The sequence below is a fragment of the Gadus chalcogrammus genome, chromosome 22 (assembly GCF_026213295.1).
Source record: "Gadus chalcogrammus isolate NIFS_2021 chromosome 22, NIFS_Gcha_1.0, whole genome shotgun sequence".
Classification (NCBI taxonomy): Eukaryota; Metazoa; Chordata; class Actinopteri; order Gadiformes; family Gadidae; genus Gadus; species Gadus chalcogrammus.
The window spans coordinates 19,623,153-19,695,241 of NC_079433.1; the positions used below are offsets into that span (position 1 = coordinate 19,623,153).

The 72,089-nt window shown below is 42.4% G+C and overlaps 3 protein-coding genes and 1 pseudogene across 4 annotated transcripts in view; 2 read left to right on the forward strand and 2 right to left on the reverse strand.

Moving 5' to 3' along the window:
- The first annotated feature begins 15,681 nt into the window (after nucleotides 1-15,681).
- On the forward strand, nucleotides 15,682-56,375 carry tinagl1 (tubulointerstitial nephritis antigen-like 1). Its single transcript, XM_056582291.1, has 12 exons — nucleotides 15,682-15,872; nucleotides 28,338-28,651; nucleotides 30,683-30,749; nucleotides 39,301-39,393; nucleotides 39,584-39,698; nucleotides 41,385-41,511; nucleotides 41,825-41,975; nucleotides 42,244-42,430; nucleotides 46,784-46,829; nucleotides 48,329-48,452; nucleotides 53,544-53,589; nucleotides 53,833-56,375. The coding sequence occupies exons 2-12, from the start codon at nucleotides 28,345-28,347 to the stop codon at nucleotides 53,992-53,994; spliced, it is 1,425 nt and encodes a 474-aa protein (XP_056438266.1). The 5' UTR covers nucleotides 15,682-15,872; nucleotides 28,338-28,344; the 3' UTR covers nucleotides 53,995-56,375.
- On the reverse strand, nucleotides 21,044-21,162 carry LOC130376381 (5S ribosomal RNA; annotated as a pseudogene).
- Nucleotides 56,376-59,497: 3,122 nt separating the features above from the next.
- LOC130376085 (lens fiber membrane intrinsic protein-like) lies at nucleotides 59,498-61,135 on the reverse strand. 2 transcript variants are annotated; one of them, XM_056583308.1, is made up of 4 exons: nucleotides 60,955-61,135; nucleotides 60,438-60,587; nucleotides 59,948-60,082; nucleotides 59,498-59,559 (listed from the first exon to the last, which is right to left on the reverse strand). In XM_056583308.1, exons 1-4 carry the CDS (start codon nucleotides 61,127-61,129, stop codon nucleotides 59,498-59,500), a joined length of 522 nt encoding a protein of 173 aa, XP_056439283.1. In that variant the 5' UTR covers nucleotides 61,130-61,135. The 2 variants fall into 2 exon arrangements, with proteins under 2 accessions (XP_056439283.1, XP_056439282.1); XM_056583307.1 differs by having other exon boundaries at nucleotides 60,438-60,671; nucleotides 60,934-61,129.
- Nucleotides 61,136-63,472: 2,337 nt separating this feature from the next.
- ubqln4 (ubiquilin 4) overlaps nucleotides 63,473-72,089 on the forward strand; it is a 9,316-nt gene continuing 699 nt past the window's right edge. Inside the window, exons 1-11 of the mRNA XM_056583019.1 lie at nucleotides 63,473-63,649; nucleotides 64,708-64,859; nucleotides 65,067-65,242; nucleotides 65,676-65,938; nucleotides 66,025-66,183; nucleotides 66,379-66,601; nucleotides 66,781-66,920; nucleotides 67,444-67,527; nucleotides 67,703-67,818; nucleotides 67,959-68,238; nucleotides 69,923-72,089. The exon at nucleotides 69,923-72,089 is cut by the window's right edge and continues 699 nt beyond it. Coding sequence (XP_056438994.1) covers nucleotides 63,506-63,649; nucleotides 64,708-64,859; nucleotides 65,067-65,242; nucleotides 65,676-65,938; nucleotides 66,025-66,183; nucleotides 66,379-66,601; nucleotides 66,781-66,920; nucleotides 67,444-67,527; nucleotides 67,703-67,818; nucleotides 67,959-68,238; nucleotides 69,923-70,075 — 1,890 coding nt within the window. The 5' untranslated portion in view covers nucleotides 63,473-63,505 and the 3' untranslated portion in view covers nucleotides 70,076-72,089. The remainder of the gene's footprint in view (nucleotides 63,650-64,707; nucleotides 64,860-65,066; nucleotides 65,243-65,675; nucleotides 65,939-66,024; nucleotides 66,184-66,378; nucleotides 66,602-66,780; nucleotides 66,921-67,443; nucleotides 67,528-67,702; nucleotides 67,819-67,958; nucleotides 68,239-69,922) is intronic.

The following is a 72,089-nucleotide window of genomic DNA, read 5'->3' on the forward strand; positions in this document are numbered from 1 at the left end:
TCTGTCCATGCAAGTGAACGGAGCGTTCACTCTTCGTCATAACTATCAAACAAAACATCCTTCACATTCACCGAGCGAACATTATGAAAGTAAAATGCACATTTCTCGCTAAAAATGTTTCCATAAACGCATTTAATGGTGTAACTATGTTACTATTTCCAACCAGAATAAAGAAAGATGTCGGCCGTATGCTTCTGTGCAAGCGTCACTACTCTCTACTATCTCGTAATTATCTCATAATTACGAGATAGTATCTCATAATTATGAGATAATTATCTCATAATTATGAGATAATTATCTCATAATTATGAGATAACCTGGTGAAATTTTTATTATTGAGTGAATGCAATGAGCCATCGTAGCTACCCAACACTGATCAAAAAAACGATTGTTTCTCTCAATCAAAACACAAAACAGGACAACTGATGCCCATAAACTTAACCCATACATGTTTTGTAATTAACAAGGACACGTTAGTGTAGTTGTGTTGAGGAATGTCACAGATTTCACTGTAACTTCGCCGTTAATGTGCAGCCACCGGGTCTTCCGTTAGCCAATGGGATGAATGCTCATAGCTTCATATATTGCCGTGGAGGGATTACATTACAATGAGTGGAAAACCCCCTGCGTCGAAAAAAGAAGCGCAAGGTCCACCGTTAGCCAATGGGATGAATGCTCATAGCGTCTCTATGCGCAGCCGTCGGGTCCCCCGTGAAGGGGTTACATTGTAACGAATTGAAAACCCCATGCGTCGAAAAAATAAGCACAAGGGTACCCTTTTGCGTCAGAAACTGAAGCCAAAGTCACTGACCGTTCGTCAAAAATCGACGCGTTCGGAGTGAGAATGTGTTTAAAGGTTGGGTATGCGATTTGCGAAACGCCAGCAGATTTTGAAAATACACAACTGGTCCTACCCCCTCTCCTTCAACGCTGACTCTGACTCCACCCATTCCAAGTCCCTGGACGCGCAATCATGCACGAGCGCGAACAGAGATGCGCGAGAGCGAGCCAGGCTAGCGTAGGTTTTCGTTTAACAACATGGCACTACATTCAGCTGTTCAGTTGCACCCAGTACCGCGGGAAGTAGGGGTGCTGGGGGTGCTGCAACACCCCCTGTCCGAGGCCCTGTCTTATCACAGAAAACGATCATTTCTAAAAACTCCGGCCAAAGTGGAGATTTCTGAAAACGCCGGTTATGTGTTCGTGTCAACGGGGAGAAACGGGATTTTAGGTTCTGAAGCGTCACATTATGCACCAGGAAATGCTTAACGTCATGTGAGCGCCCGCTGTACCGTATTGGTCCGAATATAAACACAAACCCCATTGTAAGACGACCTATATTTGGAAAAAGGGCCACAGGGCCCGGTGGAGACCAGCTCCACAGGGCCTCACCGGAGACCAGCTCCACAGGGCCCAGCGGAGACCAGCTCCACAGGGCCCGGTGGAGACCAGCTCCACAGGGCCTCACCGGAGACCAGCTCCACAGGGCCCAGCGGAGACCAGCTCCACAGGGCCCGGCGGAGACCAGCTCCACAGGGCCCGGCGGAGACCAGCTCCACAGGGCCTCACCGGAGACCAGCTCCACAGGGCCCAGCGGAGACCAGCTCCACAGGGCCTCACCGGAGACCAGCTCCACAGGGCCTGGCGGACCGGAGATGGTGGATGGAACACCATATGCCCCCATTTATATGGACTAATTGGCAGTTCTTTCATGCCTTGAATGTATTTAGAAAATGAAAATTGAAAACAGCATGCATCTGGTCTTAGATAGCCTTCGGTGGAGGCAGACATTTATCATTGATCTAAATCTTACTGTATTTTCAACCGATTTTCAAGCCGTTTGTTTTACATGGCACAGGTATATAAAGGCCCACTATGCAACTTTTTGAGCCAAAATTACATTAATTATGCTGGTTGAGAGTTATTCTGATGGTTCTGCAACCATTTCTGGGTCGTTTGGTGGTTGTGTCATTGCCCCATGTCGCCTCTGTATAAAAGTAAACTGTATTTCTATATGAATGTTTATTATTCTATAAATTATTATAATATATGCATACATTTTTTGTGTATTTTTGGACACAAAGGTATTCTATAATACATTTCAGGTTGCACTTAAATATAAAGTTTATAAAAACTAAACTTTGCAATTAAGCAGAAAAATATTATGGATCTTAACATAACTTAGCTTCTGCTGTCCTGTGTGTGTGTGTGTGTGTGTGTGTGTGTGTGTGTGTGTGTGTGTGTGTGTGTGTGTGTGTGTGTGTGTGTGTGTGTGTGTGTGTGTGTGTGTGTGTGTGTGTGTGTGTGTGTGTGTGTCAAATTGCAGTCGATCTATTACGTATTTTGATTGTAGTAATAAGACATTAGTCATTAATTGGGAAATGTTTTTTTTTTCTCTGAAGGGAGAATGTTAATAAAACTGGGCGATTGCCAAAAATTTGTCCGAAACATTGGAGCCAAATCTGTCAGTGTCTGATTGCAGGTAAGCCTTTGACTTATTGATATTTGCGATCAGCTTTAAGTGACTTTTCATTCATATCTACATGGCTTTGGATGTACACATTGCGCTGCAATTATGATGCTACATTTTAGTAATTAGGTTGTTTTATTTCACCTTAAAATGTTCCAGATTTAGTGAGAGTGAATAGTTGATTAATTTGAAATTACCCTTTCTCTTTACAAAAGCTTTTATTTTTGTTTCCTACCATTTGCAGAGTTTGGTGTTCCTCTAGTAACGGAAGGTGTGAAAGTGGTTGACAGTTCAGGCACTGAATTCGATGAAGATGTGTTTGAGGGCATACTAAAGGATCCTTCAACAGGGTTACTAACCATCAAGTATGACACAGGTTTGCTTCAGTAAACCATTAATCTATATTTAATTCATAAGTTATGCATTTGTAATGTGAAGCTTATATTATTGATTAGATATGGCTATGAGGAACTGTGTAATTTTCTTTCTTTATTCTGCTTCTCCAGTCATCTTCAGGCCACACAGGAGAACGGAGCGCAAGAACATTGCTGGACGGTTCAACTCCATTGAGCTGTGTCTGGAAATGTGTGAAGAGGTAGTGAGGAAGGCTCTATTTTTATTGGCTTGATGAAGGACATCTGCCAACCCGGTATCACGCGATTGCGTGCTCATGCGCATGAACGTTAATCTATTGGAGCGTGTTCCAGAGTACGATAGTCCGACTTTTTGCGTGCCACACAGAACGAAATGTAAACCAATGCTTTCTGATTGGGAGTGTTGTCAGACAATGAACGTGCTCCACAAAACGGTACGAGAGAGAGAGAAAGAGAGAGAGGGAGGGACAGAGAGAGAGAGAGAGCGAGAGAGAGGCTTCAGAAAGGGTGTGCGCAGATAGTACAGTGCACCCTAGTTATGTTTATGCCAAAACCAAAAATGCTATATGTATATATATATATATTGCCTAATTATATATATTGCCTATATATATGTATAGGCTATATATATAATTAGGCTATAATTATATTATTTAGCGTGTAATGAGACAATCTATAGCCAAATTGTCGAAGATGCCCGAGAATCTCCGGGGATATCAGCATGGGAAATCGGCGAATCAGACCCATGAACCTATAAAGAAAGATGTCATCTCATAGCTTTTTATAGCTGCTAGGCGTAAAGAGTTCACCGTCCAAAGCGGGATGTTTATTGCGGGGGAGGAGCCACGGCGGCAAACGTGATCGTAATTTCCGGTTAGTGCACCACGGAGTACTCGATTTGGAACAGCACTCACATCTGAAAAATTAACGTAGTAGACAGTGCGGATAGTACACTTGAGAGAAATACACATGAACTTTTGTTATCTCATAAGCGGCGTGATGCCGGCTCCTTTTGACCTTTTGACCCCAGACTTCTGGGGTAATAGCTGAATCAATTCATTAGTCAATCAGAAGTATGTAAATATCTTCCCGGTGGCGTAAGAGGGCGAACAAGGTGTCCTTCAACATCTACGCTTCCAGGCGATTGCAACGGTGCCACACATGAGCATATTCGAACATGTTTAATGGTAGTAATTAGCTGTCGAAATTGGAGGCCTTAATCAATAATGAGCAGCTATTGATTTGCTTCCCGATAGAAATTTGTGACAAATGACATGTTATTTAGCATCTACACGTTGAGCTGAGTCCAATGACACCAAGCATGCGGGTGGTAACATGTATTTTACATGGTACACCTAGGTCTAGGACATGATCTCGGTGTAGCAAGAGGGCGAGCTTGATCTCATTGGACTCAGCTTAATGTGTAGATGCTAAATAACATGTAATTTGTCAGAAATCTCCATCGGGAAGCAAATCTATAGCTTGTCATTATTGATAAAGGCCTCCAAAATCGACAGCTAATTACTACCCCGAAACATATTCAAATATGATCATGTGTGCCACTGTTGCAAACGCCTCGAAACGTAGATGTCAAAGCACACCTTGTTTGCCCCGTTACGCCACCGGGAAGATATTTTCATACTTCTAAGGGATTGATTCATATTTTAAGTAGCAGAAGTGTTGAGACGAAAGATGATATCAAGACATTTATAGAATATTCCCATTCACATTATGATTCTTCGTCATAACATCCAACCAAACATCCTTCACATTCACCAAGCGAAGATTATGAAAGTCCAGGCCCCACCTTCCTGCACTCGGGGTCCGACTGGGCCAAGTTTCAGGCAGGATGGGCCTCCCCTTCCTGCCCTCGGAGTCCGACCGGGCCAAGTTTCGGTGCGGGGGTCCCAGTTAGGCCCTAGAATAAGGTATTCAAATTTCAGGGCGGTAGGACCTTCCTATCTCAAAAACAGTTTTTCCACCACATTCTGAACCATTAGGTCTTGCAGGCAACACTTCTGAGGGGCTTTGTCCAAATGACAGTCCATTTGGGAAAACTTTTTTTCTCTAACGGCTAGAACTCCAAATCTCGGATATGTCGGGAAATGTGTGTAAACATTTAAGTATCCCTGGCTATCTCGAAAAGGCCGGAAAAGAGGCGTAACCTCCAACAGTACAGTAAATGTAGATAAGACAGAGGTTAGTTTCTAGTCCCCATTTTTTGTGGGATGGAGGTGTACATTTGTGGCTTAAGGTGTGTAGACACAGCTGGCCTGTGGCCACGTTTTTGAAGTCTGGGGTCAAAAGGTCAAAAGGAGCCGGCACCAAGCCGCTTATGAGATAACAAAAAGTTAATGTGTATTTCTCTCATAACTTTTTGTCCTTATTAAAGAGAGGCCTGATTCTCAGATATGCATGTTGGATGGCTAGGGTGTAGGTCTGGGAAGAACTTCAGGCCAAAATCTTGCAAGCGAGCCGCTGGGTGCAGGTGCAACGAGATGGAGCACTTGCTGAGTCATTTCCTGTAGGGCTGGAGCCACAAGTTGAAGCGTATGCATCCTTTGAGACCCCCTTTGATAAAAGGGGGTCTCAAATGTTGACCCTCAGTCACCTGTCACTCGCCCTAAACTTCCTTTAGGGCTTCGGCCTCCTAATTGATCATTATAGTATAATTGAATGCCCTCTTTCATATATATGATACCTCCACCACTGGGACGTGGCAACAATTCTCCAAATCCATATGGGGAGGGGGGGGGGGGGATGCTTGTGGACAGTAGGGGTGTATACTCGACATAAAGCAAACTCAGGAGAAGTAATGACATCTCACAAATATTTATTGAATCAATTGTTTCAAATAACCCTGCCTCGTTAAATCAATGAGCTTGGTGTTTTGCTTTTGCTTTTTTAGAGCCATGTAAGGATTAGAGGGGGCAGTCAATAGCAACCACCATAGCAACCATAACGGTCAAGTGACTGGATGCAGCCCCGTTGAAAGAAATTGAATACCACCCTACACACTCAGGATATTAATGATATTTAAATTATTATGACCATGAACTCTTTATTTGCATGGGTTTACATTTCGTTCTGTGTAGCATGGAAAAATCAGAGAAACACTCCCATTCAGAATGCATTGGTTTACATTTCGTTTTGTGGAGCACGGTTATTTTTATATATTTATTTATTTTCAGTTTTTGAGGAGGTGCTTCAAAGATGCAAATGTTTCAGCAATAATCCAAAATCCAATGGCAAAACCCGTTGGCTTTTTCTCGAGGGAATCCAGGGCGACGCTCACTTCCGGGTTGGCCAACATACGTCATCCCTCCACCACTCTACTGTAAAAACACATGTTCAAGTTGAATGAGAATAATAATAATAATAATAATAATAATAATTCTGCCATAGTATTTATTTAAGGGGGGGGGGATACAAGTCTTTTGGCCATTCGTAGTGTTGATCAGCAGGGAAATAATTTGTCCGCAAAGACGGTGACGACGCTTAGCAACGGAAGACGCTGGGATAGACAAGTCACCGGACTACTACCCATGAACGGAGCGTTCCACGGCATTGAGAAGACCCGTGTAATAAAGGCCTATAATATTTCTGTTTATGGCATAGATTTCTCCTCAGATTAGGCCAATAAACCAATGGTAAAATAAAAATAAAAACGCTTGATCAAAGGCCCGGCCCGAGTATAGTGGGTGGGAAATATCGGCCCGACCCGGCCCGCGTCGGGCTCGGGCTCGGGCTCGGGCAGAGAATCTAAACACTGACTGGAACTACTTAGCAGGTGTCTAGGTGTGTAGGGCTATATCAGGAGTTAGTGCACGCACTGCAGCCAATCAGAATCAGAGTATTCCCCCAGACCGTGGTCTAAACAATATTATTCACGAGTTATAAACAACCCCTACACATCAATATTAATGATAACCCTGTGGAAATTGCCATAAGTGAGAGATACAATTTCGCACGTTGAGCACACAGTTGTGTGACTCGTTTATTCAGTAAGAGAGAAACAGGAAATAAAAACGTGCTGAAGGTAAACAAATCCCGCATGGGCTCTGACGTCATGAGACGCTCGTAATCCTTAAAAGGGACAGCGATCCCTGAACCACCAAGATAGTAAACGACGTGCCTAACACAATTGAAAGAACAACACATAACAAAATACTGTAGGTGAATTATGTTACACTCACTACATTACTACATTAAATATGGTATGATTTCTAGATGTCATGGCAACGTCCGCTAGCGACACTGGACTTGCGATCGAGGCATCGACGCGGACGTTCATTCACATAGCCAAAAACAAGAGAATAGATGGCTAGATAAAATAAACATCAAGACATACAATTCTAAAAAGAACAAATGAAGCAGCTATCCTTTCTTCCTTCGCGGTTTGCCTACAGAGCAGCGCACCTGCATTTAATATATCTGTGTATTGTCACAATTTCTCAGTATCAAAGGTGAAAGTAGAAACGGGTGGCCAAAAGCTGTCGTATTGTTAGTTATCACAGACAATTTTAAGTAGAAACGGGTGGCCAAAAGCTGTCATTTGTTAGTTATCACAGACAATTTTCAACAATGAATGATCTGTACAGAGCTCCATAAGGGACATTAGGGAGAACCTTAGTTTGGAAGTCATGCTTAGTGACACGACAAATAGCCTACTTCCAATTGAAATACAAAATTTAGAAAATAGGCCTAAGTGTCCCTGATCACGTTTCAATAGATTAAATAACGTGACAGTGTCACGTATTTTCATGAGACCATACCCGTACTTCCATGAGTATACTTAAAGGTTGCGTAGGTGATTCGCTTTTTTGGCCATTTTTGCAAAATTACTTGAAATCCTTATCATAACCCGCTTACAGCCACTGAGTTAGAAGTACTGACATGAAAATTAAACTTGTCAATCATCTGTGGAACGGGCAGGGCTCGAAAAACTCCAGCCAATCATTTCCATTGCCACCGAGTTTCATTGGACAGTAAGTACGTCAATCAAACGGTCGTACTGCACTCCCCCTCCCCCCCTCCCCCGCGCCCCGCGCGCGACCCCTTCGTGCAGTACTCGTGACCCAGAGCTCGTGACCCAGAGCAAGCTCCTGTTTGTTGTTATCCTGCGGTATCTTCTGGAACTAGTTAATCCACATTTGGACCTAGCAGTAGAAGACAATTTCCATGGCAGACAAGACGCCACCATCCCCACCACCACCACCAGCAAAGAGAAGGAAAACTCTTTTTCAGAGAGTAGCCTAATTGATAATAAAAACGCTGAAAGAGAAAAACTGAAATCAAGAATAATCCTAGGCGCTGCTTTTGAACGTTTGCGGCAACTGAAGGACGAGAAGGGTCTAAAAACCGATGCTTGTGTGGCGGTTGACCTAGTTTCAAAGTTTATACCGTTTATACTCGGTATTACCGGTGTTCAGACGAGTGTATTACTCGGTGTGAAAATGTCCACACCGCGGCAACCCTAGTGAAAACCAGGACTTCCAATACAATTATATGAAACAAACATACATTTTCTAAAAATAGTAATGATTTATGTGACCGTTTAATGTTTATAACATCTGGTGCAACCATAGCCGCGAGAACGTATTCTCAGCAGGGGGTGCTGGGAAAAAAAACCCCGGCCTGCACTAGACTCGCAACTCGTCACATTGATAAAAAAAGATATATAGCAGCGCAGCTCAATTACACCAGTGCATGCGCGCACAGTTGAAAATCGATCGTTGTGTTCACTTCCTTCACACCATGGTTCACATCCAGCTGCTCACAGAACAAGTTTAGCGCACCACCGCTACCCTCACACTTTCTCATATAACCTTTTTTCAGCACTAGGACATATGAGCATTAAATAAATGCTGCGTCTCAACATACCTTGGACAGCAGCGAGGATGACTCGCTTTGCCACGGGCCGAAACAGTTCGGAGCGACCACAGCCAGAGCGAACACAGCGGGGCAGAGGAGTGTCAGGAAGTCTTTGGTGTACACATCAGTACGGCCTATTTGCACTACTGTTTAGTGGCAATGCAGTGTTTTATTCTATGCCTTTTTATTTTCGTATATTATTTCAATTAATACAATTTATTTATTCATGAAATCAAGATCTGGTCTTCAAATCTTTTTTCCAAATATAGGTCGTATTACAATGGGGTTTGTGTTTATATTCGGACCAATACGGTACAGCGGACGCTCACATGACGTTAAGCATTTCCTGGTGCATAATGTGACGCTTCAGAACCTAAAATCCCGTTTCTCCCCGTTGATACGACAACACATAACCGGCGTTTTCAGAAATCTCCACTTTGGCCGGAGTTTTTAGAAATGATCGTTTTCTGTGATAAGACGGGGCCTCGGACAGGGGATGTTGCAGCAACCCCCCAAAACCCCTACTTCCCGCGGTACTGGGTGCAATTTACAGCTGAATGTAGTGCCATGTTGTTAAACGAAAACCTACGCTAGCCTGGCTCAAGTGCCCCTGACTGCAGCCCGCAGATCGAGGAGGAGCTAAATGTGGGCGGGGTTAATCGTTTAACCCCGCCCACATTTAAGGAAAATTCCGCGCAGCATCATGGACTCAGACGGAAATACGTTCTCCCGCTTTCTGCAGAAAGCGGGAGAACGTATTTCCGTCTGAGTCCATGATACTGCGCGCCTTTCTGCCTAGAGGTAAGTTGCCGCTCTCTGTTCGTGTACATTATACACGAACAGTAAGTCATCGTGCTGTGTGCTGTGCTGTGCTGTATTGATGTTTGAGAATGTGCTGCCGGATCTCCGCCACCAGATGGCGCCCGAGAGGGTAAAACCATGGGTTAAACGTTTAGACCCACCCACATTTAGCTCCTCCTCGATCTGCGGGCTGAAGTCAGGGGCACTTGAGTTCTGCAGAAAGCGGGAGAACGTATTTCCGTCTGAGTCCATGATGCTGCGCGGAATTTTCCTTAAATGTGGGCGGGGTTAAACGTTTAACCCCGCCCACATTTAGCTCCTCCTCGATCTGCGGGCTGAAGTCAGGGGCACTTGAGTTCTGCAGAAAGCGGGAGAACGTATTTCCGTCTGAGTCCATGATGCTGCGCGGAATTTTCCTTAAATGTGGGCGGGGTTAAACGTTTAACCCCGCCCACATTTAGCTCCTCCTCGATCTGCGGGCTGCAGTCAGGGGTTACTCGCCTGGCTCGCTCTCGCGCATCTCTGTTCGCGCTCGTGCATGATTGCGCGTCCAGGTACTTGGAATGGGTGGAGTCAGAGTCAGCGTTGAAGGAGAGGGGGTAGGACCATTTGAGTTGTGTATTTTCAAAATCTGCTGGCGTTTCGCAAATCGCGTACCCAACCTTTAAAGGAAGTATACTATCCGCACTGTCTACTATGTTAATTTTTCAGATGTGAGTGCTGTTCCAAATCGAGTACTCCGTGGTGCACTAACCGGAAATTACGATCACGTTTGCCGCCGTGGCTCCTCCCCCGCAATAAACATCCCGCTTTGGACGGTGAACTCTTTACGCCTAGCAGCTATAAAAAGCTATGAGATGACGTCTTTCTTTATAGGTTCATGGGTCTGATTCGCCGATTTCCCATGCTGATATCCCCGGAGATTCTCGGGCATCTTCGACAATTTGGCTATAGATTGTCTCATTACACGCTAAATAATATAATTATAGCCTAATTATATATATATATAGCCTATACATATATAGGCAATATATTTAATTAGGCAATATACATATATATACATGTAGCATTTGTGGTTTTGGCATAAACATAACTAGGGTGCACTGTACTATCTGCGCACCCTTTCTGAAGCCTCTCTCTCGCTCTCTCTCTCTGTCCCTCCCTCTCTCTCTTTCTCTCTCTCGTACCGTTTTGTGGAGCACGTTCATTGTCTGACAACACTCCCATTCAGAAAGCATTGGTTTACATTTCGTTCTGTGTAGCACGCAAAAAGTCGGACCATCGTACTCTGGAACATGCTTCAATAGATTAACGTTCGTGCGCATGAGTACGCAATCGCGTGATACCGGGTTGTACAGACTGGCCTCTTCTGGCAACATATGGTTACACAGTTACTTAGATTCTACCGCGCCCCCTACAGGCAGAATGTTTTCCATTCAAACACCACACTATATAATATAATATTGAGAACCCGACACACCCGTCGTACACAGCTTTTGCTCGTAATATTATATTATAGATGTCTACATATTATGTTATATCATTTAGATATAGAGCTCCAGGTCTCCCGCCGGAGCTCCCGGAGTGTTCTAGAACATCGTAACGAACACGGCGAAAAGCTGTGTGCGCTGGATGATATTATGAATAAACGACTGCGCCTCTAGTGCTACATTATTGCTTCTTTAGAGCTCTTGTGATCTACTAGTCTCACGGTAACTTCAGAATCCATACCGTAGCGCAAGTTCACACCGGTGTACCAGTGATACAAAGCTTAATGCAAATGGGTGAAGTGACCCTATAAGTGAGTCAGTAGCTGCGTTTCAATCCTTCTGCTTTTAATACAATTGTGAAGTATCGAATCAGTAAACGGTGATGGAAAATTTTCGCAAGAAAGTTTTACGCTCCCTTGAGGTGGCTTTTGACTTATGTGAAAGAGAGTAAATGCACAAAATGGGAGATGGAAACACGCTTCGAAAAAGCTGTGTCGTAGCGAACATTGAACAAATGGGACTGACAACGTCTTTCCGATTTCCGCATAACGACCGTCCATAGCAACCACGCCGACATCAACTTGTAGCGTCACTATCTATTTTTAAGCGTTTGTATATCCTTTAAATATATTCTTTAAATATGTCCATGGAACAGATGGCCAACGTGAATAAAAGATACGGGTGGAGCGATGAAGAGGTAAACCTTTCCCTTGCTCTCATCGAAGAAAAAAAACGTTGCAGCTATTTTAGATGGAAAACAACGCAATTCCACTATATATCAGGACCTTAGAGAGAGCAAAAGGATACGACAAGCCCTGGTATGTGTTGAGGAGTAAGTGGAAATAACTTAAACAACAATACATGGGCGAGTAACGACAAATGTCCCCAAGCAGTGCCGGTGGAAAAACCAAGTTCCGTTATTTCAGCGAAATGGATAATATTCTTGGCCAGAAGCCCATTGTCTCTATCTCTGGCATCCATAATTAACAGCACAGGTTGGTATCAATTTATTAATTTAAATGTATTTACTTACAGGTGAACATTTCAAGGTAAACTTGAAACCTGGGTCAAATTTCTCCCTTTTTTGTATAGAAACGAATGGTGGGGACAGCGACAACGGAGATGACAACATGAGCAAAGTGGTTTTAGAAGGTAATCTACCGTACAATATTCAGTTATTTTAAAGCTCAGGGTTATAAACTGTTCAGGAGTCTGCAGGTGCGGGTCTTAATATACTAAAAGCGACACCCAGAGGGCAGAATAGCGAACAGGTAGTTGCCTGTATGCGTCTGGAAGTTGCCAACCCTTCGGATTGGTTCATCCTGCAGGGCAGACACTGCCAGCAGTGATTATCAACACTATCCAGAGTGCCTAAGCACCCTCCTCTTCCGCCCTCTGCGCGTTTCAGTGGAGGACATTTTAGCAGCTGCGTCATGGTCCTCCCCTTGGCTTATGTGTTTTCACATGTTAGACATATCCAGGGGCTCCAATTGGTTTTTGAGGCGGCGACCCCTTCCACGGCTTGGCAAAGGCTTATCTCTCGGAACTGTTACGATTCATACGTTGCACTTCAATTAAGTCTATCTCTGCTGTCACCTAGCGGTGTCCCAGTATTGCGCTGGGAGTTTTAATTCATTTATGAATTAATTAATTAATTCAAGTTAATTATGAATACGTTACCCATGTGTCTTGTACACTTTGCGGCACTTGTTCCTTGCCGGCACACACGGAGTGGTCACCGGCAAGCTAGAGATACTTATTGTGTTGTTCTGCCAATTAAGCTTTGTCACTGTATTTTTTTATGTAGGCTTTTCCGTCTGGCGGTGTCACACTAAATTTGTACCGGCTGCCAAATTTGTACCGGGCGCGTCATCCATACGTAATCCACTCCAAATCTGCCTGGCAACAGATGATCGCTTCGTCCGTTGCCTGGCAACGGACGATCGCGTCGAATGAAATGAAAGGTTCACGAACATTCGCAAACCTTCTATCTAGCGATCTGTTATCTGTATTGTTCTATTTCGTCCTTGACCTGCTTTAAACACTCTCGTATTAAACAATTAAATACAATACAAATATAAAGTAAAAACAAGTGTTATCTAGATCCGTTTTCTGTATTATGTTATTTCGTCTTTGGCAACATGAGCGCAAATGTTTTTTGAAACCCGCTTTAAACACTCAGTTTACTAGCTAAATTTGATCAAACAAGTCAATACAACTATAAAGTTGACTAAAAACTAAAAACAAGTGTTATCTAGCGATCCGTTAACTGTATTATGGTATTTCGTCTTTGGCAACATGAGCGCAAACGGACGACGTTTGCGCTCACGGACGACGCGATCATCTGCTGACAGGCAGGTTTGGAATGGATTACGTATGGATGACGCGCCCGGTACAAACTTGGCAGCCGGTACAAATTTAGTGTGACAGCGGTGCTGTCACGTTAAAATTGTACCGGGGGCGAAAATTGTACCAGCCTACGTCATCAGTTGTTGACAAATTCCAAAACTGCCTGGCAACAGACGACGCAATTGTCTGTTGCCTGGCAACGGGCAATCGCTTCAAATGACGTAGGAAGGTTCTTGAACATTCGCGAACTTTCATGCTCGTTGATTGCACTCCTTCATTGAGCATCACAAGACAAGTTTTTGAAACCTGCTTTAAACACTCAGTTTACTAATTAAATTCGATTAAACAATTCAATACAATACAAATATAAATTAAAAACAAGTGTTATCTAGCGATCCGTTATCTGTATTATGTTAATTGGTGTTCGGCAACATAAGCGCGAATGGTTTTTGAAACCTGCTTTAAACACTCAGTTTACTAGCTAAATTCGATTAAACAATTCAATACTATACAAATATAAAGTAAAAACAAGTGTTATCTAGCGATCCGTTACCTGTATTATGTTATTTCGTCTTTGGAAACATGAGCCGAATGTTTTTTGAAACCTGCCCGGCAACGGACAACCCAATCAAATCACTTGTCAAGCTGTCAACAACTGATGACGTAGGCCGGTACAATTTTCGCCCCCGGTACAATTTTAACGTGACAGCGCCTCAAGGCGCCAGGCTTGGCTAGGTTTGTCTCTCGGAGCTGTTACGATTTGCAACATTGCTCCTCGATTAAGTCTCTCTGCTGTCACCCTGTGGTGACCCACCTAGCATTACGCTGGAATTGACAGATTATTCTGGCTTTGGTCACGGTTCGTAACCAGCATTTTTAATTTCCAATTTATACTATAATTGATCCGCAACCCCTATCGCTTATACGCTTTGCGTTTATTGAGAAGGTTTTGTGAGCTTGTGTAGACTTTTAGTCTACCGTCGCATACGGTCATGTCGCAAACTTGGTGTGTTCTCTGTAAAGTAAGAGCTTTTTCGCTGCGTTGATGTGCCGAATTAGCTGCTCTTTGTCGCTGTTTATTTCATGTAGGCTACACCGTCTTTGCTTTGCCTCATTGTGACATCCCAGCATTACGCTGGTTTTAAGAGTGACTGGATATTTTTATCACCTCTCGTCGGGAGCAGACATAAGAGGGGCCTTGCTGCTCGCCGCAGTTGGCGGCTTGGTTTTTTTCCTAGCTCCGCCCCCAGTGGCAGCGGACGTAGGAGAAGCTTTGTTCGTCTGCATCGCCTGTTTTTTATAGATTATATGAAATACGGGTTGAGTCAGATGTGCCCTGTGACCTAGGTCTTTATGAGTGGGGTCCAGCAGTGGTACATTGATTTGGCTCCGCTCGCAGCTTCACCTTAGCCCATAAGGCGAAGCCTAGACCGCATAGCCTACATGAAATAGAACGATAGTTATTATAACTCTAGTTCTATGATGTAGGCTTAGCCTTCTAATTTCCCACCTGCTTTTCCCTCCAATTGCTGAAAGAATAGCATGAAGGATGAACAGCGCCGGGTTACATATCCGTTACCGGGGGGAATGTGGGTGGTGCCCACGTTGATTGGTGCAGAGCTGAAATTTTCAGGGGACAGGGACAGAAGACGAAGCCTAGACGGCTACACCTACAATCATAGACCTAGAGTTAGAAAAACATAAATCGTTTTCAGAAATGTGCAACTCACCGAGTGGTTAGTGGTGTCCGTTGATGTTTCAAATCAAGTATCGTAGCGAAATACAGTTTTTGTCGCATTTTATTTTACTTTTTGTAAATCAGCCCTATTGCAGCCAAAGGAACAACACAGCAACCAAAGATCAACCCCTACTGCAGCCTAGTTCAACATTTTCAAAGCCCTGCAGTGTGGGCTAAAGGTGTAATGTTGTTTCTGACCACTAGAGGGCAGACAGCTGGGCTCCTCAGTCTTCAGTGTCGAGAGGAGAGAGAGAGATTATCCGGATTAAAGTTAACACATATGATACTAATGGCTAATTAATAAACCGCTCATGGAAAAGGAAAACCATAAAAAAACGTGAAACAATGGGTTCCGTAAGTGGTATGATGAGGCAGAATAAAAGAAAGTCAATCTTTTAAAACAGAGGATAATGGAAAAAAAACTGAAAATGGAGATGGATTATAATAATGCATAGAGAGAGAAAGGGGGGTGGGTAAAGAGAACATGTCAGAGTGAGGGCATTCCAGGCATGGAGTGGGCAAAGTGAGGCAGTGAACACAGGGACTGGGGGAGTGGTCTTGCTGGTGTATAAAGAGAGAAGGCAGGGAGAGAGGGGACAGAGCCAGTGAGCTAAACAGAGAGAGAAAATAAAGGGGCGGACTTACTATCACATATACTTGAGAGAGAGAGAGAGAGAGAGAGTTCCAGAACAATCGTCAACTTGGGACAGAAGTGTTGATTCCGTGGGATTATAAACTAGCAAAATTGTTTTCTTCCGCTTGAAATTAAAGAAAAGGTAAGAATCTTTGAGAGTTTAAGAACTCACTCAATCACCGCCTACTCTCTAGGCCTGCCTGTCTCTATGGCAGGGTGGAGGCAGGTGCAACCTATGTGTCACTATATTACAGAACTTATACTTAATGTACTACAGTATTAATGCTCATACTAATACTTCATTCCAGATTTCTGTTACCACGAATAACTGCCTTCAATTGAACCTGGTCTATATCCAGTGTTGGAACTGTGTTTACTGTAGCCTGTAACCTACAGTTGCCTAATTGAAATTTGGAGTGCTGTAAAAAGTTGGTCAATATCGTCTTACTAGGAGTAGTGAGAAAATATGGCTGAGTATTATGACGACTGTATAGGGGTGAACTTTTAACAACTTGGAGCATGTACTAGTTCCATGAGTGGCACGAATTTGAAGCAGCTATAACTTTTGAAGAAGAGGGTATAACGGCAGAGGTATTTAGTATATCATCATGTTTACAGTTTCATGCATGAGGTTTTTGGTAAATGGGTGTAGATTTTCTTTTAAAATGAGAAGTAAGATAAGCTACCTCTCTGGACTGCCCTCTCTCAGCAGTAAAAGGTTTGTGAGACAGATAAACTGACTTTAATGTGTGTCTGACGTCTGCACCAGTGATTCAAAGTTCATTCTCTTGTGGCACTTTGGGTGAGTAGGCCTAATGGACTTTACAATGCTGTGATGTTTCAGGGGAGAGAGAAAGGCAAGGAAATAAGGAGGGAGAATGGAAAGAAGGAGAGAGAAGAAGAGAAGAAGGAGAGAAAGAAAAGGACAGAAGGAGGGAGAAAGAAGGAAATATGGAGAGTGAAGGAGAGATGGAGCAAGAGGGAAAGAGTCATTCTTCATATTAAGTAGATTCTCAAGTACTCAAGAATCATACCTTATTATTGGAACAGGTGGAACTCTTAGGAGAAGTTGTGTCTTATGCTTGTTTTGTGTACAAAGTGAGTGCAAGTCACGTGCTATTTGTCAAACTGCATGTGGGAGTGTGTCCTTCTGTCTTTGTGGCCATCTGTCCATCTGTCGGTCTTTGTCTGTCTGTGTGGGTGTTTTGGGGAATGACTGTGTCTGCGTTCCTGCAATCGCGCCCAAACGTGTACTTGTCTGGTGTCTGCCTCTATAAATGCACAGTAGATGGGCAGATAAGCGCTAGTTCCTCTGCCTCTCTGCTGCTTGCTTCAATAATGATAAAATGTATGTGTGGTTTCCTTTGTATACGATTAAAGGACATAAAACCACTTGCCAGTGTTGAATAAACGCTCCATGGGCTTGAATCAAATGTGTTATTTTAATCTGGAAAAAACAATTATCTACACAATTATGTATTAAGAATTTATTGTAGTTGTCTTGTTTCATTTGTGTAATCCCCAATTCGATTTTTATTGTATTCTTCTAGAATATCCCATTCTACTCTAGTGAAGGAGACAGATCCTCCTAGACCTTGTGGCCTCACACACACATTGCCCAAGTGGAGCAGAACTAAGTGGAAAGCTGTAGCGAGACTGGCTGAGCCTGCATGTTGCCGATTATTGGGAGCAGATACTCGAGGAGGACCTATTAGGGTTTCTTTAGGGGGGTCAACGGTGGGACCCCTCGTTCTTCAGCAGCTCATTGAACAGCCTGGCCTGGGTGCTTTATTGCACTGTTGCTCAGTCGGCCACAACAGAACACTCCATGCTCTGGTGTCCAATATGAACGGGGAGGGGGTGGTGGCTGCTCCTTCCACCATATGCCATCAGTGTGTGTGTGTGTGTGTGTGTGTGTTTGTGTGTGTGTGTGTGTGTGTGTGTGTGTGTGTGTGTGTGTGTGTGTGTGTGTGTGTGTGTGTGTGTGTGTGTGTGTGTGTGTGTGTGTTTGTGAGGCTGTCTGTGCGGGCATGCATTTCCACAGCTTCAGTCGTATCATAGTAATTGTTCTATGAGCCCTGATTGGAAAATGAATGACTGATGATGAGGCTGATTACATGGAAGCAGCCGGTCAAGCTATTCTATCCAGACCACAACAACTCTCTCTCTTTCACTCTCAATATATGTGTATACACACTACCGTTTAACAGTTTGGGTTAAAAGTCACTGATATATTACTGGATGATTATGGTCTTACATATATTAAATATACACTGCCGTTCAAAGTTTTGGGTCACCCAGACAATTTCATGTTTCCAGGAAACAGTTTTCAGATGTGCTAACATAATTGCATTAGGGTTTTCTAATCATCAATTAGCCTTTTAACATGATTAGCTAAACAATATACCATTAGAACACAGGGGTGATGGCTGGAAATGGGCCTCTGTATACCTATGTAGATATTCCATTAAAAATCACCTTTCGAGCTAGAATATTTATTTACCACATTAACAATGTCTAGACTGGATTTCTGATTAATTGAATGTTATCTACATGGAAAATGTGATTGTTGAAGATATTGTAATTGTTTTCCCTTTGTCAGTCCATTACTAAGGGCAGGCTCGTAAAGGCCAACCAGCCCACCGGAGCGCTTTAAGTGTTGATAGAAACATTGTCAATACAGCTGTCCGAAACATACTCGCTGCATGCTTGTGTTTGTAGCCTTCCTATCTGTCCTCATTTGCTTCTGTTTCCCCCCTAAATCTCCTATCTCCTGAGTCTTCTCTTTTTGGTTTGTATGTTTGTTTGTTTGTTCGATACATTTTTTCTTTCTTTTTTTCCTTCTCTCTTTTTTTCCTTCTCTCTCTCCATCCATTATCTCACACATGTGTGTTAAAGACTTGTGTGTCTCTGAAGTCAATAAGCCGCCAGTGGGGTTAGAGGTGGTGGCGTATGTTTGAAGCAGAGCTGGGTAGCTGGTTGGGTTTCCTCAACCAATTGCGTGTATATGAATAGCTGGGACTGCAGGAAGTCTCTTTGTTTCTCTAGCCATGATAGTCATCACGTCCAGTGTGATAATGTCATCCAAAGGTTAAGCCTAGCCACACATGTCCTTCTTAGATAAACAAAAATGTAGCACACTTGATAATGGCTCACGTACTATGGTCGTCATTAGGGGTGGGAAAAATAATCGATTCTTCGATGCATCGCGATTCTCGCTAGAACGATTCTGTCTTGATGCAGATAAATTAATAATCGTTGCCTGCTGCAACATTCTGTTCACCAGAGTGGGATAATTTTTGTGATTTTTAAATTATTGAATTTATCTTCAGTGTGTATTGGCCAATCTGATTTGTCTTGACACGATTGCGATTCAGCCTACGCATAGCATGCGAGCAAACTCAAGACACAAGAACTCCTTCTAATTCAAGAGCAGCTTTTCCTTTAATGACATAGAAAAGAAAGATTAGAAAGAAAATAAAACTGAAACCTATTTTTTGCATGCTTCCATAGCAAGCTGCATTGATTATTACATTGTTCATAGAAAGTCATATTTGTGACAAAAGCTTTCTCTCTTATGAAATATTAGATAAGTTACTTCATCTGTTGATGTCTTTAATGATCATCACAAAAGTAGGAAAGGATTAGCAAACTCTGAGTAGCAAACCCAGATGTATATATATATTTGTGAAAATCACGCATGGAAATGTACATAAAAAAAATTGTTGCGTCGAGATGCATCGAGATGCATCGATAATCGCTTCAGAATCGAATCGTTGACCTCATAATCGGAATCTAATCGAATCGTGAGGTGCCAAGAGATTCCCACCCCTAGTTATCATATAGGAACTAACACCACACTGTTCATGTAATCGTAAATAAAACAAAATTAAAAACAAATTAAAACAAATTCTTTACATGATAAACAAAACCAGGAAGTCAGGTGAGTTATGACAATTGTTGTGGTCCCTTTATGGAACCCGAAACGCATACAGGTCTGAGACGAGACGGGCTGCAAGGTCCTGTGTTCACCATTCTGTTAATCTGGGAGGTGAGGTTGAGTTTATATTATTTCAACTGGTTAAAAGAGATAGGAAACCGAAAGTGAATGGTTCATGTTAGGTCCTTTCTGCCAGCTCGGTTGGAACTGCAATCCAAGTGTGTTGAGCGTTAATGTGTGAGGTCTGTTTGCATGTGTTGGTTAGCTGTACCAACAAATTGCTGCGCACATAATATAATAACAATTTGCCTATAATGTTACAACGTATAACATTTTGGTTCACCTATTACGTATTGAAAGCATAGCAATGCAAGTATAATAATTCTCCTTACTTTATGAAGCAATCATAATAATGTTCTCCCTAGTGATCATTTGATTGCATTATAAATGAGTCAAATTATGGGTAACAGGGGTAATTGTTCAATCGAAAGTGTAGTATTCTATATTCAATAGCCTTTACTGTTATTCAGGGCTCAAATTGCATTGACATTTTTTAAATGCATGGCAAATACTATTGGTTAGTTGAAAATAATATCAAACAGCTTCTTCTGAAACTGAAAGTTTAGTTCATTTACAGAAGTACCTTAGTGAAATGAACTAATTGTAACAACAGCTAAGGCAGCAACCTACCTAACTATAGTGAACTAAAGCAGAGGCTTTTGAGGGGGAGCGGGAGAAGGGGGGGTCGGGTGCGATGGCAAGATAAGATGGATTGTACATTGGCAACCTGACGAGTTTAAGATGTTTTTTTATTTTAATATGTAACCAGAAAAATAAGTAATTGAGATTAAAAAAATCTTCTTTTCAAGTGTCTTGGCCAAGACAGGCAGCAGTAGCCTACAGTCACAAATAGTCTACACACAAAACATTTATAATAACAATGGATTGAATATATATAGCGCTTTTCTAGACACTCAAAGACGCTTTACAGTGAAGGGGGGACCTCAGTAACCACCACCAGTGTGTAGCACCCACTTGGGTGACGCACGGCAGCCAATCTGCGCCAGAACGCTCACCACACACCAGCTTGAGATGGAGAGTGAGGGAATTAATGAGTCAGCCAATCATACAGGAGGATGATTAGGGGGCCAGATTGAATGAGCCTGGTTGGGCCAGGACACCGGGGAAACCCCTACTCTTTGCAATAAGTGCCCTGGGATCTTTTATGACCTCAGTGATTCAGGACCTCGTTTTTACGTCTCCTTCGAAGGCGACGCCTTCCGCAGCACAGTGTCCCCGTCACTGCACTGGGGCATCGGGATTGTTGTTAAGGCCAGAGGGAAGAGTTCTACTTATTGGCCACCAACCGACACCACTTACAGCACCTGGTATTCCCAGGCGGTCACCCATCCAAGAACTAACCAGGCCAGACCATGCTTAGCTTCCGAGATCAGACGAGATTGGGCGTGTCAATGGTGGTAAGGCCTTTGTCAAAAAAACAAACAATTAAAGCAATCAGCAGGGGGGAGAGGGGATGTCAATATCGCAAGACATTTCGGGTGGCTCAAGGAGAAGGCTACCTGACTTGAGAGTTTAAGATGTTTTTTAATTTCAATATTTAACCAGAAAAATTCGTATTTGAGATAAGAAATCGCCTTTTCAAGTTTCCTGTCCAAGACAGGCAGCAGTAGCCTACAGTCACAAATAGCCTGCACAGAAAACATTATAAAAATTAAACAACTAAAATAGTCATCAACAGGGGGGAGGGGGGATATCAATATCTCAAGACATTTCGGGAGGCTCAAGGAGGACAGTAGGGATGTAACGGTTACCGGTGTTTATGGTAAACCCCTTTAAAAAGTCGAAAATAGCAATTATCGTTTTCATTTCAAATAAAAGTATTATCTCGTTGGATTACCACGGTGTGGAATCTGTGTTTAATCATTCACAGCTTCATCCCAGTCTGCCGAAATTGTCAGGCAGGCGCACTGTGTAGACTACAACCTGCGTTTAAACTTTCTTGAAGTCTGAATCATGGCGGAAGGAGGAGACGACAGCGCTCAGGACATCTATCAGCCCTCTAAGAGGACTAACTCTGAAGTATGGACATATTTTGGGTATTATAAGAATGCCGAGGGACAGTTGATTGAAGACAGTTATCCTGTCTGCAGAACGTGCAGGAAAATAGTTTTTGCTAAAGGCAGCAATCTCATCTCCGTGACCATCACCCACAAATTTATAGCCAATGCAAGGTAAGTTAACGTTAACGTTTTAGCTGAAATTCATTGCATGGAGACAAGTTGAGGGAGAAAGCAAGGATCCGTCTGACTAACTTATTAACTCGTCAATAAAGTAAACAGTAATCTATGTGCAGCGCCCTACCCCAGCGTATGTATTTAGAATGCATCCAGAAGCTAATATTCTAAGCTAATCAGCTAAACTTTCATTCACAATGAGACAGTGAAACTGTGAAAACATTATTCTTATAGCATTATTTAGCGCTAGTTGAAGGCATAAAAAATGCCATGAACTTTGTTTGCTGAACAATTTTATTTGACAGTGACTACGGTATATAACCATACATCATTAAATGGATGTTGGAATCAACCGAATACGAGCTAGCAGCTAGATCAGCTGAATGGCGCAAGCAGATTTGTTTACCTAGGACAACGGTCAACACTAATAAGGAAAAGGAAATGGCATTATTTTAATCAGCAATGCCATAAGCATTTGCTGAAATGAATAACTTTGTACCAGAAGCATTCTATCTAGAACCCACATTTTCCTTCAGTGTCGGGAGTGTGGCATCGGGACACTTTTTCCCTACAAGGCAGCAAAGACGTTCAGTTCGAGCCACCCCAGATAATTCAGTGAAGGAGGAAGTCAAGGTCTACAATTCTCTGCCATCCATTCCAACTGACGGAGATCCACTGGTGCGGTTGAGGGGCCGTGCATAAGAGCTGGCTCATCTTGCCAGGATTGCAAGAAAGCTTTCTTTATCCCAGCAACCAGTGTTCCATCTGAGAGACTATACAGTGCCAGCGGGTACATTGATTCGCCTCTTAGATCACACTTTAAACCAAACAAAGTAAATATGTTGACATTTTTTCAAGTGAATAGAGATGCATACATACATGATGCTTGATCAGCAGCATCTTATTCGTTGATGGAGAGAATAGGAATACATCAGCTCTGGGCCCCGTTTCCCGATAACGATGGATCTTCGCTCGTACGATCATTCTCCCGATGGATCTTGCGATCCATCGATAATTTCTTTGTCGCGTTTCCCGAAACTCCTCTTAACGTGAACGCGCATTCGCTGCACTCACGACGTCGTAGGATTGTAACTGTCTACTGACACGGTGCTGAAATGGGCTCCGTAGGAGGGGGAGACGCAGGAATGTCGCAGGAAAATTGTGTTAAAAAGGGTTAAAATATATCCCCATCAAGGACAACAGCAGAGTAGCCTACGAAAAAAATAGACTGCAATTATATGAATGCTAAAGACATTAAAACACAATTGATTAGGCTTAAACCGACATATATCAGTCCTAATCCTGAATGCACTGTGCGTTTCACGGCATTTTCCCCCCTGAAATAATTCCTCTTCACACCTGTGAATAACCCGGGAGACGTCCATGATGAGGAATACAACGAAGCCCACCGTCTGGCCCGGTGCATCGTTGAGCGCACGATCGGGAGGTGGAAGTTGCGCTTTAGATGCCTTCACAAGTCAGGCGGAGGGCTCCAGTTTTCGCCGGCCAAGTCATGCGCCGTGATATGTGTGACGGCTATGTTGCACAACATTGCAGCTAAGGCTGGGGTGGCATTGCTTGAACCGGAGGACGCTGAGGACGATGACGACGAGGAAGATCGGTGTGAGGACGGCCTCCCTCATAACTACGCGGCTGGTTTTCATGCGCGTCGAAGAGTGATTGAGACTTTTTTTTTAACCCCCTCCACCCTCCCACATGTCACTAAACATTCCCGTCAACGTGACCAATCCCCACCATATCCCAGCCTTTTGCCTGCTCCTTTGCTTGTTTTTTATAATTTATTTTATTTCTTTATTTTTAATTTTTTAATTTTTTTTTAATTTTATTTATTTTTTTACATTATTTTATGCTACGTTTTATGAGTAGCCTATGTCAGTCTGCACAAATCCCCCCACTTTCTCTCACACATTTTGAGTGCCCTGCCTGCGCAAACATTTTCTGGACTGTCCCGTTTTATTTTGGCCATTTTAACATCTTTATTAATAAATTAATTAATAATCTTTATTAATTACCAAACTAAGAACATAAAGGCGCAATGCGTTTTAATAAAACGCATCCAATAGACGGAATGTCCGATGGTGACGCCACTGAGGCTATAGCTGACGATGCTCTTAGCGTCCTACGAGTACCTACGAGCACCCCTGGAGTACTCGTTAGCTACGAGCGTTTTCAAGACGTTCGTTCCCAACGATGCTTTCGGGAAACGCGGTGAAAACTCTACGATGCCCTTTCGACGCACTTCACGATCCACTTAGGCTAACGACGCTTTCGGGAAACGGGGCCCTGTTCTGTTGATTTGTTTACATATTTATTTATTTTGTTTTTATGTCATCAACACTTGTTTATAGCAGCTATTTATTTTAAATGCATAATTCCCTTTTGTCTTATTTTTTTAAGGTTTACTTAAAAGTGTTAAGTAAACAGTTTTACATTTAAATTTTGATAATGAAGAAAAAATATATACAATAAGTGGTGTATCTTTGATTTGATTACATATTGTTCTTTATGTCTTAGCTTGAATGTTTGGATTTGTATAATTTAAAACTGCACGACTGTAAATGTTCCTGACAAATAAACTGTTTACATGCTGAACACTTGGTCCTTTGATGTTAAAAGTTTCACTTTTGATAAGGTTTTGCCTATATTTTTTAAATATAATAAACACTGTTACACTTTTGAAACTATTTCAGTTTATGTACAAATCTGCTTTAGCCTTTTGTACAATTTACAATTAGGGCATTTAGCAGACGCCTTTGTCCAAAGCGACTTACATCGTACACACATTGAGTGTTCCACCTTTTCGGCACAAGGGTGCCGAAAAGGTGGAGCTACACACGCCGTCCGTTAATTGGTAGACAGAATCGTCACTTCCGTGTGACAGGGGGATAAAAACAAACAAACAAAGTAACCGCGAGGTATTTCTGGACAAGGATGAAGCCTCATTTATTCAAGAAAATCGTGCACAAAAGTTTGCCGTCCTTCTTGGACATACTCCGTTATGCTCTTTGTTTAATGTGTCGCGTCAACCTGGTCTCCCAGGACTCACGGACGCACATACTCAAAATCCGTGGAATCCTCACGGAAACTCGCCAATTTCCGTGATAGGGCTACAGATTTTGCTCCAATGCAAGTTAATGACACTCATATTCCGTGGCACACAGACAGATCCCCGTCTCAACAATCTAGTCGACCACGGGCGCTTAACTCAAAATCCGTGGTGGCCTCATGGAATCACTTAATCGTGGGTGATATGCCAACGGAATTTGCTCCATTTCAAGTTGATGACGCTCATATTCCGTGGCACACATACAGATCCCCGTTTCAACGATTGAGTCAACCTGGTCTCACAGGGATCCGTAAAATGACCATATGTATAGATTAGTGCTGTCAGTTTAACGCGTTATTAACGGCGGTAACTTAAACCAATTTTAACGGCATTAATTTGCCGCACGATTAACGCTCTTTTGGCTTTTCAAACTTAGTTTTTTCACCTGCTGTCTAGCAACAACTAGTCACGTTAGAAAAACTACAACACCTTAAAGGATCTAGCTACACCGGAAACAAAACAACAAGCACGCCGCACAAACTTGTTTGGGCAAGCAAGGATACGGAGTGGGTGAAAAACTCCTTAAAAGTGTGTATTTGTGTGTCACTCTGTTCGAGCCTGCACCAGAGTTCAATATTGTCATTCGCTGTTACGTCTTTCTCCAATCGCAGTTCAAGGCCCACCTGGTCTGTACCACTTCAGGAGGGGCCGCTCAGTAAAGGCCCATTCACACCCTACGGTAAATACGGATACGGACCGTTTCGTCTGGTCCCGGAGGTGTTTCGTCCGTCAATGGGTCCGTCGCCTCTGAGTTTACGAATCCGGAGTTTACGAATTGTGAAACGACAGTCACTGCCCTCTAGAGGATTTATCGCGTAACATCCATAACAACGCTGAAACCAGACGGAGGTATGAAGGGTAGTTCCGGAGACAACGTTTGGGGCGACGGACGAATTTCGTCCGGATCCGGAGGTATGAATCAGCCTTTACTCCCCTCTAGACAAAATCGACTTGGTTGCGACGTTGACAGTTGTTGCGGCTGGTTTGTTGCGTGAGTGAGAGGTTGCGGGCGCACAGCTCAGGCTGCCGGACGGCGCTGCAAGGAACTTTTTTAAACGCAATATTGTTATCCCGCAGTAATCAGCCCGACAGCCCCGAAACGGCCCACCGGGAATTCTCCCGACTGTCCCGACTACCACACATACACCATCTGTGTGTGTGTGTGTGTGTGTGTGTGTGTGTGTGTGTGTGTGTGTGTGTGTGTGTGTGTGTGTGTGTGTGTGTGTGTGTGTGTGTGTGTGTAGGCGTTATTCGATAGCCTGGTAATGTGTATAAGCCTACGTACAGTAGGAATATCCATACTGGTTTAAATAATAAATGTTAAAGTATTTCCCATCTTTGCTGAGCAAGAGTTTTTTTCGAAAGTTCAGTGATTGAAACAAATAAAAGCCTGGGCTATTGAAATACAATACAAAAATACAATTATTCAGTTACATTATAAGTAGACCATGTAGCTATTATCGTTATAACAAGATCTGTATCAGACCATTAACAATTCACTTCCACCAATCCAATCAAGATCGCTGTAACACCAACTAACATGGTTTACTTTTTCTATTGGGAATGTGGTTCAGGTATAACCAGACCAAATTTAAATATTTATAATATAAAAAACTAGCCTACACGTAGGCCTACAGCATATCATACATTTGACATGTAGAGTTTGACTATTATGTATAAGGCTGGATGAATTCGGTTAAAATGAAGCCTCTGCTGGCCCACAACTAGATCGTCTCGTTGTCTCGTTTTACGCTTTATAAGTTAATTATATTTAAATTATTATAACCATCCAGCCTTTATTTTCTTGGCGTTATCATTACATCCTTTCTCGTTACATCGATATAAATTATTGATATAACGAGATCTGTATCTGACCATTGACCACTTTTGTAGCTTCGAGGAGGTCTGGTGGTCTCCGTATATAATAAATGAAGAAATATAAATATGTATGTATGTTTGTGCATATATATATATATATATATGTATGTATATATATATATATATATATATATATATATATATATATATATATATATATATATATATATGCATATGTATGCATATATATATGTATTTATTATATACGGAGACCACCAGACCTCCTCGAAGCAACAAAATAAATAATAATTAATTAATAATAAATATAAATACCTATGTATTAATATGTATGTGTATGTATATATATATATATGCATACATATATGTATATATATATATGCATACATATATGTATATATATACACATACATATTTATATATATTTATTTATTTCACAATACATATTTATTTATTTATTATGTCCGGAAACCACCAGACCTCCTCGAAGCAACGAAAATGGTCTATTAAATTCAAGATGGGTGCATTGGCAAGAACGGGGATATAGTGCCATATCGTCAATATGTATTTCATCTATATATAATATATATATATATATATATTAGAGCTGTCAAGCGATTAAAATATTTAATCGTGATTAATCGCATTAATGTCATAGTTAACTCACGATTACGATTGTCATTTTTCTATGCTAAATATCCCTTGATTTTTTTGTCCCATAATTCTTCTCATTTTAATTCTCTTATCAACATGGTGAAGTGCATCGGCTTGCCTTGTGCAAATGATTTTTTATTGATAAAACGCCGTTAATAACGCGTTTAACTGACAGCTCTAATATATATGGTCATTTCACGGATCCCTGTGAGACGAGGTTGACTCGGCCGTTGAAACGGGGATCTGTGTGTGTGCTACGGTCGGAATAGGAGAGCCATTAACTTGCATTAAAGCGAATTCCGTTGGCATATCGCGGACAATTTAAGTGATTCCGTGAGGCCACCACGGATTTTGAGTTAAGTGCCCATGGTCGACTCGGTCGTTGAGAAGGGGATTTGTGTGTGTGCAACGGAATATGAGTGACACTAACTTGCATTGGAGCAAAATCCGCGCCCATATCACGGAAATTGGCGTGTTTCCGTGAGGATTCCCGGGATTTTGTGTTAAGCGTCCGTGGTCATTGCACGGATTCCTGTGAGACCAGCCTACCCACACCTAACCGTATCGCACCATACTGCAACGGCTGCTGGCAAGACTGCGTGAGCTGCAGGCTGCTTGGCACATGCGCAGGAGCAACTTGTCCAAAAGGCCTGCTATTGTAGTACTAAGATATCCACATAGGTATAGGCCTACAGAGGCCCATTTAGATCCATCACTGTGTTCTAATTCATCCATTGACTATTATCCAAAAAAGTAAACTGTAAAAAACTTATTTTTCTGCAATCCTTTGGACAGATAAAGCATGAAGCTCATCTTGTTGATGGTGTCCACGCTGCTCCTGCTGGTCGGAGAGGGTAGTGCAGATCGCATCCTCTCCAGCAAGAGGGTGAAGAGGGACCTGACCAGCCCCCTGCACCGTGGGGGCATAAGGGACCCGTTTGGCTCCTACTGCCAGAGGAGGGGGGGCTGCTGTCCAGGCCGAGACGACCTGTGCACCGTGCCCTACCTTGACACCATCTGCTACTGCGACCTGTTCTGCAACCGCACCGTGTCAGACTGCTGCCCTGACTTCTGGGGACATTGCCTGGGCATCGAACCCCCCTTCATCGGTAAGTTCATTGTTACAACCCTTTCATTCAATATTTGTCATATTCTTTAGATTTTTCCCGCCATTTCAAATTTAGTTAAAAACACTAAGGCTCTGTTCGGAAAGTCAAATCGCCTTACCTATGGAAGCATATATGTAGCAAAATTAAAATGGCAATGCAATTTGCAATTTCCAATTCAATAAGTCAGTGCATTATGCAATTGACTATTCATTATTCAATTGAATAATGTAATTTGAAAATATGTTATTCAAAGTGTGTTTTAATATGCAAAGTGACAATGAAATCATCAATTCAATTTGAAAAAGTTATAATAATAAAAGTAGAATTAACATTTTTTGAGAGCCTTTATTCAAATGGAAAAGCTGTTTAACGGTGACTTATTATACAACCAGGGGTGAGGGTGATTAGCCATTACAAGCGGTTTTGAAAATCAGCCTCTTCTGACATCACAAGTGGGCGTGACCATCTAGATGTATGATTTGCTACAGTCCACTGGGTAGGCTGGTACAGTGATCTATCCAGCACACGTCTAGGTGGACACGCCCACTTTTGATGTCAGAAGAGGCAGATTTTCATCTAGCGCACATGTTATCAAACACTGGGGGTTTACTTATTACACATACGCACGTGAAAACAAACAAACACAAGGCACTGTATTACTCGAAAAAGCATATCCATTTCTATTCACGTATGTTTCCATTTAGGGTTATTTGTAAAATCAAACCATTTAGGAAAATAATCATAATTTAACTTTTATACATTTGAAGAGATCCCAGTGTGTAGTAAAAATACCTAAATTACTGAGTTTAATTCGATTTTCAATAATATTTGAATGGTTGCACTATACTATAAAACAACAAACACAAATATACAAATATTTCCTTTTTGATAGTCAGTTTGTCAGTTTGACAGAGCTCTGTTGAAGGCTGTAAGAGCTGTAAGGGCTGGTGTCTGAGGAACACCTTTATGTACACTGTCTTTACCAGTGGCAAGGAAGAAACAATTACATGGATAATAGTAGGGCTGCTCGATTATGGGAAAATCAAAATCACGATTATTTTGGTCAATATTGAAATCACTACTATTCAAATTATTATTTTTTAGTTCAAATTTCGCCTTAGAAAAATACACAAAATGGTCAAAAAGACAATGTTCCAATCTAAAATGATATACAGATATGTATCTAGCTGTTCTGCCCTTTCTATAAAACATAAAAAAAAAATATATGTTTACGTTAATTGTGTGATCGTTTGACGCCAATATCTTGATCAAAATTTGATTAAACGCAGAACCTTGGTATTAGGATATTATTAATTGAATTCATCTAACATATTCCTTTCAACACAAGACATCATAAAACCACAATATAGAGATTTTAAGTATCAGCGTGGAGTAAAATTGCACCAATCAAACAGAATTACAATTAGGGCATTTGACAGACGCTTTTATCTAAAGCGACATACATCAGTTAATGCACACATTGACACACCGACGGCAGATTCAATCATGCAAGGCAAAAGCAAGCTCGTCAGGAGCAGTTAGGGTTAAGTGTCTTGTTCAGGGACATATCAACACTCAGCTAGAAGGAGCTGGGGATCGAACTAGCAACCTTTCGGTTTCAAGACAACTGCTCTACCTCCTGAGCTAAGCCGACTCGGACAGCCATTAAGTGTTCCCGGGGGAATAATGGAGCCAAAGAAAGGTGTGGTGACCCTTACTCTGACTGTGTGCTAAAGGTGGTTAAGGCTGGGCCTGGGAACCCAGCGAGGCAGGATGGACGCCAACGCTGCATTCCTGCACCGTATTACTGGAGCTCACAGTGACTTAGACTAGGCTTATTAGAAACAAGCACACACACAAACACATACACATACACACCCACACACACATACGTACAAGCATGCACAGAAAGACACAAGCACACATAGATTGTTTCAAACAGTTGACAGTATCTCATTTTCAAAACGTTTTCTTTGTGTGTTTTGCTGAATCACTGTGAGTGTTACATGCCTGTGTTTGCCTCCTCCCTAGGCCAATGTGTAAGAAACGGAAATAAGTTCTTATCAGGCCAAACCTACAAGGAGAACTGTAACTTATGGTATGTATCGTGATGAACCGTCCATACTGCTGAATGATGTACACCTGTCTTTTCCTCTTCTCCTCTTACGTATTCCTAAACATTATTGCATGCATACATCTTGCATTCCCCTATGGTTGAATTACTCTCTCTCTCTCTCTCTCTCTCTCTCTCTCTCTCTCTCTCTCTCTCTCTCTCTCTCTCTCTCTCTCTCTCTCTCTCTCTCTCTCTCTCTCTCTCTCTCTCTCTCTCTCTCTCTATCCCCCTTCTCCCTCATTCCTTCCCTCTATTGCTCACTCTATATCACACACACACACACACACACACACACACACACACACACACACACACACACACACACACACACACACACACACACACACACACACACACACACACACACACACACGCACACACACTTACACACTTGCTACTACAAAACCATTGAATCCTTAATGCCTCGTAGAGCCCCTGTCCTAGAGGGCCTGGGGTGGACATGAAGGAAGTTTATAGTTTGACACACATTCCTCATACCCCTTTACTCCTTTCACTTCCTCTCCTCTTTAGCATAGAGAGACAAAAGAACAAATCCCACTACAGGGGATATCTGTCTGTCTGTCTGTCTGTCTGTCTGTCTGTCTGTCTGTCTGTCTGTCTGTCTGTCTGTCTGTCTGTCTGTCTGTCTGTCTGTCTGTCTGTCTGACTGATCAACCTAGATTACAAAAGTGTCTTCCTGTAACCAAAACCCCACTAAGAGTAATCTAAACAGATCCAGACTCTCTGTATGAAACCATTTCTCCACTAACAAAGAAAAATATTATTGCCATTTAGATTGCTATTGATCGGAATCTCATTGATGTCAGGTCTGGTTACTTCCCCCTCCCGAGATCACATTATCAGATGGAGCTCAGGGGCCCAGCAGATAGATTTACCCAATATCCAATTTGTTTATGAGCCCTATAATTCGCCTCCATGTCAAAGAAAAGGGGATTATATCTTGGGTTCTCCGGGACAACAGCGATGGCGGGCTGTTTGTTGTCACTTAAGGAGACACTGATATGGACGAGGTGCAGCCCCTGGTACACTAGACAGAGGTGCATAAGGGGGCTGAAGGGGTTTGAGAGTGATAAATGAGAGAGACGGCTGTGGCGGGGTAATGGAGGTCAAGTGAAAGAAAGAGGAAAGGAGAGATGGAGAAGAAGAGAAAGGTGGATTCCTCACCTGCTGTCTAAAGTGGTTTGTCACCTCCCTCTCATTTGCTGTTTCTCAACCACTGTTACTTTTGGTTTCACTATACTTGCAGGCCTGATAGAGTTCAGGCGTTGTGCCTGAATTCAGGCTTGAGCTTGGCCATGTATGTTGTCAAGAAAAGTGAAAATAGGTGAGCGGTGCCTTTTAAAATGTCTAGTCAAACACGTCAACCTACCTGACCTTTTGATTGACATGTCTGCCACCAACTAGGCGTAGTCTATGTAAGGAAGTCTTTTACCTCGGTATGTTTGCACTGAGGATGGTCTGAATGGCACTGAAAACGTTTTGCACGCACTTTGGGTAGCACTTTAGACTTTTATGCAATAAAAAAATATTGTTGCATCGGCTACATGGTGTGCGAGTTCCGCTCCTTTTATTGTTGTCAAGAAAAGCAATTCTCTATGGTGTCTTCGAATGTATTTGATAATTTCAGGCACAGATAACTTCCCTTCCTATCAGCCCTGTACTTACAATATCTACTGTAGTGCAGATTGCTTGTGGTTGTTTGGTTATAGGTGTGTGCTTGGTGCGTGTGTTCTGCATGTATGCAGCATTATACAAACACCCTCTTATCTCATGTGTAGTCGATGTTGACTTCAAAACAACCACTCATACGGCCAATTCATATTTATTTTTTCTGGCCAGTTCAAATTGGTGTTTATCTTTGCTTGTCCAGACCTGACCAAAATTGACCTCCCTGGTCCCCCCCAGGCTTGACCTCCCTGGTGTCCCCCAGGGCTTGACCTCCCTGGTCCCCCCAGGGCTTGACCTCCCTGGTCCCCCAGGGCTTTTCCTCCCTGGTCCCCCCCAGGGCTTGACCTCCCTGGTCCACCCAGGGCTTGACCTCCCTGGTCCCCTCCAGGGCTTGACCTCCTGGTGCCCCCCGGGCTTGTGTCAATCTGACACTCCATCCATCCGGGGGCCGTCTCAATTGAAATCAACCAGATATGTATCGGACGGGGAAATGTGGCGAATAGTGGCGCTCCTGGGCTACTGGATGATGTTTTGCAAAGATGAACTCTCCAGGTCAAAAATAAAGGAATTTGATGTTTTCCTGGACGTGAGGACGCCAGGAACCAAACTGTGTCAAACACAATCAAAAGTGTGTTGCGGCTGTTAACACTAATTACAACGACGCACACAGGATTAGGAGAACTCCAACACATGAACACACACACCGAGACGCACACATACACACTTACGCTTCCAACTCGGTCTCCCACCTCTCCCTCTCCCTCCTAATCTCATGTCCTTCCGTCCTTATCTCCTCTCCCTACGAGTCGCACTTATGCGCTGTAATCCCATCGTACACACCCCCCCTTCCGCCCTTCCTCCCTCCCTCCCGCCTCAACCCTCCCTTCCTCCCTTTCTGCTCGCATCCCTGACAGCCAGCCATCCTGCAAAGCCCAGCCTCAATAAATGTCATCACGTTCAAATCAGCTCCCCCTTCTTCCACACCCTCATGGAGGCAAGAGTGTGTGTGTGTGTATGTGTGTGTGTGTTTATGTGTGTATGTAGATACATGTTTGTGAATATGGAGGATTGCTCTGTAGCAGGCAGGCTCCCATCCCACTAACAGCTGGTTCCTGTGGTCTCTGGCGATGTCAGCATCCTTCTTCATCCTTCAGTAATGATGTGCAACAAGCCGCCTCCTCAGCTCCTATCGCCTCTTAAGACTTGGCCTGAGTCTAGTGAGTGTTTCATCCGGCTCATTTGATACCAGGGGACCTTGCTTCTAAGCATGATTTCCTTGGGACCCTAGACAGGTCTTTGAAGAGATGCCAGCTGCTGGGGCCGGCCCATTCTGCAGGAGAAGGGAGATAACTAGTGTTGCTAGATTGGGCCATATTGGGCGGGAAATCTGGCAATACTGGAGATAACGTGCTTCTGATAACAGCCCTTTCGCATTGCTAGTCAAGGCTGCTAAATGGAGCTCACTGTTGGCTTTCAGGATGATAACGATGGTTACTATGAGGTGGAGGGGTTGCTGCTGTATTTAAAAATGTATTTCAGGGGAAACAGATGTTATTTGGTGATTTTCCATCATTCGAATACCTTAGTGCTGTATTGAAACTGCATATTTTTTCGATGACTTCACAGAATTATTGTCTAGCATCTCCACAGAATTTGACTAGTTATAACTGGTGACTTCAATTTTCATACTTATGATTTGAAGGAGAAGTGTGCAAAAAATCTTTTTACCATTTGTGTTCCTGAAGCTTGACTCTTTAGTTTTGGGAAGTGAAGCAGGCCCTCTTCCTGAATGTCAATTTTGAATATTTACAGTTTCCTTTGAAAAGCACGGATAGCTGACATGAGGATGCACACTGTGTTATTTTTGCCCTGGAGCTTCAAATTCAGATCATTGAGGTGGCAAGTAATGCCTGATAGAAATGCAACAATTTCAATTTTTTCATTGTTTTGCAGGAATTCCACAAATGGTATTGCTTTTGGACTCTTCTGATTCAACAGAAACGTTTCTAGCTCTTTCTGTAGTGTCCAAAAACGCTCCAGTACTTTGCCTTTACTAAGCCACCTGACATTGTTGTGTAGAGGCAAATCGTCAAATTCTGCATTAACCTCTTTGAGGAATGAGCGCAGCAAGCAATGCTGCAGAGCAGATGATGTCCTCAAAAAATTGACAAGTCTCATTACTGTTGATTTCTGAGTAATCCTTTCCAAGGCTGGCACACAAAACCATCTGATGAATGACACAGTGGTATGCTATGAGGTCTGGGTGATGAACCTTTAAGCGGGACACTAGTCCCCTTTCTCTCCCAGTCATACTTGGGGCTCAATCAGTTGCAATGGAAACAACATGCTTCAGGTCTATCTCTCGGTCTCTCAACGTCTCCATCACTGCTTCATAAATTTCATCCCCTCTTGTATGCCCATGAAGGGTTTTGAGGCCTAACACATCTTCGAAGAATTCCCCCTTCTCTTCATCAAAAAATCAGACAAACACCAGAAGTTGGGCATCATCTGTGTTGTCTGTGGATTCATCCAAAGCCAGTGAAATGCATTTAGCCTTGTTAACAGCAGATTTCAGTTGGTCCAATAAATCATCAGCAAGGATTTCAGTTCGTCTTACTGCAGTGGAATCAGAGAGGGGGGGTATTTGATTTATTTTTTGTATGAGGTCATCTTTTTGAGTTACCTCAAACAGAGCGATTGCTACTTCCTTCATGCACTCCTTCACGATTTCCACATCAGTGAATGTTTTTTTGTGCTTGCCTAAGACCCATGCCACTCGCAGTGAGGCTTCAGTTCCACGCTCCTGTTGTGTGGCTGACCTGACTATCTTAGTGCGTGTTGCTTGGTATGATGCTCGCATTTGGCTTATTTTTCAGGACCTTACTTCAGAGTTTTGTGGGTAATTCTGCTCGAAGTGGCCATGCTTTGTTTCGTAATGACGTTTCACATTTCCACTTTTTAAAGGGCAACTGTCTCATTACAGATTAAACACATTGGTTTTGTGCTCCCTCTAGGCAGCACAAATGCATATTTGTCGGTCCACTCTGTCTTAAATTCAAGATTTTCGGAATCTAATTTGGAGAACGCCATGATGTTTGCTATCTATAGAAACACCGTTCGCAAATCTGACCGTGTTGTTGTAGTCAATGATGACCTGTGTGGCGCGTAGCCAAAAGGGCCAATGTGGGCCAGGTCCACTATGATTCACAGCTGGCCCACCCTATCAGAATTTCCCGGCATTAACTTGAAATTCAAGGAACGAAAAAATAGCCCATATTATAATGTCTGACAAAATTACAAATATTTACAGAAATGCTATTTCTGCGCTTAATTTTGATTGGGTAAAGCTATTTAGGAGGCCATAGTGTGCGTTCTATAAAATATTCTAATCTAGAACACTCCGGCAGCTCCGGCGGGTGTCCGGGAGCTCTTTATCTAAATAATATGATATGATATAATATAATATAATATAATATAATATAATATAATATAATATAATATAATATAATATAATATAATATAATATAATATAATATAATATATAGATATACTATCTATATAATCCGGCGGGTGCTCAGCTCCGGGTCCCGGCAGGAGTGTCGGCTCCCGGAGCTGAGCACCCGCCGGACAATCTCCGGCGGTAGTCCGAGAGCGCCCCGGAGCTGAGCACCAGCGGGTGTCCGGGAGTCCGCACCGGCAATAATCCCTTTCTCCTCCATGTAGATTTGTGATTCAGGGAGTCAAAGCTAAAGTTCCTTTCCCCCAATTCCTCCTCAACCATGCATGCTTGCGTGCCTTAAATCCCCCCGGGGAATGTGACCCGAACGGGCCGACAGACTGCGGAGGGGAAAAAACACTTGCAGACCTTGCTTGCGCTCGCGGCAGCAATGTCATGGTGATGTTATTATACAACCGCTGTTAGGACATTTTGATTGGGCAAGAAGTATATACGTGATTGTAAACACATCGAGAAATCACACGCTTGGAACATATAAAAAATAAATAAAAAAAAGAATAATAATAATAATATTGATTTTCGTCTTGGTCCGAATTTCATTGCGTTTGGGTCCGGATCCGGACCGGAGTCCGCCAATTGAGTACCCCTGCTGTAGACCATACAATACTTCTGGACAGGTTAGAAAACTGGGTGGGGCTTTCAGGCACAGTCTTAAATTGGTTCAGGTCCTACCTACAAAATAGGAACTACTTTGTTTCCATTGGCGACTTTGTATCAGAATCAACCAACGTGACATGTGGAGTCCCACAAGGTTCAATCATAGGACCCTCTTTATTCAACATCTACATGCTCCCACTAGGGCAAATCATGCAAAATAACAATATTGACCATCATTGCTATGCTGATGACACGCAAATCTATGTATCGCTATCACCAAATGACTATCGGCCCATAGATCTGCTGTGCCAGTCCATTGAGCAAGTGAAAGAATGGATGTGCCGAGATAATTGTATTTGGTTCTAAAACGGAAATGCTTAAAGTAACCCAACACCTTCACTCTCTGTCCCTGAAAACCTCAATCAAAGCCAGAAATCTAGGGGTTATCATGGATTCAGATTTACATTTCGACAGTCACATCAAATCAGTTACAAAATCTGCATATTATCCCCTTAAAAATGTAGCAAGACTTAGAGGGCTCATGTCCACCGAAGACTTACAAAAACTTGTACATGCCTTTATCATTAGTAAGCTTGAATACTGCAATGCAAAAAATTTGAAGATATTACACCATTTCTGAAATCGTTACATTGGCTTCCTGTAGGTCAGAGAATTGATTTTAAAATCATGTTGCTAACCAATAAATCCCTATATGGTTTAGGCCCAAAATATTTAACTGGTATGCTTCCATTACATAAGCCTTCTAGACCACTAAGATCCTCTGAGACCAATCTGTTAATTATCCCCAGAGTAAACACGAAACATGGGAAAGCAGGATTTAGTTACTATGCAACAAATAGCTGGATTTAAGACTTGCTCCAACTCTGAGCACCTTTAAAACAAGACTGAAGACTTTCATGTTTGCTTTAGCTTTCTGCTAAATCTTAAATACATTGCACTTTCTTAAAAGATTTTTTAACTTTGCCTTTATTTTCTATTTTAACACTAAAATGCCTTTTTAACGTTCTATTTTACCCCTTTCTTTGCATATGTTTTCTTTTACTTATCTATTATTTGATTTTATTGTATGACAATGTTTATATGTGAAGCACTTTGAGTCTGCCTTGTGTATGAAAAGTGCTACATAAATAAAGTTGCCTTGCCTTGCCTTGCCTATTAGATAACATTAAACATTGAGTCGTTAAATGGCCCCTTGGATCCAAAGCCATGACGCTGGTTAGGCTGAGAACAATCAAAGAGTACAGTCCAAATTGCAGAACAAAATATAATTTAAAATCAAAGTCCATCTTATGTCATTATAATATGTGTTTTCAGAAGCCCATAGGCAGTTGTTTGTTACGGGGGTCCATCGTGTACCTATGCATGTCTATGTGTGTTTCTGTGTTTTGGATGAGCATACAGGCTGTCTGTCTCTAATAAAGAAGTATTGGTATGACCTCTCACATGACCCAAAAGGCACCTATAACTCTAGTCCGGATAATGCTGGCCGGCCCTCCGTCTGTCATTGAGCTGGTCTGTGAGTCCATGTTTTTCCATCCATTTCTATTCTGGGTGAATGTGACCTCTGGACCCGTGTGTTCTAACGGCACTATTGGTGAGGTACCTCTCCAGAAGGACAAAGCCATTATCTGTTTCCTTCAATCAAAGGCAACAGGGACCTCCCTTTTGGGCCACTGCGGGCCCCAGGTATTCCTGTGTTTTACCCCCTGCCAGAGGAAGGTGACAGATGACCTGCTAAAAAAAGCAGCAGGAAGGAATGTTGTTGGAGAGGGGATATTTCATTTGGCTTGAACACATAAGCCCCAATCAACCGTTGAGTTCAGAGTGTGTATTTTATTCTGATATCATTTAAATATAAAAATAAAGTAGTTTAATCTATTTAAATTGACAATATGATCATTGTAATAAACACACACACACACACACACACACACACACACACACACACACACACACACACACACACACACACACACACACACACACACACACACACACACACACACACACACACACACACACACACAAACACACAAACACACATATCTCTCTCCCTCTATACTATTGTAAGAAGCCTCTATAGCTCTGTTTTGTTTTGTTCTTTAACCCGAAGCTAAATGTCTTGATGTGACCATTAATATCCTGCCCAGTTATGTACTCCATCCTCCATAGACGTTGTTGTCTTCTCTGCTCCCCTTGCTGTGCTCTGACTACTCTGACTAAAAAAGGAGATGGGCTTTTAGACGAGAAATGTCCCCTCCCGTTTTTTTCTCTCTAATTCAGTTCCAATTGACTCCCCTGATGAACTCCAAACTCAGACTTAATCTCTTATGTCATCCTTCTCATATAACTGAATTGATTTTTTTAGTGGTTGTTTTAATGTTAAATGTTTCCTTAGAAATGACAACTGAACTTTGGGTATGGCACCAAAGTCAAATGGCTCCAGGTTATGCCATGCGTCCACAGGATCTCATATGTCCTTGTAACACCTGTCACAGTATAGAACTGCCTAGTGCCGATACAAACCGTTTTCTTTCTTTCTCTCCCGTTGCTCTCTTCATTCCTCTATCTCTTTATGCATCTACCAACTGTTCTGTCCTACTAGACTACTGTGATCGACTATATACTACAATGTACTTCTGTGTACTACTATGTACTACTGTGATCTACTATATACTACAATGTACTTCTGTGTACAACTTTGTACTACAGTACATGTGGGACCACGGGACGCTGGGAGTGTGAGCAGAACGCCTGTCTGATAGAGAACGACATGATCCAGTCTGTCAACAGAGGGGACTATGGGTAAAGATCACACACACACACACACACACACACACACACACACACACACACACACACACACACACACACACACACACACACACACACACACACACACACACACACACACACACACACACACACACACACACACACACTTACTCAATGTCCTACACACACACACTACACAGTGCTCTGTGCTGTTTTGCAGATGGAAGGCCACTAACTACAGTCATTTCTATGGCATGAGTCTGGAAGATGGCATCCGGTACCGACTAGGCACCCAGCGGCCGTCTAGAACCATCATGAGTATGAACCAAATCCAGGTAACACTGTCCATCTGTCTGTATGGGTATGAGTCTGTCAGCTATCTATCTACCTGTCTGACACCAATAACCAATTTCTATCGATCTCTCGGTCTTGCTCTCTTTCTCGTTCTCTTGAGCGTGTTGATTGTATTTAGATTGTGTACAGATTTCACAAGATGAAACCTGTTACAGCCCTGTTACAGAATAAATTGGCACCTCCTCCTCCTCATTCTATCCATCCATCCCTCTATGCATCCTGGAGTGAAATCACACCATTTTATTTATCCCTCTATTCCCTTCTTCTACCCACATTCCTTTCTCTCTCTCTCTCTCTCTCTCTCTCTCTCTCTCTCTCTCCCTCTCTCTCTCTCTCCCTCTCTCTCTCTCTCTCTCTCTCTCTCTCTCTCTCTCTCTCTCTCTCTCTGTCTCTCTCTCTCTCTGACTAAACCCCTAACTCCCCCGCCCCACAGACACAAACACCCCCTACCCCCATCTACCTTTCATCAGCATGTCCTTACCTGCGTCAGGGACCAGATCACAGTCTCATTCATAATTCCCCTACTCTGCCTAGACTAGTTGTCTTTATTAACAGTATCAGACACACTGTGTCAAGGGTTAGCATCGCCGTAAGGAGCAGGTGATGTAGAGGTTTGACTCTGACTGATCGTTAACCAAGAGTTCCTTTTATCTGAGACGGAGCACATTCCTTAGTTGGACATCAGCTTGTGATGATGTGTAACTGCTCATTGAATAGCTAAAGATTAATTGAGAGGAATGCAGCCCTGGCTGAGTGGAGGGCATGTATGTGAAAGTAGTCAGACGGTATGCAGAATCACGTGCCTTTTTGCAATCACAACCATCTGAGAGTGAAGGAATACAGTCAAACTTGTGAGGATGTTTGGATGAGTTATGAGACAATTATGGGCTGCCAATCCCAGGGGGAATGTTAAGCAGTGATATTTGATGGGATCACTACACAATTCACTTATCTTATAATATACTTATTTAATGAATATAATATTGAATGTTGTTGAAGGGGTTGGGAGAGCAGGAGCAAGACAGAGATGATGTGGTAAAAGTTGAACGACCACAGCTGTTTCAAATTAATAACACTTATTTTTCTTTAAATTTCAATGAATTTATAATAATTGCTAATTATACTTGCATATTCAGCATGAATGGACATTTGTCTGGGTGGTGTGAAAACAAAGTCTATGGTGTCCATGTAGTAGGGTATCATTATCTTCTCCTCTTCTGATGTAACCATAAACTGCTCCAGGCCAAATGGTTTCATAGACAGCCTGTCTGTGTGTTGTGGAGGGGGCATCAGATATTTGGGAATGCTCCACAGTGGGAAAGAATGATACTGGGCATGACGCTCCTAATCATCAGTTGTTGAGCTGAATAACGAAATCTGCCTCCAAAGGAGACATCTTACTCCTGGCAGCTCCTCTGTGGCAGCCCTGTGTTTGTATTTAGTTTGGTTCACATAGTTAGACTGCACTTCTTTACCTGCTTGCCAAACCACAAACTATCTGAGACCCCTTAATATATATCTAAGCATATTTCTGTCCTGATTTATCAAATTCCATTTTTGGTGATGAGGATATTTCTTCTGAATATTAAATACTGCATGTGCTCCATTATATCATAGTGAGGGACATTAAAATATACATAATAACTCTCCCCTCGGGCTCCATGCAGATGAACATGGACCCACAGAGCGAGCACCTTCCTGGATACTTCAACGCTGTGGAGAAGTGGCCCGGGAAGATCCACGAGCCACTGGACCAGGGCAACTGTGCAGCCTCCTGGGCCTTCTCTACCGCATGTGGGTGTCATGATAGTGATGTGATGAGGATAATGATAATATAATGACCTTATTATGAAGGAAGTGAAAAAGGGAAGTTATTTTTACCTTACAACCATTTCAAATTTCAACGTACTTAAAATGTTAAACAAAAGCTAATGGAGTTGATAGGAAATTGGAGCTAGCCCTCTAAGTAAGAGCTAAAACCTCAACTTTTTACTCAGTTTGAATGTTAGAAATAGAAAATGACGTTTAATGTTGAGCAAACCATCAGCACAAACGCTCTGACTTTCTACCCCCGTTCATTTGGACGCTTCTCTGTCTGGTCAAATAGCGGTGGCCTCGGACCGCATCTCCATCCAGTCAATGGGTCACATGACTCCCCAGCTCTCGCCGCAGAACCTCATTTCCTGTGACACACGCAACCAGGGTGGCTGTGCGGGGGGGCGCATTGACGGTGCCTGGTGGTTCCTGAGGAGAAGAGGGTAAAGGCAGCACAAGCAGCAAATCCAATGCGTCACGCAACATAACATATTGGGAAGGATAGACAAGTAATGATAAATGGTTTGACTCCATATCTCCTATGTATCTTAAATTCATTATAAGTTGCTTTGGATAAATGTGTATACAAAGTGACTATAAAAAAGTAACTTTGAAAACTTGAGTTTCACCGAAGGTGGAGATCTGCTCCATCCGTTGTGCTCTGCTTTGCTGATGCACGTCCTTAAACCTTTGGCCCATCCCTTGGTCCAGGGTGGTGACGGAGGACTGCTACCCCTACGTCCAGCCCAAGCAGACCCCCGTGGAGGCGGGCCGCTGCATGATGCAGAGCCGCTCGGTGGGCCGTGGGAAGAGACAGGCCACGCACCGATGCCCCAACTCACGCAACTACCACAACGACATCTTCCAGTCCACGCCACCATACAGGCTCTCCTCCAACGTAAGAGCGGCACACACTCCAAACCTGGGGGAATATGTCCGTGGGGCCCCTTTCTAACACCCTAAAAACCCAGGTGAACAGGTATATGGGGACCATATTAAACACACTTAGACCACAGGGGAAATGCGTACAAAGGGACCCGATCCACGTATAGATCCATATGCAGTACACGCCTTCCCGGAACATACATTCAAAAATGATGTTTCTGTTCCTTCGCATATAACTGCTAAGACTAAAATCCAAAAACCCTCTCTCACACACATGCACCCACATCCACCACAAAACGATTACTTCATCGATTCTAAACGCTCCGCTTGCAAAAAAGTGTCCTTTAATCCACAGTAAAGACACCGGCTTGTGTCTAAGCCTGCTGTGCATTGGGGAGAATTCCTGGCGCTGCTGTAGACTGTAATCTCTATCACGTGGCGGTCCTTCTATTGCTATGCTTTTGTGGTGTTGTTGCATACCTTCATTCACGCGTACCCGCCCTCATTGTGAATGATAATGGAAGACTACATCAGATCAAGTGTCTGTCGGTAACTGTGTATGTGTGGTAGGAATGCAGGCTTATCTTGGCCTGTAGCTGTAGCCTTCAGATGATCAGATAAGTTCATGTTAGCCTAGGAAGTAGCTTTAACTAGTATTTACACTATATATGCTTTATTTAATGTATCTATTGAATCATGTCCCAGAGCACGATTGTCCGACATTTTTTTCGTGAAGTACAGAACGAAATGTTAACCCATGCATTTTGAATGGGAGCGCTTCTCAGACTATTTTGTGCTACACAAAACTAAATGTAAACCCACTCATTTTCAATGGGAGCATTGAAATGACGCTGCACAGAACGACTTTTAAACCATTGCATTTAAATTCAGGAGGTTTTACAGAATTTTGCAGCAGACCTCCTCAAAACCTGAAACTAACCACGTCCCTTAAAAACTCTTTCACCAGATTGCAATATAACTACGTTGGTCCACAGCAGAAAACGTAGTAGTTTCTCAATAACGGCTCTGAACATAGGACATGCCTACGTTTTTTTTGCCTATTTATTTTCAATGGGCCTGCGTCCACGCCCTGGGGCTGTCAAGGTTGCTAAGGTGGTTGCTATACTCTTTGATATAATAGAGACCCCAGGTCTATAGCTTACTTGTTAAAGTCCTTGACTCAGAAGTCCCCTACTCATTGCAGTGTCAAGATATCTTTTACATGGTCGTCCGGGGTTCAATCCCCATGCAATTTGTAATTTAGGAAGGATTACTGGAGAAATCAAATAACTTTTCATGCCATGTATTATATTTCTATATTCTAAATTGACTAACCATAGTAATTATCTCAACATAAGTGGTCTCTGCAATGAAAAAAGAAAATGGATACAGGTGAAAACCTGCATTCATTTATACTATATAAATGTAAAATAAATATAAATATACTTTTTGTTACATAAAAAGAAATTTGTTAGGCCTACTTTCTCTGACGTAGAGGGAATAACAAAAAAATGCCAATGCCAAGAATTCTATGACATACTCAGGAGGCGAACACGGGACACCCATACCACAGCGCCAGCTCTAGACCACTCACCCAACTGCTGGTTCTTGATGTGGAAGAATCAATTTGCATAAAAATGTGTTGAGAAAATTTCCAAAAATAAAATGCAATTCATTACGTAAATTATTAACAATCATTTAATCTTTGACACTTAAAAAATATAGGCTGTTTAAATTGAACCATTTGTGGTCTTGCACTTCACAACATTTTGAGGACTAGCCTTGAGGGAATCTTCTGATGGTACACTTTTTCGTGTGAAGCTGTGATTTATTTTTTAACCATTCAGCGAACAAAAGGCAACAGGCTGATCATCATTTACGGTGCCACTCGATGACATGGAAATGCAGACCGACGCGTCATCAACTCAGGGGTGTGAGAAATACCGACTTTCTACGCGTCATTCATACACAAGGGAAACTACATTTACTCCGGAAAATATATTACCTAAGGGTTATTATTTTTTAAGTAGAATTTCTGGCTACGAATGTCAGGGTAGCTCAGCTGCGACACTTGTGAGCTGTGGTTTGTACCAAAGCTATTGTTTGGAGTAAAAGCCAGCTAAATTTTTTAGGGTGAGGCTATTTCACCCCTGTGCATTTACCCTGGCATATTGATCAGACAATGTGTAATAAAAAAAAGAAGAACTGCTTCAGAACTGCTTCAGACCCTGACAAAATCTTCTCCAAACATTTTTAAGTGTGGTGATCAGACTCCTCAAATACATTTGTAATCACCCATGATTGCATTGGGAATAGCTACACTATTTTGCCTTGTTAGCTTCCTCAATAGAACATGCAAGTAAAACAGCTTACTTTAATTTTTGACTTATTGCTAGATTCAGATGTAATGTGTAAGTCATATTTTAAACTTTATGATACAGGAGGTCTGGCTGGCTGACAAAAAACGTTGCGATCATAAATGCATGATAATCAGACAACAGGGGAATTCAATCACGCAACCTCTTGATTACAGAGAAAGCGTCACTACCCCTTCGGCCACTGTGGCCACACTGTTATCTGCTGTTCTACTCATACTGTTCTACTCATACAACTATATCAGGCTACAAAAGAGAACTTTGTACATAATGTATCTTAGTAGACTTCATTACATTTAACAATACATATAGGCTATATAGAATATATAAAATACATGAACCCCATTCATATAAAGTACTTGAATGCCCGGGAATGTGCGAAGTACACGAATGCCCGGGAATGGGTGTTTTTAGCCAAACTGTGTGGCCAATGCTAAAAGTATCAAGGGTACGAATAGACACTCAAAGCTTTTATCTTTAAATTTGTAAATAACTGAAGTGCACTATAAGTGTGATAAATCCTCATCTAGGTTTGTGTAAATGACCCTTAACACAGAACTCATACACTTGGTTGCATCACAGCGTCCCGCAACTATCACAGGAATCTAGAATCAATATGTTCGGGGGTTGTTCACAATATTGGGTTCAGATAAAATGTTCATGTATTAAATACAGGATATATGCGTGCATGTAACAGAAAATGCAATAATGGTAATTGGTCGTAAACAAATGCATATGGATATAAACGATAACTGGGGGGGTCCATAGCAACCACCATAGCAACCTTGACAGTCACGTGAAAAAAATCGTAAAAATCTGATTGTTGTTTCGACCTAGGAAAAAGAAGGTGCCACACAAACCGAGTTCCAATAGTAAGAATGTTTTAATTGGTGATAATGTTTTGGCCTACACAGGCCTTCATCAGTTCAGTTGTTTAGATCTGTCCATAGCTAGAGGGGATACTCCCCCCCCTTCTGAAGTCGAAAAAAATCTCCCGTTTGAAATGCATGGTTTACATTTCATTCTGTGTAGCTGGGACACGATTCGATAGATCCATTTTTTTGAGCATGAGCATGAAATTGCGTGATACTGGTTTGTTGGACAAGTAACATTTTTGCATTGCGTATCACTAACTGCATCATGTCAAATCAATTCTATGTGACAAGACATATATTTGAATAATACATTTTCATTCATGAAATGGTATCTATTATATAAATATTTTGCGTTTACAGTGGCTGTTATGTAGCCACCGTCTAGCTCACCCTGATTTTACTGGAACACAAATCCATGACCATGTATGAATGAGCACCTACGTATATACAGCTATACAACCGAACAATAATTATGTCGGAGGAATAATACAATATCCAACTTCAAAAGGATATGAGGATTTATTTCAATTCAGAGAATGGCGTTATAACCAGGAGCAAAGAAAAAATCATGAATAGGACAAACCAATTAAACATAAATCAATGTTCATTAAAAACACAAGAGAATGTAAACTTGATTTTAATCAAGTTAACACATTTTAACTTTTGATCTCTGTATTTCTCCGCCAGTGTCCACAGAGAGGACGCCAATGACCTTGTCCAAAGGGTGGGGTCATAGTGGGGGGGTCGGGTCTCCGGTGAACAGCATCTCTTTACGGTCAATAAAATTGTCTCCAGACGCCTTCTCCACATGTTGCCACTTGCAAATCTGTGGTACTTAAAACCAGGTGGCGGCAAACATGTGGTTTGTTGTCAAAGCTCTAACCCTAACCCCATCCATCATTCTAACGGATGGCTGATGCCTCCTGAAATTACACTCTTTTTTTTTTTTGCGCTTGTGAAGTCAATAAGCCAGGCATTAAGGGCCGCGAGGGGGCGGGGGGGACTATAGCCACCCGGCTTGTTTTCAGACTATCCATTTGACTGTCATGTAATCGTTTTACTTCCTGCTCGTATCATCTTCCACCGTTGCTCATGAACATCTTTCATCCACTTCAGGACAAGGAGATCATGAAGGAGATCATGGATAATGGCCCCGTGCAAGGTACTTTGATCAATATGTTTGTGTGTGTGTGTGTGGGTCGGATGTCTGGGAATGTTTGTGTGTGTCCATGTGTGTGTGTGCATGTGTGTTTCAGTTCTTCTAACTTAAACATTACTCCAAACTTAATTATCATTAAACATCAGCAACATAAATCACCTTCCGTCTGCTAGTTAACCAAAGAGGTATCTCAAATACGTAAGCTCCTATTGAGCAAGCCATGCATCTGATCTCCTTTGAGCTCATGTCTGACCTTTTCATCAACCTTGAAGGTTCCTCACCAGGGGTTGACCTCTGACCGTATCCTCCTCCACTGGTTAGAGACGGGGCTTAATGGCTCTGAACTGTGATATGCTTTTCGGGCAGCTCAGTCTCTGGCACCCATCTGGACCGCTGTCAAGTGTACTTCTATAAATAGACAATTGTGTGTGTGTGTGTGTGTGTGTGTGTGTGTGTGTGTGTGTGTGTGTGTGTGTGTGTGTGTGTGTGTGTGTGTGTGTGTGTGTGTGTGTGTGTGTGTGTGTGTGTGTGTGTGTGTGTGTGTGCATGTGTGTATGTGAAGAATGCATGTATTAGATAGAGTGCAGTTCTGGTTGACCTCAGGTCATGTTAGCCTTTGGATTGGAGGTGTGTGTGTTCGGGTTATGACATGCAACCTCTCACACACACACACACACACACACACACACACACACACACACACACACACACACACACAAACAGACTGATACACACATACAAACGCATACACACAGGTGGATAATCATTGAATGTTCATATCAGGTGAAAGAAAGAAAATACTTTCAGATGAATCGCCCTTTGAACGTAATGGTTTCACCTTTCTTATCAATGGTAACCATTGTGTTTCTTGTTAGGTATTTAGAGTGCATCTGTGGATACCTATTGTTATGTTGTGGTTGGCTATTATTATTTTGGATTGGTAATGCCTATATCTCCGTGGTGGGCTTGTCAAGAGTTTTCAAATATCTATACATATCCGCAGTAAACAGGAGTTATGTCAAATTGTATATTTGCTAGTTTGTGAACATAATTCTATCAAACTCAAGTCAGCCTCAGAAGGAAACAGAAAACAAAAATGAGGTCACAGCAGCTATTTGAAAAATGTCAATTCTAAGCTAGGCAATATTGTTCCAATCCCATCGCAAGTCTGCGAAACAAGGAGGCAGGAACATGAAACTTACCAGGAACATAGAGGACCCCTCTCTTAACATGTGAATATGCTTGTGAGTGTGCTTGTTTGTGTGTGTGTGTGTGTGTGCGTGTGTGCGAGTGTGTTTGCGAGTGATAGTGAATAACAAAGGGCCTCCTTCCGGAAGCATATTTGTGTCTGGGAGTATGAGTACACCCATGATTGGCTTGAAAAGGTCTGCCGCTGGGATAGACGTTGCATGGGCTGTGAATAACTCTGGGAATGCCTGTGTTTTATTGCACTTCAACGTCCGCCCGTAAATCCTTTCCCCCCCTTTTGTTTGTTCTGGCAGCGATTATGGAGGTGCATGAGGACTTCTTTGTGTACAAGAGCGGCATCTACAAACACACAGATGTCAGCCTCACTAAACCGCCACAGAGCCGCAGACATGGCACACACTCCGTCAGGATCCTCGGGTAAGACACTGTTAATTGTTAATGCCTATGTCCACGGTCATCAGGTCTCCAAAAGGTTTGGTGCTGAAATTCCTATAGGGGTTGCTATAACATCCGGTCTTTGCTAAACGCTTTTCATGGCTGCCCCAATGGATGACAAATTCTGAAACTTGGTGTATAGGTCTTATTTTGCATGCTGAAAATGTTTGCAATTGGGACTCATAAATTATTATTTTTCTTCTTCTGAAGCATAGCTTCAAATGACAAACAGTTTGGATGAACATGATCCATGGACTTGCTTGAATACAAATCTTTGGATTGATATAGATTGTGTAAAAAAGGCAGAGTTATGGCAAATTCAATATTTGCTCATTTACAAACATTACATCACCACAAGTCAGCATCACAAACAGGAAGCAGAAACTTGCCATGCACATAGAGGGCACATTCAATGTGTGGCCTCTTCACGTGTGTATAAACTTTGTGTGCTCAAAAAATGAGGTCACAGAACCAATTTGAAAAATGTGAAGGAATGCGAAACTAAACACTAATGCTCCATTTCCATCGCCCTGTCAGAAGCAGACAGGTTTGGGAAACTTACCAGGAAAAAGGAGGACCCATCCTTTAACATGTACATCGTTTGTGTGTCTCTGTATGCGTATGAGTATGCGTGTTCATGCTTTCGTATGTGTGAGTGATTGTGTGTGGGCGTGTGAGTGAATAACAAAGATCCGCCCCTGCCGGAAGCATAGTTGTGTCATAGTTGTGTCTAGGAGCAATGACTACAGCCATGATTCGCTTGAAAAGGGCGGATGCTGGGATAGGCAGTGTGTGGGCTGTGAATTAGCTTGGAAGGCTTGTTTTATTTGACCTCCGTTAGAAACATACTATGTGTTGAAATTGTCAGTATGAAATGTTAACAGTTTGAAATATCCAGTATGTGGAGGAGCCTGCTGAAGGCCTATGTGACTGTCAACCTTACAAATATAATACATATAAAATATTTTTTTTAATGATAGCCTTTATACATCCCCTTCAGACCTAGGAATGAACATGACTAGATTTTGAATCTAGTCATGTGTTTTTCCTCTTTCTTTACAGTACAGACCTGACCCTCTTTTGTTTTAGTGATGAATCAATACTATTAACATTTTAATCACGACCTGATGGTTTAACGCTATTAAACATGTGACAAGTGTAGAAACCCTTTTGACTCTCCTCCCCTTTTCAATGGCTCGCGTCGAAGCACAGAGCTGAATCTCACAACAGTGCGGTACTCTCTAAGAGTCGATGAGACAATAATTATACCTGCATCCCAGCCCTTCTCAACTGGTCTGGGTAACTTCCTGCATACCCAACAAATGACTGTTTGCACACCTTGGCAGAACACAGGGTCTGACGGAGAGGAATCGATTCTTCAATATTTCTTCAAGACTAGCAAAACAAACATGAAAGCCATAGCAAGGAGCCTGTGTCTATTTATTATAGGCCGATACTTTATTGATCCCCTAAAGTGAGATTCTTGATTTGGTTTTAATAATTTATATACCAAAGAAATCCTTATGTGTGTGTCTCATTCTATCAGTGTGTGTGTGTGTGTGTGTGTGTGTGTGTGTGTGTGTGTGTGTGTGTGTGTGTGTGTGTGTGTGTGTGTGTGTGTGTGTGTGCGCTCGCACGTGCAGCCGCAATTCCATGCCCTTCCCTTCCGTTCTGCAACATTACAGGACACATGTTTGCTCCGATCCTCTGTCCGCCCAGACAGAGTTCCCTCCCTCCCTCCGTCCGCCATCTCTTTCCCCCATCCACCAACCAAAGCGACCGCAAATATGCGGCCAGGCAGACGACAGACACACCTGGATCACCTGTCCACGCCCATCCCTGTCTACAAGAACCCCGCCCCGCCCCTACACCCACAGCGCCCACCCTTCCCCACTCACCTCCCCTAATCCTCCTCTGTTCCTCAGCTTGTGCTCGCGTCATTGTCATACAACTGCAGAACTATAATCCATTCCCCCACAGCACACGCAGAAACACACTCCTTGCCACCCTGCTCAGCCCCTCCCCCCCCCCCCCCCCCCCCCCCATTGGTCAAGGCCAAGTAGCGTTGCAGTAGAAAAGTACCACTTAATTCCACCCCCTGTGTTTTGAAGGTGGTGCTCAGTCAGGAGGAGTTTCCCCTAATATAGGGCCATCAACACACTTTTCCTTCAGTAAATAGTTGGCTGTGTCATTGGGAATTAGTCAGCTGGCTGTTTTTTAAGTGTGCTTTGACAATAACATTGTAGTACGCAAGCATCAAAATATATATTTTTGTATTTAGAAAGAGGAGTGTGTGTGTGTGTGTGTGTGTGTGTGTGTGTGTGTGTGTGTGTGTGTGTGTGTGTGTGTGTGTGTGTGTGTGTGTGTATGTGTATGTGTGTGTGTGTGTGTGTGTGTGTGTGTGTGTGTGTGTGTGTGTGTGTGTCTGTGTCTGTGTCTGTGTCTGTGTCTGTGTCTGTGTCTGTGTGTGTGTGTGTGTGTGTGTGTGTGTTTGTGTGTCCATCTGCTGCTAGTTTTTCTGCCAGTCAGTCCATCTGTATATGACTGTTTCTGCTAGTCAGTTTGCCGGTCTGTCTCTCCGTCATTCTGTCTGTCTGTCTGTTTATCGTCCCTCAGCTGCCTTTGTCCTATGTTTCTTATGCTTTCTCAACACCTTATGCTTTTGTGACACCGCCTGTGTTCGCTTAGTCAAAACAAACTCTAGATATCTGGGATCATGGTCTATCTAGATGAAGGTCTATCTGATTGGACATTGTTCAAGAGACTTACATAACGGAGGGGTCACCCGGTTCTCTCAAAAACGTGGATTTCACATCTTTGTTGTTGTTGCAATGATCACATTCCATTGTGTATGTGGGTCTAATATCTCTGATTTATTTGACATGTTTAAGGCATCCAACATTAAACTTAGGATCATGAGTGATGTTTCCCACCTGTATATTTTCTTTACCTTAGTGTGTGTTCTATTTACATCGCCCTAACTTTTACGCTAGTAAAAGTTAGTAAGTAAAGTAAGTAACGCTACACTGGAATTCCCTAGCCTTGAAAGGTCAGTGGGGAGGACCAGTATTCTTAATAGGTCAGCGGAGAGGACGATATCGTGCAGTAGTCTTGATAGGTCATGAGATTTCTGCTGATGCTGTGGATGAAGATGCATGAGTTTAGTTTCTGATGTGACTCAATTTATTGTTGCCATCGTTATTTTGCGCTGGTGGTTAGTGAGGTCCCCCCTTCAATGTAACGCGCTATATAAATGTAAGAAATGATTATCAATGACCCCAACGACCTGGGTGAAGGGGAAAGATGAAGGCTGAATGGTTGACTGGACGCATAAGTGGATAGATGGATAGATAAGATCTGATGAGATGATAAGATAAAGGGACAAAGGTTTTTGGATAGAGGGATGAACGGCTAAATGAAGGTAGTTGATTGAAGGGGGAGCGATGGGAAAAGAGGGTGCAGAGTTAGAAGAGAGAAGGGAGGAGGAGGAGGAGATGGTCGCAGTCTGCGACAGACAGCCATCAGGGGGGCACATCTGTGTGTTTTCATTGGCCAAATCCCGACGCGGTGTGCTTCTTTAAGCCCAGGGCCTGGGAAAGTTTGTTGAGAGAGCATTGAGGTCCAATGTGGTGAAAAGCCCATTGTCTGACACGCTAATCCCGGCCACATCGGACAGAGGACGTGGAGGGATCAGGAGCCCGAGACCAGGTCAGGGGTGTGGGACGAGGTGTGCTGTGGAGAGGGCGGGCACACAGAAGAGGGGCGGGGGGCAGGCCTTCATTGTCCCAGGGGGACCAAGAGAGCCAAACAGATAAGCTATTAGCTGTGGGCTGATTCTGACTGTTGCTATTGCATGTACACACACAGACACATCCACGCCCTCGTCAACCCATGCACATCCACACAAGCAAGCACACACACAAACCCCCACATACACACATAGACACACATACCCACACAACCACACAAAACCGAATGGAAAATATTTCACAAAATTGGCCCTATTTTACATTTTAGATGCCAACTGATTTGTTGACATTAACTGTTTATAGTGACCGGCCCCTGAAGAACCAACATGGAGCTCATGAAGACTCAATGTTCAAAAAAGACCAAGTGAAGGCTCGTGTTATCTGCTCAGAAATGTCCCCCTCTGCATTCCATTTCCTTTTAGAACAACCAAAATAAGCAATGTTCTCCGGGGGGCTCCTTGGAAACTGGAAGGCCTTAAGTGGATAAATAAGATGGAAGCCAGCCCTCCTGTGGGCATGTTTTGGTCAGGGACTGATACAGGAAATATGGCGACATACAATTGACATCTGGGATGTCAATAAATCATTAGTCTTTCTCAGAATAACGCCTCCTGGCTATGAGATTGTATCAAAGTTGGCATGCAATGTATGTGTGTGTGTGTGTGTGTGTGTGTGTGTGTGTGTGTGTGTGTGTGTGTGTGTGTGTGTGTGTGTGTGTGTGTGTGTCTGTGTGTGTGTGTGTGTGTGTGTGTGTGTGTGTGTGTGTGTGTGTGTGTGTGTGTGTGTGTGTGTGTGTGTGTGTGTGTGTGTGTGTAGAAACTATGGTGATGGGATTCAGTTTCAATTCAGTGTTGTGTACAAAATTATGAGAATAAGGCAGTGTCCACTTCCTACTTCTCCATGTCTCAACTCCCTGTTTCCTGCAGGGAAGGAAGTGTCAGCGGAAAGGGGGAACTCTGTTTACTGAGCATCTAGACCTGTGTGTGTGGGTGCGTGCGTGCGCGTGTGTTAAGCTACACTAACATTCTTTGTACACAACCCTAACTTATGTTTTCAGGATGTTAAAGTCTGAAAAGTTAAAGGACGTTTCTTCAGTAGGAAACACTTCAGGCCCTTCCTCAATTTCATTGTCAGCCGTAGCATAAATGAAATACCTGAACACATTCCATGAGTGTTGCCTTTGGAAGATGATTATTGATTCAGCATGTCCCGCATTATCAAAGATTACTGTATATTACAAAAGATTGTTTGAAGGTATATTTTAGTATTTAAGTACTGTTTACATTTGATTATAATTGTCAATAATTTCTCCTGTGTACAACAGATGGGGAGAGGAGAGAGATTATAATGGACTCCCAAAGAAATATTGGGTAAGTTTTACCTCATTATCAAAGCTGTTGAAATCCTAAACCCTAAAATGCATTCAGTTGCCTACTCTATTGACTATCTGATAAAGAGACACAACCATCAACAAACAACAATACAGTTTACCCTACTATACTTTTATTCTTACTATGTTAGTCTACTACATTCCTTTATATTTAGTCGATTCTTTCCACTATTTCTAAGGTCCTTTAACTCCCATTTGCATGTCTCGTTCACTTTGTCGTCAGATTGCGGCCAACTCTTGGGGGAAGAACTGGGGCGAGGACGGCTACTTTCGCATCGCTCGTGGCGAGAATGAGTGTGAGATTGAAACCTTTGTGATCGGCGTGTGGGGGAGGGTCACGATGGAGGACATGCACAACCAACCCAACCGCCACCGACGCAACTAGAGACCCTTTCCTTCGACACACAAAAGCTCCCATGTGGCGATCTTCTTTGTTCTGGAACCTACCATGCCCTGGAGGATAACAAGTGACCAGTTGTAGTTCCAACAGCTTCCGCTGACCTGGTATACTTGGAAAGGCCAGTTCATACCAAAGATGACCCATATCAACTATGTTGTCTCTCACATTAAACCCTATGACGATGGGGGTCTGCATTACTATTCCCGTAACTATTGCTGTCTCTAGCACCCCTTTAGCGAAGTTACAAAAGAGATGAGGATATGAAAATATATTTGACACCACTTCACTAATGTACGAATTAACTAAGTTGTAATTAAAGTAGTAAGTTGTAGTAGTACAAGTAATAGTTTAAGCAACTCAGGACTATGCCAAAGACCACACTTTCCAGAATCCTCATTTTCTGGTATACACGTGTTCACAATATAGTTTAATATAAAAGCTTTAGTTGTAGTTTTATTTTTCTTACTTTAAAGCCTTGTAGGGTATTTGGCAGTTTGGGAGAAGAGAGGGGACTTACCTTGAGATCTTCTATCACCCCAATTATTTTTCAATAGAGAAAGGGTGTAACAATTATATGGAAAGATCCCAAAGCAGACTCACTACATTTACTAGAGACAGAGTACATTTACATAGAAAGAGTAGTTAATAGCTATACATTCCAATGAAAAGATGAATACACTGTTATAAGTAGTGAAAAAGAATGCCCAAGGGAGGGCGGCGAGGATAGGGCGATGAGTGTGTTAGAAAGCACAATGATTGTAGAAAAAGTTTATTTTTTAAGGCCACTATCTTGCATAGATGTTCACAACAACGTAGGTGCAAGTACTTTTGATTGTTGGGGCCAATACCACCAGAAAGGTGGATTTTCCTAAGAGATTTCAGTATTTAATATTTATATCCCAAACCTTTGTGGAAAACATTTTCTCCCCATGCTTTTATTTTGCAGTGTGAATACTACTTTCCATTAAAGGTGAAGTGTGTAGAATTGAGTGGCATCTAGCAGTAAGGTTGCAGAGAGCAACTAATATTCAGTTGGTTGCTCAGTTGGGTTAAGCTACTTCACAACTTATAGTATGGTGCCACGGTGTGTATTTGTGTGTGTGTGTGTGTGTGTGTGTGTGTGTGTGTGTGTGTGTGTGTGTGTGTGTGTGTGTGTGTGTGTGTGTGTGTGTGTGTGTGTGTGTGTGTGTGTGTGTGTGCGTGTGTGTGCATGTGTGCGTGTGCGGGTTAAGCTTCTCGGTCACTTATCGTGTCACTTGCATAACATTTATTAAGATGACTCCCTAATCCAAAAGGACTGACAAAAAGTGCTTTCAACCATGAAGATATCCCAAAAAGTAACTTGGGTGTTCATAAAACCCATCAAATAAGCCAAACTACTCCTACTCCTAGCTCTACACACTCAGCAGGTTAAGCTTACACTTTTAGGGAAAGCTGAAGCTCGGCTTGTGTAGATTAATAGCGGTGTAACATGGCGAGCACTCTGGCAGATGACGTGCTCCCTACGTAGAAACCACAACGATTCTTATTTTCATGGGATTAAACACTGATTAATACACATTTATGAATATAATATATTCCATTTCTGCCAAATCCGTTCTGCCATTTGCCACTCAATTCTCACTCACCTTCAACAACACTGAAAAAGGGGCATTGAGCTCCAACTTAATGCATTTTCTTATGCCTCTACCCTACGATCTTTCATTTGTTCTTTCCAACCTGTAGCGTAGCAAACATTACGACAATGGTCATATATTGGTTTATGAAAAGCCTGAAAGAATCAGCAATATTTTCGGTGAAGAATATAGTCTTTCTGTAATGTAGACTTAATTTGTCCTATGTGTGTACGCTATGTTACAATGTGAGCTGAAGATGTCAATTTTTCATTGTTGTAATTGTACTGTACTCTGCATTCTATTACCTGTTATGAAAATTATGTATCATTCTTTATTCCCCACTCCACAAAAAATGCACATAGGCCTACTGGTAATCACATTTGTTTTCAAACACCAGAGGGCAGGAGGGGTTTAAGCCAAGTGTATTTAATACTGACTTATTGTAGATCATATTATCATATATCAAACAGTATAATGTATTGCATGTAAGGCCATTTTAAAAGTAAAATATCAAACATGTTGCTGCCTATGTAGATATTATCCCCACACCATACAGTTATCTTTAGCCTTGTGTGTTCCTTGCCTTAGAAAATGTCAGCTTCTTGTGTTCAAACTGAGGCTTATGAACTGTATTTTAGGATTAAGACATTATACAGTGATGTTATTTGACCTAGAATGCCTTTAACTGCATTCGAAAGAGCTTTAAGCAAAGCTAGCCTTTAAGCTAGCTGAGCATCTGCTTTTTTTTTATCACCTCTTCCCCTCCAGTTTAGCTGTGCGGTGCTAAATGATGACCATAGATAGACATGAAAGGTTGTGAAGCAGGGTCGGATGGACAAGAAATAAGCAATGTGGAGTTGTCAAGCGTTAAGAAGGAGGTTTGGTCACATAGTGATGTTCTAAATCCTCGCTGAATCTGTGTTGTTAAAATACGGTGAGATGCTGTAGACTAGGGTCCCCTGCTTTATACTATCATTAGCAAGCCAACTAGCTAAGTGTTTATCAATGCCTCGTAGTTGTTCAAAACTCAAAAATGTCAGTACAATTTAAATCGTTTTTATGTTTCAGGTAGACTGTAATCAATGGAGATGTTTAAAATGTGGCAACAGAGCTAAACAGTTCTTAATGACCAGTATAAGCTACCATAACAGTCATTATCATGGTATTTTCTTCATTCTTCAGACTTTTCCCCTACATCTAATGAGTGGCAGGCTTGTTATCAACCTGATGTGAGTGTGCTTCCATTCCCAAGCACTCAGTCAACAGACATCTTTATAGGTAATAGGATAAGCTAGCTGCAGATGAGACACAACCAGGCTAGTATTTCATTCGAGACGAAATTATTGTGATTTTGATCCAAAGTCCGAATTTTAGCACATCTCATTGATGGCAAGTCTACGAAAAGCGAGCATATCCGCTAATCTTCATTTGGTTGAGAAAATGACGTGGCTTGGAATTATGATTATTTCCTTCCATCTGAAAACAAACCAAAGAGACCCCTTTAAGGGAACCTTATCCTGTCCTTTTTCTCCAGCTTTCTACATCTCCAGTCTAATAAATAGCTAAAGTCAAAGGCACAACTCCATGTTCTCTATTATTGTATTTGTATACTTGATTTATGAAAAGATACATTTATATGCCATTAGGCCTACCCTTCTTTGTTTCCTGTGCAATGTTTTAATATCACTCTGTCTGGTGCACTTCATTCAAAACCACAAAATATCTCACTTTTGTGGCCCAATAAAGGCTTTCATAAACAGCAATAGTAATATATATGTTTTTGACTCTAAATTGGTAAACTACATTGATCCAGACTCTTTTCCACCATATCGTTTAGAAGGGCTGCACATACATGGAAAAGCTGGGAACTAGGTCTGAAAAAACAAGGATTTGTGCCCAGCATTCCAGGGGAACTGGGGAAACAGGACAGGGTTGATGGTTGGGTTTAGGATGTGCAGCCGCCGAGTCTATGGGATGAGAGGCGGGTTTGGATAATTCAGTTTGAATAAGGTTGTACTGTGTCAGCTGAACCTCTTTAGTCACTTCAGTAACCCCGCCAGAGCTCCCAGACAGTAGGAAAGCAGGGCAACTAAACTGAAATGTCAATCATTAACGAACATAAGTGCACACACAGAGTTCTAAACAGAGATACAATATTTGCGATATAGTGATAATTATTTATTGATCCGTTCTATTATTGAAAGTTTTCTTATTTAAGTTGGCAATGAAATGACAATTGACCCAACCAACGTCAGTTTGTGTATTACTGTGTGTGTTTTTTTACTACATATGAACGAGGCTTTATGTGAACATCTGCTTGCGAGGATCCTCTGGAGACAGAGGGGCACTGCTGAGCTTAAAGTCTAGTCAATCATAATTGCGTGCCTCGAAAATCCTCACCTGTTTTAAACAAGCTGTAACATAAGAAACATAGCCCACCAGGGGGTCACACCGAAACTGTTGAACAAACACTAAGTAGGATATTAGAAACCTACTGTCTGCTACATGGGGTGACCTTGCATTCCAGTCACATACTTTGCAAATCAAAGAAGATGTCATTTACCAACCCATGTAGCCAGCTGCGGGACTGCATCACCTCTTCTTGACTTTTCCTTACACATTGGCTGAGGGCAGGCCAAAAATGCAGAATTTATGATATAATAATAAAATCATAAATTGCCAGTGCCTCTCCTAAATAAATGTCATACTAGCCTTGAATAATGACTCTTCATGACTTCATCTTAATGTGTGTAGTGTTATGTGGCATGTTTGTGATGACGATGATAATGATCTGTAAAGTACAATATCAATAAGTAAATAATAGAGATGTTTTCCTTATTTCATCTTCTCATGCTTACCCTTATCCTCCCCATCTATCTGTCTTTAACCAGGCCAAGATATAATCCCAGTAAAACACCTAAGATATACAATGCATATATTCATCACAGAATCTTCTGGAAGCACCAAGCATGGAAACGTGTCGATAAAGCAAACTGTTGTTATTATCATTATTAAGCTTTCATTATTACTATGAAATATCTTCCCAGCTAATGAGGAATAATAAACACAAACACCGCAGAGAATGGAAGAAGACTAGATTAAAGCGAGATAGAGTAACAGAAAATAAACCCTGTTATCAACAATAGGTAGCCTAGGTGTTGAAACAATGCTAGTTTTGATCGGCGGGAAGCCAAAGGAAGCCCGCCTTCATTAGAAAAACAACTGAAGATTGACCGCAAGTTTAACTTTCCCACTGCTAAGATCTTGATATGAAATCAAAGAATAGAAGCATTGACTTAGCCTTATCATTTCCACCGTTTTTCCCTTATCAAAACCATAATGGAAACGCACATTTTGCTGGTCTTTCTTGATGATGATTGGAGTGAGATTGTCCGGATGGAGATAAACACTACAGTGTACGACCATATTAGTCTGCATGCTACAACTCCAGTGCCAAACCGGTACTCTCGTAGTTGATCTTTTGCTTTTCTCAACAACAACTATACTGTACATTGGACTGGTGGGGCACTTAAAATCAACAGGAATAAAACATCCACCAAATATGAGAAGAGGCACTTTATTGAAATATTAAATTTGTTTGTATCAACTAAATATATTTGTGTATTTTCTCTTTACACATTTCCGAAATGATGCAAAATATTGTATTGCAACAATAAAAATATCTCCATCTCATCAATTAGACCAAAATGACCAAGGTTGACAATCAGTAATATAAATTCAAGGTATAATTATTGTTATTAATTCCTGATGCTGACAACTCTTCTCTATGGTAGAAGGTGTACAGTGATGTACTCTGACATCATGTGGTCCTGATACGGGCCTTTCGGACTCATTTGGCTCTTTGTCTCCCTCTAGCGTGGGCCGTTGCCTCTCCTGCACTCGTGCATTCTGTAGGCACACATGTAAAAAATACCTGGAAGACAAAAAAAGGTATACTCCTTGATCAATCATCTTAGGGTAGATGATATATATACTATATATATATACGTGTGTATATATATGTGTATATATATTATATCTATAATATACAGTATAGGGTATTAAACAAATAATCAATCATAATAAAGACATTGGTGTTAAAGAAGAAATGTTGTGTATCACACAGTGCATTGTGTGCTACACGAACAAGGCCCAAGTGGCTTCTACTGAGCTTGACTTGAATTTTGTGTTAGAAGGCAAACATAACTATAAAATTTGAAAAAAAAAAAAATCTCCAGTATTTCGATAATAACTTCAACAACTAGTTACCATGCATCGGTAACATTCCAAGGTTTTAAGATACTCATTGCGTCTCTGATTACCAGCAAAGAAGGTCATGAGGAGAGAGACCCAGCCAAGTATGTAGGACCAGGAAAAGCGCCAGTCACCAAAGCGCCTTCCCAGGAAGTTGACTGTCACACCGGTGTAGATCGCCATGGCCAGCAATACAAAGAAAGCTGTTTGGGACGAAAAGATAAATAAAATGTATTATTATAATGAGTATTTTATTTGTGTGTGTTACTTATGCATGTGTGTGACGTGTGTTATATTTTGTATGTGTGGTTGTGTGTGTGTGTGTGTGTGTGTGTGTGTGTGTGTGTGTGTGTGTGTGTGTGTGTGTGTGTGTGTGTGTGTGTGTGTGTGTGTGTGTGTGTGTGTGTGTGTGTGTGTGTGTGTGTGTGTGTGTGTGTGTGTGTGTGTGTTTTTGTGTGTGTGTTTAAAGAACTAGATCTTAAGGTGCACTGCATGCGTATCTGTGTTCAGGTGTGAGTTGTATGGAGGAGACGAGTTTCCACTGTTCAGCCTACTCACTGGAGACGAAGAACATGATTCCTGCAACAAAGGAGCGGTTGAATCTCTCAAAGGAGGAGAAGTGGGCGAAGGACATGATGCCGGCGATGATGCCCGCAAAACAGGCCATCCCCGACAGGATCATGAAGGCCCGGGTTGCATTCCAATAGGCTGTAGAGGTCAGGGAGAAAGGGTTACTAGGGTTGTTTCGCTGTTTCTCATGTGCACTTGTGAAAGGATGCCATTTTCCACCTGCTTGGGATAATTGCTTTTCTTGTATGGAAAGGTTTTTATTTTATTTGATCAGACTATATAACAGCTTCATTTCCTTTTTTGCAATAAATCCAAATTATACAAACAAATGTCATAACGCATGGTCTGATCAGGTGGCTCTACCTGATTTAACTGGTTGATGGTTCAAATTTTTTAACCGGCTTTTATTGTTTCTAAAACCGATTCAAAGTTATTTTTCAAACCTAGGGTAGAGGGCTGTGGGAGATTAAACCAAAAGTCACACGTATGTGAATCTTATTCCTACCTATGCTGTCGGTTTGCATGTAGCACTTGTTGGCCATGCAGTACCTCCACAGGCCTTGGTTGGCATAGCTTCCGGACAGACGGTACTGCATCCAGTAGTCTGTGGCAGTGGACACCACCAGCAGAATGTTGCCCACAAAGGCACAGAAGAGGCCTCCTCCCATGAAACTGTACATCCTGAGCTGAGATTGTAGGCCTGCTGCAGAGCACCTATCACTGTGGAGAAGGACACAGAGAAAAGAGTTCAGGGTTGAAGGGTGGCATGCTACAGGAAGGTACATGTTTGAGTAGAGGGCTTAACACATTGAATATGGTTTAGAATGTTGGCAAACTATCCAAAAAACAGAGCAGAGGACTTATAATAGTTATAACATAAAACCAATTAATGAAAATGTAATTGGATAACTGATTGATCTTTACAATGGCCCTATTAATAATGTCTTTAATTTAAATAACACAGAATCAGGTTAATCAGCCAAAATAAATCTACAAAACTATGTATATATCAAATTAGCTTAAAAAATATGCATGTAATGTATGAAAGTATCAGCGGGAGACATGTGAAGGTAAAAATGTACAAATCAAACAAAGCAAATACCATCAAATGTTACCAGCCGTGTATTAGTATAATATTACAAACCTTTCTTCATGCATGTTCCTCATCCTATGGAATGATCTAGATGCACATAATCCCTCAGAACTCACCTTGTGCTATGTTAACCACCAGTAAAAATCGATTTTATTTCAGCAGAAGCAATTATTGATACAGTATGATACAAGGTTATGTCAGTTATAACTCAGGCATCCTCACCAAGAATTCGCTACCATTTCCCCAGCAGATTTTTTCGTCATATTCTGTCAATGCCAACTGTTTTATGACGGACAATGTAAATGCATCACGCAAGATAAACTCCCCGGTGGCACTACTTACCTTCTATCGTTTAGTAATTGGAGCCTCTTGACAAACCACCTCTACGAGGCAAGGGAAGAGAGGGACAGATGTTGGTGGCACAGAGTGAGAGAAAGAGTTCCCGTGGGCGACAATCCAAAAAGTTAGCCCCTCTGTTTTCTGTTGATGGAAGCACAATCTATTGTGACCAACCCCATGTTCCTGTATAGCATCATGCCATTTGAATGGCATGATGCTGAGGGGAGGGGGGCTTTAACCCAGTACTCATTTGTCTGTATGTATGTGTGTATGTGTGTGTGTGTGTGAGTGTGTGTGTGTGCGCGTGCGCGTGCGCGTGTGCGTGTGCGTGTGTGCGTGTGTGTGTGTGTGTGTGTGTGTGTGTGTGTGTGTGTGTGTGTGTGCATGTGCATGTGCGTGTGTGTGTGTGTGTGTGTGTGTGTGTGTGTGTGTGTGTGTGTGTGTGTGTGTGTGTGTGTGTGTCTGTGTGTGTTTGGTTTTGGATCCGGAATGGGTGGGTGGTGGTGGGGGTCTCCCCTGTATATTTTGTGTTGTTTTTGTTTGTTTGCAGTCGGCGTGCCCTAGAACAGGGGATATGCATAGGTATGCGTTCCTGATGGAGTGAATGCAAAATGCTGAAATAGACACTTTGCTTTGAGAGATCACGTGGGTTGTGGACAAAGACACACACCACCAGGCTTCTCTTTACTGCAATAGAATGTATGCCTCATTACTGTATCTCCATATTTTTGGTTATATGTTTTATATATTCTACGTATTTTATATATATACGTAGTATATTCATATTCAAGTAATGTTTTTTATATATACAGTACATGTGTATGTAGATACAGTATGTGCTCACCCCACCACACAAATCATAAACAGAAACATAGAAATGCACATGAAGACACACAAAAAAAGCCCACAGGCCATACATAGGAAAGTGAGTCACAATCACAAGAAAATGACGACAGAGTGAAATTTAGATTAATTTAACCCGAAATTCATTACACAATGCATTTCACCAAGTCAGTTTATCAGACATTGAACAGATCATTCATTCTTTTCAACCCGTCATTCAGCGTCATAATTAGCTAAATGTCAGAAGACTACAAATACAGACCATTTGGTGATGATGAGATTAATGGACTAGGCCAGCCTATAATCCATTAATCTGCAAACAGAACCATTATTTCACAATTTTTCCAACACAGCCGGGAATTTGATGAAAGAAGCACTTCAATTTGTTAGGATATATTTATTCATCTACATAATTATATATAAACGTGTTTAAATGTGTTTGCATACAGACCTACATTTACAAAGGCCTATTTTCACCTCACTACACAACTTCAAACTTTAATAATTAATTAATAATAATAGAACCATAAATACCCACTAGTTATGTATTTGTCTGTCTGATTGGGAACTCTCAAAGATGACCATACATCATTATGAAATTGAAAATAATATTATTTATAAAAATCTATATATAATATCATGTATATCAATACTAATTTATTTTATTTTTTTTACCAAAGATGTGAAGCGCATGCGTCCCAATGGTTCGTTCTGGAAAGAAACGTGACCTCTCCTGACCCGGAAGCTGACGAACCCAAGCTGTTCCATCGGAGGAGTAAAGATGGCTGACAACGGCGCCGCGGATCCTGGAAATAACAACAATAATGAAACTGTCGCACCGGAGGGAACTATTATCAAGGTCACAGTCAAAACCCCCAAAGATAAGGAGGAGATCGCCATCAGTGAAGACGCCTCCGTCACCCAGGTGTGTATCGGGGTTAGGGTTAGCCGACCGAGGCGCTCAGCGCGGGGCTACGCTGTCATGCTAACCCTGCCCACTTTAGCCTAGCACACACTAGCTAGGAGCTAACGAGCTAACCTAGCATTTGTCGTATTACTAGCCTACTGATATGATGTGCCTATTGAATCGATTGTCGGCTCAATACATTAGACAGTATAAGATATGAACTGTAAAGTGTTTTTCTCAGAGAGGCGGTCTGGATAAATAGTGGCGATGTGAGTGAGGTGGACTGCCGGCTAGCTAGCTAACGACAGCTAGGCGGATGAGCTTCCACTGTGGGCTAATGTTAGCTAGCCAAACAAGTGTCAGCTGATGGGCTGTCCTCTTGTTAAACGTAATGTAACATCTATATAACCTAAAATAACCATAGCCTATGTTACTATGTTACTCAACCTGTTTGATAAAGCAGTGGGGTGAAATGAGCTCTCAGAAGGTATGGACTCTAGAACATTCTTCCACATGTTTCATTGAGTCCTGCACATCAGGATAGAATAGAGAGTATCTCCTCGATTGTATTGCTTTTGATTAGAATAAAGATGAATACATTGTTTTATTTCAGTCATTATGTGTAGTCTTTACGTTTCCCCACCATATTCGCTAGATGGCATGTCTTGGAAACCTTCAGTCTTATCAGTGATGTATATGGTAGGAAACTATCGTGAGAGAATGTGGTTATTGGAAACCAAGGCCACAACTAATTTATCTTAAGAGTGGTAGAATATCTTCAGAAAAGGTTTATCCATTTGTCATGATTTCTTTATCTATGTGTCAAGCTTTGTGCAATTATTATGTAAGAATCAATCCAAGCACAAATCTTCCAAATTGAACATTGCTGATCAATGGCTTGGTTTCACATTATATTGTGTACGAGAGTATGTTAGAGTTTCGCCACATTGGTTTGCTCCAGCCCTCCTTATTTTTTACAACCATTCTTAATTTTGCTCACATCTTTCCCCTCCACTCGGTGTCCCTTCGGTGCTGTCCCTTTATTTATTTCCCCTTTCGCACTTCTCTGTTTTCAGTTTAAGGAGGAGATCTCGCGGCGGTTCAAGGCCAAACAGGATCAGTTGGTTCTGATATTTGCCGGAAAGATCTTGAAGGATGGCGACAGCCTCAACCAGCACGGCATCAAGGACGGCCTGACAGTACACTTAGTAATTAAGACGGCACAGAAGTAAGGAAATGCAGCAGGGACAACCCTTCTCTCCGTCGCTAAATGTTTTTCCCTGATCTAGGACTCCCCGGTGGCACTTCTGTGTTTTTACTAAATGCTGCGCAATCCCTTATCTGTTCATCCCCTACCCTTATCTCTGCAAACTCACACCATCGCTTGTTTGCAGACTGTATGCCAGATTCTCAGTTCTGATCCTTCCGTCTCTAGAGCTGGAGACGGCGCTGGCTCTTCGTCCACAAGCTCTACTTCCAGCCAAGTGGGCAATGCTTCAACCCCCAGTCCGATGGCCAACCCCACCACCGCAACCTCAACTGCCACCACCACAGCAGCAGCAGGCTCCGCTGGCACGGCCCCGCCTCCCACACAGACCCCTAACCTACTATGTGAGTCCCTCCTGCATTATCTTATCCTACAGACCCACTCCCATACGTACAGGATACCATTATAAACCCTTGGTGGGGTGCGGGGGGGTAGGCTAGTGTCTTGGGTGTTTGTTCTCAGCCAAAAAGTACTGGGTTCCCCATTGTCGGCAGCTTACCTGTAGGTAATTCACTTACCTGCTCCTCAACGTCATATAACTTAATACACTTGATTAAAAGTGTCTTCTTAATTACTACAGTCCTTTTCTTTTGTAAAGCACTTTCATGCAGGCAAAAGCCAGCTTGTCAGGAGGTGTTTGGGCATTTAAGGTTTCTTGCTCAACTTGACATTAGAAGGAACTGAGCGAAGCCACTGCTTCTCAGTTAAAAATACTCTAATAGTAACACATCAATTCATGTCTTTCATGATTATCTTTTCCCCCCTCTTTCTTCCCAGCTGGCTTCGGCGACCTGTCCAACCTGGCCGGCCTTGGCATGGGCTCTGGGAACTTCATGGAGCTGCAGCAGCAGATGCAGCGGCAGCTGATGTCCAACCCAGAGATGCTGTCCCAGATCATGGAGAACCCGCTGGTGCAGAACATGATGTCCAACCCGGACATGATGCGGCAGATGATCGTGGCCAACCCTCAGATGCAGCAGTTGATGGAGCGCAACCCGGAGATCTCCCACATGCTCAACAACCCAGAGCTCATGAGACAAGTGAGGCCGTCCGACTCCAAACGTCCTCTCGGGTTTATCTCAGGGAGTATAGGATCGGTGCTGAACTCGCGCTCTGTATTCCTCAGACGATGGAGCTAGCGAGGAACCCAGCCATGATGCAGGAGATGATGCGTAACCAGGACAGGGCGCTTAGCAACCTGGAGAGCATCCCCGGGGGGTACAATGCCCTCCGCCGCATGTACACCGACATCCAGGAGCCCATGTTCAGCGCTGCCAGAGAACAGGTGGGTGGACCAGACCTTCATCTGTTCAGCATCAATTAGAAATAGATGGTCACAATTTTAATTAGAAACCTATCTTTCGAGGCCATTTTATTTTTGTAGTTTCCTATGATCATGCTAAGCCTCACTTTAGTCACATTTAGACTAAATTGTATTCTATATGACCAAATGCAGTAAAAACGATCCCTGTCCACACAGTTTGGTAGCAACCCCTTCTCAGCCCTGGGGGGGACCAATGACTCTGGCATCCAGCCGTCACGGACAGAGAACCGGGAGCCCCTCCCCAACCCCTGGGGGCCTCCTAGCGCCACCAACCCTGCCGAGAGTGGGGGGGGCCCTGCAGGCGCCCCAGGCACCACCCCTGGGACCACCCCCAGCGTCACAAACCCCCTGGGCATCAACGCAGGCAGTCTGGGGAACGGTAAAGAGAAGAGACGCGTACATTCCCACACTTCTCTTTGAGTCTGTTTTTACAGGAATTCTAGTGGTTAGGGGTGTTTTTGATCATTGACCCCTCTGTCCGCAGACTACCTGTTGGCAAGATATCTAACACCCCCCGCCCCCCAAAACAACACCTCATTAAATGTCTTGGTCTTCTAGGCATGTTCAACAGCCCCGGTATGCAGAGCTTGATGCAGCAGATCTCGGAGAACCCGCAGCTGATGCAGAACATGCTGTCTGCCCCCTACATGCGCAGCATGATGCAATCCCTTTCACAGAACCCTGAGTTGGCGTCCCAGGTTCGAACACACAACGCATTTTTAGAGAGTGCATCTAGAAAACGGGCCGCTCATTGATATTCTGATCGTGTATCCCATTAGACTCTGATTATGTTGGACTTTATTCACAGGTTGTATTGAATATTAATGAGGGATTGAACCGGCAGGCTAAGCTTGCTGTGTGGCAGCCCATTGGCACGCACACGCGCAGAGCTTTTCTATAAGCCCACCTTAAATGACAGCAAATCAAATCTGATTTGAAAGAACAATAATCAGGAGAGAATGGTTCTGACTCTTCTCTTTTTAGACATTGGTGCTCGGCACAGAATAACCACTCTATGGCGGGAATATAAATCTGAGCACTCATGCTATATCTATGTGCTCATGGGATTGTAGGACACTGGTACTAAAGGTGTATAGATATTGTTATTATGGCCAAAGACGTGAAGATGTGTTGGGTATATTCTACTACAGATTTTTAAGGTGACATTAATGTCAATACCACATGAAGAATCAATGTATTCTAACGCCACTTATTTTGCAGGTGTTGATGAACAACCCCTTATTTGCCGGAAATCCGCAACTGCAGGAACAGTTCAGGTCCCATATGCCCGTCTTCCTGCAGCAGGTAAAATCCACAGCTGCAGCAACATCCACACTGATTGATGCAATGCATCAAGTACATGGATGGATAACTGCTTGTAATGGCTTTTAAGGATGTGTTGCAAAGGGTCTTTGTAGCTGAGGAAACGAAGGATCGGGTTGTGATTGGCTGTTGATGGAACCATTGTGTGTGATGACAGATGCAGAACCCGGAGGCGCTCTCGGTAATGACCAACCCCCGGGCCATGCAGGCTCTCATGCAGATCCAGCAGGGCCTGCAGACACTGCAGTCAGAAGCACCGGGACTTATGCCTAGGTACACACGCACGTACACACACATGCACACAAACACACTGGCACACCTTCTCGATGAGCCCAAACAGTCGTACACACACTCTATGGACCTGCTCAGGTTAATTATTTTGCAGCTTTTAATTGTATTTTTCTCCAATGAAGTCTGGTCCCGGGTGGAATCCCCGGGATGCCCCCCGCCGCTGGGGGTGTGGTGCCGGAGAGCCCCGCCCCCTCCCCCAGCGCGGGAACAAACCCCGCCCAGCAGCAGCTGATGCAGCAGATGCTCCAGATGTTTGCCGGAGGTGCGGGTGGAATGGGAGGAGGAGGACTGGGAGGATTAGCTGGAGGACTCGGAGGGGGCCTGGGAGGACTGGGAGGAGGACTCGGTGGAGGACTGGGAGGAGGACTCGGTGGAGGACTGGGAGGAGGAGGAACTGCAACGGTACGTTCCAAGCGCATGCAAACACAGATTTTGAGATTTTAGAGTACTGTGAAAAATAATGGTTGATTGAAAAATATTCATCTGCTCACACACATGCATATACCTAATAGAATGCATATATTTTTTACCCCTAAAAGTATGTCTTTGAGTTATATGAACTGATATTCACTCCTGACCAGTAATTAGAAACAAAAACAATGACCACAAATAAACTGGAAATTACAAGGAGCAAAAATGGAAGTGGTGGGCAGGTTGCTAGTTCGATCCCCGGCTCCGCCCAGCCTAGTGTCGAGGTGTCCCTTGCATGGTAGACTCCGCTGTGGTCACTGTGTGTATGAACCGTTGTAGGTCGCTTTGGAAAAAAGCCTCTGCTAAATACCCTCAATGTCAAATGGTGACCTAGTTATTCAGTTCAGGCCAAAGAGAAAGGGGCACTTGGTCTTTTGCTGCACTTTGGACATGTGTCCTCATTGACGTATATCACGTCTATCTTATCTGGATCCGACCAATCCTAGCAGCACCTGCTGCACCACGTTGAAGGAAACTGCCCTGTGGCTTCACACCAAACAATGAGTGTTATTCAACGGACTGCATTTTAATGCTGGAACACTAAAGTGGACTTTTTGTTTGTCACATCTTGGGCTGTATCCGTCTCTGAAAATTCCAAGTGGACAATACATGGTCAATCTATTTTTGGTTTAAAAAAAACATTAAAATGAAAATGAATGCATTCTCCAGTTGTCCATTACGGTGGCCAGGTTAAGGAAACAAGTTGAAATAACAGGCACGTCAGATCCAAAGGCTAAATTTAACCATAACATCACAGGAGAACTGCATTAAAGAATAAACTATATTAAATACATTTGTACAAGTGCTTGTAGTAAGCCATAATATTCCCAAAGCACTTTTTCAATTTGAAAAGATATAGCCTAAGCAAACACAAATCTTCTGCTCTCTGAGATCCACGTTACCCAATTGCAAAAAAAAGTATGCTTCATCTCATTTGTGGCCAGGATTCCTCCTAACGTACCATTTATCTGCAGGCTCATTTATATCAACGTTCATTTAGTGCTTTGCATTGACCCTTCATTGTTGAATTTGGGTGTTTAGAGGGTGTGTTGACACTGATGCATGTGTGCAATTTCCACGTGGACTGTGATTCAAGTTCACTTTTAGTATCGATCCCACTGTATTATACATGAGACCCCAGAACTTTTCTAAATAAAGGTTGAGATATGTGTTATTAATCTTGGTCTCATGTTTGATCTTACATGAGATACATCTCCTCATGAAGCATTTGTCCACTTGTTATAATTACTGTCTCTTACATCATTACTGCCATGCCATGACTTTCTTGAGCCTGTATATGATATTTGATTTGGTAAGTCACATATAAAAAAGATGTATGCACCCCTATAATTTTACCAGGTGTGATTTTGGTAGGCTATTAGCAGCTAATTCAAGCTTATGTAGACAGTATATATGGTAGGGTCCGTCAACCCAAAGCACACAGGTGTGTCGGGATGGAAGTGAAATAACGCCAAAGAGCATGCAAAACATACTGATGCTTGTGCTTTACAACGTAACAACAATTATTATATTAATATATGGGCTGCGCTACAAAATTAAATCCCCCCCAATTGTCCAGATGTCTGATAAGATTCGCTCCCCCACCCCCCCGCAGACCCAGACACCAGAAGTCCGGTTCCAGTCCCAGCTGGACCAGCTGAGCGCCATGGGCTTCATCAACCGAGAGGCCAATCTGCAGGCCCTCATCGCCACCGGGGGCGACATCAACGCGGCCATCGAGAGACTGCTGGGCTCACAGCCCTCGTAAAGACACACATGCAGACAAGGGTGCATACTCACACACATGCACACGTCCCACCCACACAACCAACCAACCAACAAGCCACACACTCACTCGCTGTCATCCATGCATCTTCGTGAAGACCCTGACAGAAGTCTGGCAGAACCAAGAGAAATACCAGTGAAGAGGTTTCAACCTTTGCAGAAGAAACACGGACATGTTGCGTCTCCGATTCTTTCCCCACCCTTCTTTTTCCTCCTCTTTTTTTTCTTTTCCCCCCCTTCCCCGATCCTGTTGGTGCCATCCACAGGGATCTGTTCCAGTGCACTGCTGCAGTGGCGGACTTGACCATTTCCTTACCTGAGGGGGGTGTTATGTTGCATCAGCAATGAGAATCACAACCAGTTATTTAATTTAATTATTTTTTTTCCGTGGGTGGTTGTAGTCAGAGGGAGACTTGTTTGCAGACAAACATGCCTAGAATAGAGCTTGAATCCAGAGTGACATAATGTGGCTTTGTCCTCAGCTCTACACATTTACATATATACATAATCTGAGTTATCGCTTTTTAATATTGTGGAGCTCCCGTTTTTTTAGACAGTCTCGAAAGAACAAGCAAGAGATTGTCCTTTTTTTGTTTTGTTCATTAAACTCTTTAACACCGCCCCTCTATTCCCTCCACTCTCACTCACCTTTATTTTAGACTTCTGAACGAACAGGCCATCGGGTTATATATGAAATCACAATAAATTATAAAGCGCTTCTTAATGACGTGCACCTCCCACACTTCAATTTTATGATTGGTCATTCCAGAACGGCTTGCCTCTAGCCATGGGTAATGGCTGTTCTCCACCTTTAAAGCACTACCTCTGTGCCTTCGTCGTTCCCTACCCCTCCCTTCCCTCAAAGGCATTCTTAACTGACATCAATTTAGCACGACCAATTATCCAGGATTGGTCGGAAACCCGAATTTTCGGCCAAATATCTAGAATGGCTTTCACGCAGAAAGAAGTCATTTATTTTTCACCATAATCATTGAGAACCGGTTGAAGAGGAACACCAGGAAGATCATTTTTTCTTCTATTTTATCCATACCAATTTAAGACGATTTGAGGTGGAGATAGTACCAATAGATAATTATTGCAAGTCTCAAACCTAAAACAAAATAAATAAATCTGAAATCAAAATGATTAAAGACATAATGGAAAGTCTATTATTTTGTTATGGTGGAAATATAGTCATGTAAATTGAACTTCTAGTTTTTTTTTTTTTGCTTTTGGAAATCTCAGCATTGTAGTTGTGGTAACCTTGGCAACTGCTTCTATAGCTTTGCTTTGTCTGTTGACCTCAGCTGATACAAATACATCTCCCAATTCAACATGTTGGAACTAACTTTTAACAGTACTGTACTAAAAAAGAATAATAAAAAAAATCTTGCTAAAAAAAAAACTTTTTGGCGCAGTGTAATTTAATGGACAGTGATGATATGTCTTTTTTTTTTTTGGCATACTATAATATATTTCTAGAAGTTGGTTCCCCGTCTAATGGCTTTAACTGTAATTGTTGTTAGTGGTTCAAGTCTGTCTACATGTCATGGATGAGTTGATCCATTTAAATGGCCGCAGCCGTGGCTGAGCTCAAGGGTCTAGAGAATTGTGATTCATTGTTTGCTCCTATTTGGCTCAATCATCGTGAAAATTGCTGTTCATTCCTGGAATATTGCAATAAAGCTCTGAACCATTAACACTCAATGATCCTGGGCAGGGTTTGAAATCAGTGTATTGCAACATTTTACCTTCTGGCACCAGACGTAGAACGCATACGATGCATATTTGCAACACAATCTTTTGATCGTCTATTTCACGTTTTAACTAATTTTGTTGCAGGTCCTTATATGAGACTTGAACTCCTTCATCTTAGGGGTGTGTTGCTTGGAGGCGGGGTGAAATAAATGGAGTGTAGATGTTATGAGGGTAATTCACAATGAGGGGTCTTCTAAATGTAACTTTTTAAATTTGAAGTATATATACAATCATTTTAA

Bases quoted from the DNA above. Each gene is read 5' to 3' on its own strand.
- tinagl1 (XM_056582291.1), top strand. From the start codon at position 28,345: ATGAAGCTCATCTTGTTGATGGTGTCCACGCTGCTCCTGCTGGTCGGA. The intron at 39,699-41,384 runs GTAACACTGTCC...GGCTCCATGCAG, and splicing joins TGAGTATGAACCAAATCCAG to ATGAACATGGACCCACAGAG. The intron at 41,976-42,243 runs GTAAAGGCAGCA...CCCTTGGTCCAG, and splicing joins TGGTTCCTGAGGAGAAGAGG to GGTGGTGACGGAGGACTGCT.
- LOC130376085 (XM_056583307.1), bottom strand. From the start codon at position 61,129: ATGTACAGTTTCATGGGAGGAGGCCTCTTCTGTGCCTTTGTGGGCAAC. The intron at 60,672-60,933 runs GTGTGACTTTTG...AATTATCCCAAG, and splicing joins TAGGAATAAGATTCACATAC to CAGGTGGAAAATGGCATCCT. The intron at 60,083-60,437 runs GTGAGTAGGCTG...CGTCCCAAACAG, and splicing joins AATCATGTTCTTCGTCTCCA to CTTTCTTTGTATTGCTGGCC.